This window comes from Leptodactylus fuscus, chromosome 2, assembly GCF_031893055.1.
Source record: "Leptodactylus fuscus isolate aLepFus1 chromosome 2, aLepFus1.hap2, whole genome shotgun sequence".
Lineage (NCBI taxonomy): Eukaryota > Metazoa > Chordata > Amphibia > Anura > Leptodactylidae > Leptodactylus > Leptodactylus fuscus.
The window spans coordinates 26,376,840-26,448,928 of NC_134266.1; the positions used below are offsets into that span (position 1 = coordinate 26,376,840).

At 45.0% G+C, this 72,089-nt stretch overlaps 1 protein-coding gene across 1 annotated transcript; it reads left to right on the forward strand.

Moving 5' to 3' along the window:
• The first annotated feature begins 9,399 nt into the window (after nt 1–9,399).
• PCP4 (Purkinje cell protein 4) lies at nt 9,400–34,926 on the forward strand. Its single transcript, XM_075262591.1, has 3 exons — nt 9,400–9,528; nt 21,623–21,674; nt 34,537–34,926. Exons 1-3 carry the CDS (start codon nt 9,520–9,522, stop codon nt 34,665–34,667), a joined length of 192 nt encoding a protein of 63 aa, XP_075118692.1. The 5' UTR covers nt 9,400–9,519; the 3' UTR covers nt 34,668–34,926.
• Nucleotides 34,927–72,089: the final 37,163 nt, after the last annotated feature.

Below are 72,089 nucleotides of genomic sequence, written 5' to 3' on the forward strand. Positions count from 1 at the left end.
AGCGGTAAGGTTGGGTTTCCTATCAGAGAAGATCTAAGGAAGACCTCATGAGCAGGACAAGCTATATTATTAATGACAATCTGCACTAAAAGGCAATGTCAACATGTTCCTCCACTTCCTTGAATAACACTCATCTTGGATATCACGTAATGTCATCTACATGAAATTTTATAACGACATTAACATTTCACAGGGTGAAACTTTAAATCCAGAACTCCTTAAATATTTTAGAGAACACGCAACTAAATGCCGCTGACCTTGAAAAACCTGATTTTTCTTTCCTGCTTTTTCAGCCATTAGTTCCCCAAATAAAGCCCAGTCCTGACGGAATTGGTGCAGTTACCATGACTGAGGAAGTTACCGGAGAGCGGGAAGCCCCAGGCTACAGTGTATGTGTATACAGATGTAGCAGGGCTGAATTTGTCATTGGACACATCTGGAATAGCTTTGCAAGGAGGACCCAGCAGTAGGTGGGCAGATCATTGATTTTTAATGAGACCTGTGTAATTTTTGAATTTTACTGTGGTGGCGCTGTGGGAAATTTCACACTAGCTGCAGAATTTTGCAAAAACATACAAAAGAATTTAGCAAAAACATACACAAGACTATATGTACTTTGTAAAGTGCTGGGTCTCCTACCACACTGCTGTAACCACTCCACTATTAGAGCTACATGTTGTCACACCCTTAGGCTTCATTGTACAAGTACAGTAAGATCTATTGACATCCTATGAAACCCAAGTAGGAGGAGAAGTTAGCTACTTCCTACCACACTGCTGTAACTACTCCACAATTCAAGAGATACATGTGGTCCCTACACCACATTAGGCTTCATTGTACAACTACAGTATAGTATATGGATTTCCCGTGAATCCCAGGTTGAAGGAGAAGTTAGCTACTTCCTACCACATTGCTGAAAGCACTCCACTATTAGAGCTACATGTGGTCACATCATTAGACTTCAGTGTAAAAGTACAGAATAATATAGGGATTTCATGTGAATACCAGGTAGAAGAAGAAGTTAGCTACCTTCTACCACATTGCTGTATCCACTCCACTATTCAGAAGATACATGTAGTCACTACACCAGATCAGACCTCATTGCAAAAGTACAGTATACTATATTGATTTCCTATGAAAACCAAGTAGGAGAAGAAGTTAGCTACTTCCTACCACACTGCTGATAGCACTCCACTATTAGAGTTACATGTGGTCACATCATTAGACTTCAGTGTGTAAATACAGTATAGTATATTGATTTACTATGAAATCCAAGTAGGAGGAGAAGTTAGCTACTTCCTCCCACACTGCTGTAACTACTCCACTATTCTTTAGAACCAATATGGCTGATATCAAACATTCATAATTTTTGACTAAAATACTAAAGCCTGTAGGTACCTCCAGTACAAATGGCTGTACATGCCATGATCTCATTTTATGAATATTTGTAAGGTTTGACCAGCAGTTTAGTTTTGGGCCAAACTTGTTCAGTGCTATTATTATACCCTGGGGTCTCTTCATAGCCCAGAATATAATAAGTGGAGGCCCTTGGGAGGTGCATAAACCACAATCAGTCTTAATCACCTTTCCTTGGGTCCATCATGGTGTTCGGTGAGGGTCCCACTCCTCTTTGGGCTTCTTCCTGTCTCCTGAAAGACATCTGCGGCCCAGGTGACCACTAAGGTCCAATCACAGGAGCCCACTGATGTCATGACAGGTGCTTGTATCATGAAGTCATTCAGGAGGCCGGAAGAGGCCTGAAGAGGACAAGGGCCTGCACTGGACACCATGAAGGAGCCCAGGAGAGGTGAATTTGTTTTGCCCTTCCCTGGACCTCCACTTATTATATTCTGGGGTATGAAGAAACACGAGAGTACAATAGTGGTTTGAAGGTGGCGAACTGCAAAAATTTTGGACTCTTCAAATCTGAAACTTCATAAACAAAATTGCTTTGTTGTGATCTGATTCCCACAAAGCATCCCGAATGGACACCAAGAATGCCCTCAACATAGAACCCAGAATCAATGATCAGTGCGGTGGTTACAATATAGTGCTTATGGATATGGACAGTAGGGTTGGACTGGTCCTTCAGAGTAACAGGGGATCCTCTTATCGGTCAAGAATCCATCAATCCTGGAAACCCTATTTGCACTTGCATTTGGAACCAATGACTTGACCCGGGGTCTATTTTTTATGGGTTATGTTAGATCTTATGACTATGTTGTGTGTGCCATTAAAAGCACATGATATGATCTGTACAGATGGGCAGTGGGCTCTTAGAATCATTTCCCCGGCTGGGCCCAGTGTGACGCTATTACACTATGCACTATCCCATGTCCAGCTCCAGGGGGCGCTCTTGGCACCGTGTATGATAACACCTCCACCATCCACATTCTCCTACGGCTGCAGTGTAAGCACAGATAATATCATTTTGATGATTTTCTATGGGTCACGGAGTTTCGTGGCATTGATTCGAGGCTTATCTTCTATTGTCCTATAATTACATTTTCTAAAGTGATTTTCTTTTGGAAATAAAATCTTTGTGTAATGAAGAGAAAATCTACAGCTCATTACCGTGAGGGCCAGGCCCGGCTCAGAAGTCTTTTACAAGAGTCACCGACACAGGGTGCGAGGCAAGATTTTTATTTAACCTACACACTGCAATAAGTACAAGCTGCTACCCACAAAATCACCACCAGGGCGGGGTAATAGGGAGGGTACGATGGGCCGTGGTACCTCCAGCTCCTTCAAGATCTAGGAGCCTCCACCAACCATGATTTTCAGGGTCCTGGGTGTCGGATAAGTCATGAATTGCTTAAGTCTAGAAAACCCCTTTAAGGGACTGCCACTCATATATGTGACTCTATCCATTGAAATCTATGGGTGAATCAATATAGCAACAACATGACTATGCTGTAAAGCAGATCACTAAATGCTGTTAATACCGTAATCCAATAATGAATATATAGAAATTAAAGGGGTCAACTCAGGACACGTGGGGTTAACTAGACATTTTTTGCAGTATACCTTCTAATTTGTGACATAGGTAGTAAAATATTGCAGAAAAAGGAAAAAACCCAGCACAATCCTATGAATGAGCGTGCTGGCAGTGATGTAGAGGGGGAGACGAGCCAAAAACTGCATCAAATCTGCTCTCGAGAAAATTCATCGCAGGAAGACTACAGCTCAATTTAGACAGAGACTGCTGCGCTGCAAAACTGAGAGTGCTGAAGCAGCGGCCCCGGGCGGAGGGGGCACTTACTTATGTGATTAAATGGGGATTCTAGGATTAGTGTATACAGCAGATTCTAGGCAGAGATGTAGCAGTGCTGAGTGTGTTATTACATTGTATATTCCCCTATACTCTCCGATATACTCAGCTCTGCTACATCGCTGTCTCTAGACCCTCATCCGGTGTATTTAAGCACGTGTAACGTGAGATATTGGATGTTTATGTAACCGCACGCTGACAGGCGGCATCTTTTACCGGCGATATTTGTCGTTTTGCCTAAATGACTCTAAAATGAGACCAATATATCAAGAGAAAAACTATGACACGGCAGTAATATATCAGCGGGATGAGAGGCTGTCGCAGATATTACAGAATCCGAGCGGCCGGGACCGAATCTTACAGGAATAGTGGAGGAGTTTCTGTCTGCACAATGCCAACGTGCCGCACTGCAGGGCCCACAAGGTGCCCACCCGCTCAGGATTTGTAGTAATTTTTGGTCATGCTATGTTCCATCTGATGCCATATTATATATTAATTATTTTTCGCCTTAATTTTTTTTTAGGTCAAAATTTTTGGCATATTTTAAACTGTTCCTACAGTTCCCGACCCTGGTGGCGGATCACATGACCGCTGGATCGGGAGGAAGCTACATAATGGCGGCATCCATAACTGTACACACTGCTCATTGATCAGGAAGGCAAAGACTGTAATAAACCATCCCTGTCTTATCTTTGGGATGTCCCGGTGTCACCGACAACTTGCTCAATGCACCCGCGGTCTCGTGCAACTACTAACGCTGCAGGGACATATAGGAAAAAAGTAGCCGAGTCACATAGGATCTCTTCATAAGTATTTGTGATATATTTTAGCATAGAAAAATGCCTCTTTCTCCACTTTTCATGCTCCTTTCCTCCTTAACTTCCTTCCTAAACTGACATTCACTCTGAAATCTCTGCCGATCTATCTTGATCTCCAAAGATAGACTGCAGCTCACTGAAGCCAAGTTACATATGCCTATAGATGACTATATGAAGGGAGGGATGGAGGGGAACACCGGAGACAAGCAAACACACTCATAGACATGCTCTGCAGCTAATAGTAAGGGTTCTATTCCATTCCAAGTGCTTTATCTACGTCAATATAATCAGAAATTCTCTATTATGGTGCTGATGTTTCTGAGTAAGAAAGCTGTCATCTATTGCAAACATCGCTGTAGCTTGTCTACACCCACCACGCCACACCCTTGTTAAACAGAGGCGGCACCCCTGGTGTCGACAGCTCCACAGGCCAGAAACATCTATGGAGTTCTGCTCTGGAGGAAGTTCCTAGTGGGCGGTCCCTAGGAGAGTTGATATCTCTTCCAACCAGTAGCCTTAGAGTTCTCCCCTTTATCTGGGAACCTATTGGACGTTTTTAGAAGCCCCTATAGGTTGTGCCTGGTATGGCAACTCGTCTCTACTGCACTCCATTATGCTGATGCTGAGATGCAATACTGCACACAACCTGTGGACAAGGGTGGTGCTGTTTTTGGATCATTGCAGCCATGTTTTTTTTCCTATAATGTAAAATCCTTTTATTCTAGAATTTATGGCACCGTTGTAGAATTCTCATAGGAAATCCCGGATGATAATTTTTATGTAAAAATATTTTCTGATCCAAATAAAACATGGTAATAATTGAATCAAGGAGAAGCCAGCTGACAAATTGGCTCTTTGGCAGTTCATTTGGAAACAAAAACCCTACGAGTTGAGGTGATGCCAAGCAATTCTCTCACTGCGAATATGTGAAGTAAATGTAGTCCCTGCCCGCTCTGTAGCTGGGATTATATATAGTCATATGGACTGTGCCGGTATAACCTGGGTATCTCCTGTATATAATTATATATGTACAGCTGGTATAACCTGGGTATATCCTGTATATAATTATATATGTACAGCCAGTATAATCTGGGGATCTCCTGTATATAATTATATATGTACAGCCGGTATAACCTGGGTATCTCCTGTATATATTCTATATGTACAGCTGGTATAACCTGGGTATATCCTGTATATAATTATATATGTACAGCCAGTATAATCTGGGGATCTCCTCTATATAATTATATATGTACAGTCGGTATAATCTGGGTATCTCCTGTATATAATTATATATGTACAGCTGGTATAACCTGGGTATCTCCTGTATATAATTATATATGTACAGCAGGTATAACCTGGGTATATCCTGTATATAATAATATATGTACAGCCAGTATAATCTGGGGATCTCCTGTATATAATTATATATGTACAGACGGTTTAACCTGGGTATCTCCTGTATATAATTGTATATGTACAGCCAGTATAATCTGGGTATCTCCTGTATATAATTGTATATGTACAGCTGGTATAACCTGGGTATATCCTGTATATAATTATATATGTACAACAGGTATAACCTGGGTATCTCCTGTATATAATTATATATGTACAGCTGGTATAACCTGGGTATATCCTGTATATAATTATATATGTACAGCAGGTATAACCTGGATATCTCCTGTATATAATTATATATGTACAGCTGGTATAACCTGGGTATATCCTGTATATAATTATATATGTACAGACGGTATAACCTGGGGATCTCCTGTATATAATTATATATGTACAGCCGGTATAACCTGGGTATATCCTGTATATAATTATATATGTACAGCCGGTATAACCATAACCTGGGGATCTCCTGTATCCTTCTCCTCAATCACGCAAAAACGGCTGAACGGATTTGCATGAAATTTGCCACATACATAGATAGGAACCCCGATTAAAACATAGGCAACTTTTATCCCGGTAAATGACGTCACTACACGACCACAGTGAAGGAATTTAGGTTCACACTACACTAAAGGACCTGTGATGACGTCATCACAGGTCCTTGAGCCATTCTCAGATATGATCATGCTAGACAGTGGGTGGAGCTACACTCTATTTTGTGGGCAGAGCTATATAGAATGAAACTGGACAGTGTGAAAATCTCATAGAAGATCAGGAGACTACAGAACATGCAGGCTGTGTGTGGGCAAGAGGACTATATCAGGTGTAGAGTTTCAGTTAGTACTACATGGAATGTGTTGTTCTGCCTCTGATGGGGGAGGGGGAAGAACTTTGGCACATTTCAGCAACATCCGTTCAGCCCTTTGTAACACAGAAGCTGCTCAGACAGTCACATAACCAAACCCCTGTAATCACAATTGCCCGATGTAGCAGCGTTTAGGCAGCGCTGTAGCACACCTCTATAGGCTCTCCATATGCAAACATGTACATACAGCTGGGTATCCCATGCATATGCAGCGATGTAGCAGACGCAGGAGCAGGCTGATCGAACTGTGGCAAATTTCTGCAACATTCGTTCAGCCGTTTCCAACAAAGAAGCTGCTCAGACACTGACATAAGAACACCCCTCTAATCTAAATGGCCAGATGTAGCAGAACTTAGGCAGCGCTGTAGCACAGCTGAGTACACTCTCCATATGCAGAGATGTACATACAACTGAGTATGCTGCGCATATGCAGCTATGTAGCAGAGTCGAGACGCGGAATCAGGCTGATCATCCACAACAGCAATTGGCTAAACATAAGTGGCTCAGCGCCAACACCAACCTGCAGAAGACGCGGGCAGATGCTAGTATAATTATATATGTACAGCCAGTATAACCTGGTTATCTCCTGTATATAATTCTATATGTACAGCTGGTTTAACTTATATATCTTCTCGTACGGTATAACCTGGGCATCATCAGTATATAATAAGTCTATAGCTATATTTTTGCTGATATAACTGGGACTGATGCTACAACCATTAAATGCTCTTTTCAGGTGTCAGCGCCCCCTATTGGCCACATGCCTGATTTGCTTACATTGAACACATGTAATGCAGATTAATAGGTTTCTATACAGATGTGACAGCTCCTTGTCCCCGCGCCTGTTTATGCGCCAGCTCTTTACATTGGCTCCCGGTGACCTTTCTCTAATGCGCCGCTATATTACTGAAACTCCTTTTTCCTTTTCACAAGCTGAAGGTTCACGGTCATATTGTTTCTCCATTATCTCGCCCTTGGAGCCTGTGACTCATAACTTTGCTTTCTTCTTCCGCTTCGCCACTTATATAACAATATTACTTACCTTGGAAACAGGTGAATTATTACACACAATGCAATGCTCTGCTGCTATTAGTCGGGGGGGACCTAGAGGGCATTGTCCCCCCTTCTCTAAGCTAGCGGCCTTGCTGCATCCTGCAGGGTGACACCAGCTAATGGGAATTGAAGGATAATCTCCCTGCACTCTCTGCAATGCCAGCCTTACATTGAATGGTGCCCTATGTAGTGTGTGATGTTCCATCCCATATGGGCAACGTCCTTCAGTATACAAACCATGGCTAGTAAGCACCATACAGTTCCAAAATAGCTGTTCCATACATTGGCTGTGTAGTAAAATTTGGCAACTCTCCTGGAACATCTGAGAGACTCCGAAAGGCGAAACCTTCAGGGTGCTGCACACACCTGTCCTTGTTTGCTCTGCTCTTGGTCACCACAGCAGACCATTCCTCCTAACTGTCCCAGATTCAGCGGGACAGTCCTGGATTTTGGATGCTGTCCCTCTGTCCTAGGTGGTGTACAATGGTGAAGCAGGGGAAATATAATGCCGCAGTGAGGGAGCATTATACTGTATGGGGGCCACAATAATGGGGATTATACTGTGTGGGGGCCACAATAAAATGTATTATACTGTGGGTTCTACAATGAGGTGGTATTACATTGTTTGGGAGCCACAAGGAGGGGGCATTTATATTGTGTGGGGTTAAAAGGGGCTATTATACCCTGTCTAGCTCAGTAAAGGGACATTATACTATATAGGGACACTTATTGACTGGTTGGAATTGGGAAGGCCATGGGACATGTTAGGGATAATTTGGCGCACGTCAGCCATCTTTTGCACAAGTAATGCGGCATAAATCTGCTCACAGACAGTGCAAGGGCGGCATGTACGAGAAAAAAGATGCAGAAACTTGACTTGCGCAAAATTTGTGATGCCGGAAAACTGGCATACAAGGCATGATAAGTATGTATATGTCTGACTGCTCAAGGGTATACGGACATTTTGGATGTTTCAGTATACACAGTACATCCCATGGTTTGGCGGTATAATCATACATTAGTATACATGTGCACGTGGCAGGTACATAACAACAGCAACAGGCCCAACCATAACCCATAGCAACAGTCTCCGACTACTTGTAGGACTACACTGATGGTCTGCATTAGCTTTCAACCCTCGTTCACATGTAAGAATATGATGCAGATTTGGGGGTAGATCCGCCCAGTTTTGGCCTCCCATTGTTTCTAATTGGAGGCAGAGATTGCCGCAGGAGGCTGAAGATATGGACCCCGCAGCTCGAGTCTCCTCAGATGAACCTGAATCTGGAGTGTTGATGGGAAGCCGGTGACTCTTCACTTTCCGCTATGTTAATGGCGACTTACAACTTTGACCTTAGTGTTGGCCCCTATGTATCGCCATGCGGACTCTTTCATTTCTACGGCCCCATATATACATCCGTCGTATTTACAGTATGTGGGTCTGCGGTGGCAATGTATGTAGCAGGTCCTGTTTTTTCCCATTTGGCGGCTTTGTCCTTCTACTCTAATAATAGGGTCACATATGGTACACAGACTATATGGCTGTACTGCCTATTTCGTCGTTTTTCGGACCCTTACAGACCCTATTGTCATGTATATGGAGCCTTAGTCTGCCACACAAAGCTATACCCGGACATAGGTGCAGTATTTGGCTTCCTCTGCCATACCATACAGTATGTGATGACGGTATACTATAGGATCTATACAAGCTATATGTATATCGTGAGGTTGTCACATAGCATGCCAGCGGATATAATATGTTATTGTGCGCCCACCCCCTGACGTTCCATGTATACCCCTGCAGGATGCAATAATATCTTATTTTACATCTCTCTCTATGCCACATGCAACTCTCTCCAGCTCTACTCCACACATTGCAGCTTTCCGTTGTAATTCCAAATCTGACCACTAGGTGTCCCCTTAGTCTTTGCCATAAAATGCCAGGACTAAATGGTTGTTAGCTGCAGGACTCTTATTGGTTTACTGGGCTTGTGATGCCACAGGGTAGCCCCTTTTAAGAGAAAAAGCTTAGTAGATTGTAACAGCTCTTGCCGCGCGTCCTTCAGTGTAAAACCCAGGTGGAGACCTAAGGACTGTCATCTCAAGCAACCATGAGTGAGGTAAGTGACCGCCGAGCAAGGATTCCCTCTCCTAAAACAGCATGGTGTTACTAAAAGTCTGCAGCATTGCATGTCTGCAAAAAAATTTCTGCAGGTGCCAGAAATTACCTGTGCGGTGGTGGATGTCTACAGAGATGTAGCAGAGCTGAATGTGTTTCTTACCTGTTTGACATTAGACAATGCAGACGGTGTGACCTGCAGCCCCCATATGGGGATATTACAATGTATTGCACCAAATGACAAACTCAGCTCTACTGCATCTGATATATATTAATGGCTTGTGTGGTCTTTTGGTTAAAACTAGCTTGGTCTCCGATAGTGGGACTTGTTGAAGACCTGATATTCCGATATTTGCTGTTGAATAAGATTTGATGTTTGCTCCATAACTATGTTATATGAGGACACGCGGTGTAAATCCTGCACAAACAGCGGCCGCTCTAGATATTCCACAGTATTGATTTGCATCCCCAGGTAACACGTCTCCTATTGATGCCTGAAATGCGGAGCCCGGGATAGATATTTCATTATACCACAGGGGCCCCTGGAGATGAATGACTTTATTTTCTGCAGCAATTACACTTCTGGGGCTGCGCTGCCGTATACTGAGATTATATACATATATATTACACAATATGTCTGCAGCTGATGGAACTTTATCCGTGGGGGACACAAAATACAGTAACTGTAGTATCTGCTCAATGTAATGGCTGGAGAGGAACCTGCGGAGCTGAAATCCAGAGGAGTCTCCTGTATTACATATACAGTGATATGGGGGTACAGGACGGTGATGCACTGACAATGGGGGTGGCAGAAAATGTCACTGTAATGGGACAGGCGGACACTTAGACTATGATACTTGGAATACAAAACACTGACATTTGGGGTACAGGACATCCCCAACCATTGGTATATGGGGGGACGGATGGCGGTACAGGGCAATAACACCATTGTACAATGACATGCTGACAATTGGGGTACATAATGAATGTCACTCTAGGGGTACACGACGAGGACACTTCTGCTACAAGAGGATGATATGTTGACACTAGCGGTACAGGATGAAGGAAGACATACATGAAAACTCGGTTACAAGACAATGACCCAGCTGACATTTGGGGTACAGGACAATGACACAATCTGCCTAGTCCCATTGTGCCCCCACAAACACTAAATGCCCCCCCCTCCTTAGTGTTCCGCAGCACAGTATGATGCCCTCCTAGTGTTCCTCAACACAGAATAATGCCCCCCTTGGTGTTCCTCAGCACGGTATAATGCCCCCCTTAGGGTTCCTCAGCACGGTATAATGCCCCCCCCCCCTAGTGTTTCTCAGCACAGTTTAATGCCCCCCCCCTAGTGTTTCTCAGCACAGTTTAATGCCCCCCCCTAGTGTTTCTCAGCACAGTTTAATGCCCCCCCTAGTGTTTCTCAGCACAGTATAAGGCTCCCTTTTTAGTGCCTGCCTACACATTTTAATGGCTGTTTTGTGCCCCCCCCCCACCCCCATCCCATGGAGCAGGCGTCTGTCATCTTGCCCTAGCTTGGCGCGGCAGGTGCTATGACGTCATTACATTGCACCTGCGTCTACCAAGCCCCAGACAGTGCAATGGCGGAGTTCGGAACTGATGGCTCCTCCACTTCACCATTGTACTCCTCTCTCTCTCTGTTGAAACCAGGACACAAGGCCCGGAAGATTTGTCAAAAATACTGGACTCCAATGAGACCAGTAAAAAAAATAAATCCCCTTCTTGTGGCTATTACTTATAGTTACCCCTCAGTACAGGACACTCGGGGTATCCCGGACACCAGAGCCTTGTAGCTCTTTCCCCCCAAGGTTTCTTCTGATTTTGTCGATTTCTAAACATTTCCACAGATATTAAAATGACAATCTTTCCCCCGTCGGAGGATACAGAATACGCTGAGCAGTGCATTGTGGGTGCGGTGTTGTTCTGCGTCTCCTCGTCTGTCCCCCGGTGATGACTTTTATCCTCTGCCATTTATCTTTCTTGGATTTCCCATCCAAACCTTGTTTTGAATTTAGATTTTTCTCTATTCAAATCCATTCTGGATATTTCCATAAATTTCAATTAATGTCAGAGTTTTTTGCGAGGCTTGAATGTCATTTCCATACCAGAGCGATCCATCACACCCCGGGCGCTCCCTCCTGTTTTTTTTTGCTTTTCTTGACTAAACAACCACCTGGTGACAGGATGATGTATGACAACTTCACCCGTCCAAACAAAAAAGTTTTATCGGTAGTTACGGCGTCCTCATTAACGCTCGCCGCAGGTTTGTGCTGAGGTCAGCGCTCTGTTTTTATCACCTGTCTAGTGAATTGATCGGTGAGGATTGCGCTGATGTATTACAAGCTGATGGAGAATCAATGTGAGTCAGCCCTCAATTCAAAACTGCCCCTTCCAACAATCCTCTTCCCAAAGAGGTGTCCAATTCCTGAGCCCATGGAGATCTACAAGGGTAGTCCACTTTGTCAGATGAGTTCAAAAATTAGTTTTTCCCACAAATGATCAACTTGTATCGGGAAGTGCTTCATTTCCCTGCAGCACCTCCAGAGGCCAAAGGAAGCGTTGCATGCTCTTTATTGAAATCAATAGATGTGTTGGGTCTTCCAGAATGGGACAGGCTCACTGTAGCCATGATGACCAACCTGTGACCCTCCAGCTGTAACAAAGCCATAGCAAGCCTCTTCCCTGCAGTGCCTCCGCTGGTTAAATGAAGCATTACATGCATTTTTTTTTTTTTATTTCTCCCCCACTTCCCAACTGGCTCTCCATGGAATATGATATATGAATCCTATGGTGGCACCATAACAGCTGTCTTCTTCCTTCTAGGGATGACTATAGATAAGTAACTACAATCTGATATTCGCAAATGGGTTTTCAGAACTAGACACCCCCTATTAACCACAGAAACCTACAATAAAATGCCCCCTTAGATGAAACCTTTGGATTGTATTAGGATCAAGCAAGATCCATAACGACTGATCCTAAAGCTACTATGGGGTCTGGGGGAGAGAATCACCAGACGATTGTTCTCCCCCTCTCATAGGCAACACAATCTTTAAGCTGGGGCGTCATGTGGCAGAAGGCGCCCTTTACAGTCCCTGCAAATTTCTAGCAAATCCCATCTACACATTGTAGAAAAGTACGTGAGGTGGTCTTTCCAAAATTGTTAGCTCTTTGGAAATCGCAGCATGTACTGTAAGCTATACCTGCTGTGACTTGACCTCAACTCAATGTGTTGGCTGGAATGGGAATTGCTCTACACAATCCCTGAACCAAGGGTCCCCCTCTACTAATTCAGAATCCCCAAATTGGGTGTACAGGCCTGGCTCCTGGTTTGTGTGGGCCCTTGGGAGACTGAGCGTCATTGGGCCCCTTTATGGCACAACTCGCATTGCCGCGGGTTTTTTTTTGCAATTCCTATAGATGGTCGGGGGTGGACACCGGCCCTGCGGGCACATGTCTGGGTTTAGTAAAGAAGCTTTGCTGTAGTTGTGAGGTGATGGTGGACTCTTGAGTTTCTCCAGAATGTTGTGGAGGTGACTCAGGAGCACCTACTTAAAATGGTGGGTACAAGGGGAGCTTTGGAAAACTTGGGGCATCGAGGGAAGATTGAAATAATGAATTATAAACTCGGAGCAGAAATAATGTGATATAACGTAGGTAAGTAGGTAAGATCTCCTGTTTGGGTTCGGTGTGGAGGGTCGAGCAGTATCATGGGATGGGCTTGTATCGAGGAGTGGAAACGGTGGCCTCAGTTTTGGAGCTATTGTAGACAGAGAAGTTGTTGCCCATGACAAGTGGTCGTCTTCCAGGTTATAAACTGTCTTAATCTCTACAAGTGACAGCCATAATACAATAACTTCAAGACGCTGTAGTTTAGATGGCAAAGACCAACTTGATCCGCGTCATAACTCTGTTGCTCATAGCAACCAACCACAAAGCGGCTTTCGTTTTTTGACCCTTCTCTTGACAAAAGCTGAACAAACTGGTTGCCCTGGGCCACTGCTGTACTTGTATTACCCAAGCGGACCATAGATGGCGCCCCAATTCGACTAGGATAAGTATTTTGTGTTGTCACCCTACAATAATATTTAACCCATACATGTCATTTCTCTGGGGGGATCCCTGGAGAACAACGCGCAGCGCAATGTGACGTGTTTCGGCCAAAGCTAATCACCGATCGCCGTAGCACGCCTTTGTGGCATATCTCCTTGCCCACTTTTGGCACTAAATATGTTGGCCATGCTCACTTTTCACATGGGTCCAGCACTTATAGTACTCAAGTAACCCAAAAAAGTGACTGGTAGTCCCAGTGTCTGGGTGATGGAGGGGTTGGAATGTAGATGGGGGGGGGGGGGGGGGGGGGGCTAAAGAGACCCCAAAGTATAATAGCAGTTTTAGTTCAGACATTGTCCGAACCACCAGGTGACCATCTTGTGTGGTTCCCTCAACAAATACTCTTGCAGCAAACCGATAACCTTACTTGCTGACTTCCCCAAACCCCTTCTGCCCTCCAGGGGGCCCCTTGCTTCCCATATCATGTTACTGTCATCGTCATCCTGACTGTTATATGGGATTCACAGGACACCCTGGAGCTATCGGTCTCCATTTTGTAGCTAGAGTTGCAATCTTGGCATCAAATAAAAGCTGAAAATCTAGGTGGCATAGAACCGGAGTTGCGATCATTTCCCTCCCCCACACACGGTAAATGCTACAGCTCTACATACTACATGGAGTACACGCTATGGACGGTCTCCATGCAGAGGGTTACAGCATTGATAATGGGAACTTTAGAGTCTGTTTCCTATTAAGATGGACAGGTTAATAAAGTATATTACAGAAATGTCCCGTTCCTCCTCACGCCCCTCCCCCCCTCAACACAATAGTGTAAACAAGGAAAAAATAATAATTTCCGCACTTCACTTTCTAACCAGGTGACGGAGCGTTACTGACACCGGTCTCGCGCTCGTTCCCTTGATGAGTCCATGTAACCTGATTTGGCGCTTGATAGCGGAGCATATGTTAGATGGTAATAGCAGGCGGCGGTATAATGACATGAGTGTCAGGACAATAATAATGAGCGCCGCCGTCTCCTGATTAATGGACCTGTATAATATCAGACGAGCCCACAGCCCCCGCATGTCCCCGTGTGATGAGGACGTGTCACTAGATTAATGGATTCCGGACGTGGCTCTCAATGCCTTGGTGTGTGCTCAGTCTATTACTATATTTCTATATTACATCTTTCAGTTTGATGGGAACAAATGACAGATGTAGCAGTGCTGAGTATGTTGTGTCCACCATGTTGAATTTTTTTTTTTTTTGTAGATTTTAAAATCATTTAAAAAATAAATAAATAAATAAAATAAAAATAAAACAATTCTCATTGACTTTAATGCTTATGGCTTACAATGTCAGTGGTGAATCTGCGAGGAACCCTGATACTGTACCTGTTCCCTGACCGTCTTTGCTGTCGACTGTCGGTGACATCAGTTTTACTGCACCTGTTATAGTCCTGGCTGACCCATATGACTAAGTTGTGACTACTAAGGCCAGTGATTGACTGACAAATAGTTTAGCCAATGACCTCACTGCTGCATCACCAGAACCGACAAATGGAGCAGGTGGGGAAAGGTTCTTTTCCGGTATAACCTTCCCTGCGCACTTATACGTTTTTTGAAGTCTTGGAAAACCTCCTTCGGCTGAAATTGCGGGAAAAAAAAAAAGCTTCATGTTATCTGCAAAGTGGATGGGATTCTGGTTAATCTCATCCACACATTGTAAAAAAAAAAAAAATATCCACGGCGGAAATACTGCAGATTTTTCAAAAACCGTTGTATTTTTGTATGTCGTAGCATTTCCATTATATCTGCAGATTCGCTAGCATTTTCCATAGAGGTATAATGGGAACTAAGTCTGCAGAAAAAAACTGCAATGTGTTTCCACCTTAACCTAAATGATAAAATTCTGTCTGCCGTCACTACTAGGGGGAGCTCACTGCATACTGACTCTATATTGAATTCAGTAATAAAACAGTATGCAGTGAGCTCCTGAGCTCCCCCTAGTGGTGGCTAGAATTGGGTATTAATCTGTTAGTCCACCACATCCTATATAGCAGGCAGGTCCATAGAGATGGGTTCATGGCATTCCTATAAGGCAGGGACCCTCAATGTATCTGTAACACGGCAGCACTGATACTGATACAGGCGTATAGATATTGTACGCGCCTGTGTATACTCATCTGACCTGTATATAGGCAGAGTGAATATTATCTACCTGTATGGAGGAACGTTCCTAATGCTAGTGACTGGATTATCAGATGCTGCCATATAGCAGTATCTAACCCTGGATATAGGGAATATGTGCAGCACAATCCTCAATCTGTATATAACATAATGTGGCACTCTTGGAGACTCGGGTCACATCAGGACACAGTTTTACATGTTGCCTATAAAATCCTGAAGCGATTCTCTAATAGCTGCACATTATTAGGAGTCAATGGGCCCGGATAACGGTTATATTTCTGCACTAATAATTCTGGAAATTTGCCAATTTAAGGGCATAAAATTATGTATATAGAGAAAGGGGCAATTTATGGGGCGTATAAGGACAGAGGAATACAGGAGTGTGATACATTGGGGTGGGGGGATGGAGTACAGTGTGGCAGATCTGTCACAGGTAGGCACCGCCCTTGGGTCAGTCTTGTGTTGGCTCCGCCCTACCATGGAGCCACATAGGACTGCACTGGAGCTGTATACACAAAACAGATTTTTATTTTTCCTTACAAATTAGCTTTTATGTTGTCAGTTCAGACTCCGGAGTAGCGGTGAATGAAGGAATAGAAGGAGGGGATATGGTAACACCCCAAGACTTGCCTATAGGTAATAATACTCTACAAGGCACATCTATTGAACGTCACTATTCTTAGAGGAAGGCAAATATTTATCACATCTAGTGGACTTAAAGGAGAGGATCTTGGCCAAATATTTAGCTTTTTAGTATAGCAATTACATGACCAACCAGGGCCCCATAAGTGGCAGCCGTATACACAGGGCTGGATATGGATTATCTTCTGCTTAGACTGCAGCATAATCCCTATGTATCAGGAAGATCTGGATGAGCAGACCACTGTAGTGTATTCAGTTTATACAACACTCTGTGAGCTGGGCTGCAAGGATTTCATGCTGATATGTTTGTCCGCACTGATACAATGTAACAAAGTATCAGAACAGGATGGGGATTTGGGCTGATAATGTATTTAGCACATGGGATTGTCTACGCTGGATGATATTGTAACAAAGTCTCAGCTGCAAGAAGGTTTTGGTCTATGGATATAAAGTAGAATGTTCCCATTCACTGACTACAAGCAGAGATGCCGGAGAGTAGATGTTTCCCAATTCATTTAAGGGTCTGTAGTCTGAATGTAGCTGCAATTCTGCTTGTCTGTAGTCACCACTAGGGGGCGCTTGCTGTATACTATTATCACTGCTTCTCAGTGCGATCTGACTGGTGAGGCCTCAGCACATGGTAATAAGTTCAGCAGGATAGTGAAGGCCCTGTAGTCACATGACCACAAGTGATCAGGTCCTCCACCTAAGAAGTTCTATAGCAGAGAGCCTGGAGACTACAAAAGAACAGCAGACTGGAGACTTCTTCTGACATTCTCCCTCTCACCACCCATGGGGGGAGGGGGACGAGGAGTAGTACTTCTTGTTATCCTGGACAACCCCTTTAAGAAGCCTGCACAGACGTAATGATGACTCTGAAGTTATAGGACTGGTGGTCTTCTGGTTCCACAAGAGTCGTGTTTTGTTTTTTTTTGTTTTTTTCTTCCACCCGGGGCAAAGGTCCAGTTTCCCATTTTCTTCTCACCCTGATCGAGGCAGAGTGACTTGTTGGCACATGAAGCCCCCAGCCCCTCTCCTCTACTCCCCCTGCCCCCGGGCATACACTTACATGTACGGTCTCTATTGGTGTGCTGGGGGGTCTCCATCATGGAGCAGCAGACTCTTCCCCGTCAGACACTAATGCACCTATGTATATATAAACATGTCAGGAGGGAGATCCATCTTGTGACTCGTACATTATCCTACCAACCACTTGATAAACCTAACAAAACCTTAAAAGCTTTATATGACTAGTATGTAATGCCTCGCACCGTGTGCCACCGCTCCTAATGCACCGCACAACCCCCCCCCTGCAGGATCTTATGATAAATGTAACCTTGAAATAACATTTTCCTTGTATGTCCTCAGTGACTGTGATGGCCAGTCTTATTTGTTATGTTCTCCATAGATGTAGCAGAGCTCAATGTGTTCTGTAGGTGAAGTCTGCAATCAGGTTTTTATGGAAACCTTAATAGGGTTTATTATATAATCAATATCCAGAATGACGAAGACGTCGCATCAGGTCAATGGGGCAGATTTACTGTTTTAGTTCGAACTAGACTTTGGCGTAAAATGCTCCAAAATGTTGCTACATTGCCGTATTTCAGTGCATTCAAGTAGTGTAAATGCCGCAATTTGGCTGCGGTGTGTTACAGTACCTGCAAAGTGTATGAAACTTTGGCTAATCCCATCGACAGATTGCAAAACGATATCCATAGCGGAAATGCTGCGATTTCAAAAACTCTGGTGGTTTCCATAAAGGGGTATACACAGCGCCGCACCTCCCATGATGCGACCTGAAACGACCGCTTCAGGCGGCGCTATGCCAGGACCTCGGGAGGGCGGCATCTTTGCTGACCTAAGCCAGTCCAGGACAAGCTGTCCTGGACTGGCTTAGCGTCACCGTGTCTGCAGCCCGACACAGGAAGCGAGCGGTGTATTGGGGCGGCCCTACTGGACGCAGCGCTGCTCCAGCGGCCGCCCCTCACACTCAGGCAGAGAGCAGGTCCTCTCCCTGCCTGCGAACGCCGCTCGCTCTACTCGGCCACACCCCTTTCTTGCGACCCCGCCCCTAAGCTCTGCCCCTCCTCCGGGGGGGGGGCGCGGCTTTCTGACGCCGCTTCAGGCGGCAGAAAGCCCAGGTTCACCCCTGGGTGTACAAGGTGGGGGGGGGATTCATAGAGGGAACACTCTGCAGAACTTTGTGTGAAACACCCTAGGATACACTGCTGCTGAAATGCATCGTGGTCTCTTCACGGCGCTTTTTGGCTGCAGTGCGCAAAATTTGCCCTCAACGAGGTCTGGACGAGCCTTGCACTTGTGACCAGGGTCCATCAGATCCAGTGGGCTGTGGCATATGCTCAGGTGTACCTGGTGATGGCGCCAGTCATGTCTATAGTCCTGGGCGGTGCTGCCGATAATACGTCATGACATAACTGAACGTGCTCTGGGGGTTTTTTGCCCCTTGGAGTGCCGGCAGCTAAAGGACTATCATAGATGACAAGATGTCTGTAACAATGGTGTAGTGCAGCGACTTCCTCCCAACACATGACAGATGAAGCTCTGCTACACTTTGTTATCCAAAATGTCAGATTATATAATTCTCAAAGCTTGACCTTGCGTATGACCTTGGTGGAGATAGAAACAAACTTCGACATTGCGTGTGAGGAGGGTAAGGTCTTGTGGTTGTCAATCCCCTACTGACCACAACACTTTCTCCTCGGAAGGCCCCCACCGATCTATGTTGAAGGAGGGGCACCCCCAGCTTGGCAAGGTGGCCCCTTGGGGCAGGTACACAAAGGAACGTCTCCAAATACCAGTCCTGTGGAATCCGTCGCCACCATGGCATAACCTCAGACATAGTGGGGTTAATTGGCTTGAGCCCCATGCCGCAGATTCTGTGGCCGACTCAACCGCGAAATACACGGACATATAAAGCAAGACCTGCCCATCGCCTTCCCAATAGGGGGCATCTTATTTCAGATAAGTAATGGCTCCCCTTACCTGCGAGAATAAGTGCACAATACGATAGTAATGGTATATCAGCGTGCTGCAGTTTTGCACCACTACCATAACGGTGCACGTAAATCCGCTGCAGACACGAGTCCCCGTCATGTCCATAATATATCTCTTCTTTATGATAACTTAGAAGAGTTTGTTCCCGTTTGCCACAGTCACTCAGCACTACAATGATACTAAATTGTCTAACAGCATGGATTCCCGGAGATCTATCACCGCCATAGACGTCTAGTCTGAAAGTATGGAGGCTTTGTATCAAAATTACCCGAGCCGTATCCTGCTGTCACTCAATCGCTGCTCGCACAGGAGGACGCGGGCCGTAGAACACAATGTGACAGCTATAAAGACAGCGAGGTCTCCGGCGCAGAACATGGCCGCACACAGAGTAAAGCACCCCGCGCCAGGCTTCATGCCGTGATTGATGCCGAATCTTGATGGGATCTTCATTTACATTCATTGCTTCTGTTCTAGCAGAATTCTAGAGGCTTCCATCACTTAGATAGAAGATAGACTAAAAGTGGCCAATGAGCCACCCGGTATATAGATGGTATACAGCTGTACTGCAAATTGCTCCCTTGTCTTGCTTCATAGCCCATAATACTTATGTGGGGGTGCACGATAAGCAGTCACTACTGGGCCCTAGACCCTGAGAGGGGCCTGCCAAAATATACCACTAGCTAGGTCGGGGTCCAAGCATAGACTTTGTTTAGGACAAGTTAAGAGGGCTCTTTGGCGAGTTGGCTAAACCTTTGCAGCAGCCATAGTATTCTTGGGATCATTGGAGATCCCAGGGGTCTGATAACACCCCTCCCCCCCCCCCCCCCAAAAAAAAAAAAAAAAAAAAAAAATCAGATATGGCATATTATAGTGATAAGATGGGAATACCCCTTAAAACAAGTTGGTGCAGTGTGTTATACATCCATTATACTGGCATAGCAAGTTGGCATAGCCTTACAGGAGCCCGAGAAAGCTGGGTGCCTACAGGAATGGTAAACGCAGCCCTATTCATTGGTTAATCTGCTTTCCTACACAATAGATGGCTCATTAACGTCCAGCATTGAATCTATAAATCCGGATTCGCTTGTATAACTATGTGCGCCCCAAACTGCGTTAAATCACCCTATTAAACATTTATGTGGCTGGCAGCGGCGTCCTCGAGCACAGCCGTCTCTCTGTAATGTCACCCCATGGACAGTACTTCTGGTAATTGGAAGCAGCGTCTCTACCCACAGTCAGAGAACTGCCCCCTGGTGGGCAGAGGCTCCCCCCCACACTCCTGCACCTGGATCAGGGCCCCTCAGGCTTCTACGTTCCATACAATGGGAGGCCTGATGTGTTTCTGCAACATGTGGCCAATAATGTGGTGTAATAGGAAACTGAATAAATAGCAATAGCATATCTGATAGGGCTTGTTCATACAGCGGAATATGGCGCTGGTTATGACAGTAAAATTTGTTCCAAAACCAGTCCACAACTTTATGGGGCTTTGTCTGTGGTGGGTGGCACTGGGAGCTGTGACACGTACACTGGATCCTTAAATCTTGCTATTGGGAATTCTGTGGCTTTGTCGGGCTCTATCGCTCTAGCTGTTGGCCCTGCAACTTTTACTGGGAGCTTTCTGGTCTGTTCTAGAGATTTGTGACTTTGGCCTGTAGCCCCATAGCGGGCACTATGTGGCCAGTACTTGTGGTATTGGGGCTAACCGTGCAGGGCCTAGGGATTTTGCCCTAGGCTCCTCTTCTGGAGACCACTGGTGGCGGGGAAGAAACGGCCTGAGACCCACCCTGTCTTTGTAATGCAATGGGGGTAGGACTGCAGTAACCAGAAACGGCCAGTGTATGGAGCCATCCGCTTGAGTACTGTGTGCAGAAGTGGAGACCATGGCTGGATTGCTGGGGTTGCTAAATGTTGGAACTCCAATAGACCGCCTTTTGGCCCAACTAGACTCTCATCTAAGAGGATCACTGGAGATGGGCAGGTGATGGCCATTGGGATACCCTACCAGAGAGGACTATACAATTGGATTAGAAGAGTGTGGGGGGATCCACATAAAGAAATGGTTTTTGGATTAGCATAACAGATCTAATTTTCTCTTTGTCTACATTAACCCTTTGCTTCGAGTCCATAACCTCGATAATTAATTTTATTTTTTTTTCCCCCAAAATCTAGAGACAAAGTTCTGGAGCTGCAAGTGTAAAGGACAAGAAATCTGGTGATAATGGTAAGGTGTCTTCTATGATAACCTGACTGTGAATGATGATCTGCTCTGGTCATTAAAAGGTTAAAACCATTGGTCTTTCCTGCATTGTGACCCATTCTCAGGCCTTGGATGTTCCCCGGGCCAATGATGTCACCGAGGGGGTTGAAGGACAACCCCAGAGGACCTGCGGAGTTTTTCTGCACCTCCCCTGGGATTCTGATGTGACCCCAAATTATAACCATGACACTTAAACAGGAAGGCGAACCTCAAATATTCCTGAAATCTGGCAAGGTTCGTCCATCTCAACCAAACGTCTGGTAAACCTAATTTTTTTTGAGTCTTTTTGTCCACTAAAAATCCAAATCGCAAATACTGTAGTCGGGCGAACCATGACCCTATTCCTAGTACGTGACTCCTCCATGATCCGCAGGCACTGCTTACAGTAAGTAACGCCTCGGTGTGGGGGTCACATAGTATAGGAGAGGAGCAGCCCTTTAAGACCTATGTAATTGCTGAATCAGACGAGCTGCCAAGAGCGGGATCAAGCAGAGAAATGAGCTGGCGCGGCGCCCGGTTAGCCGTTGCAGGAATCAATGCAAGACAAAGCTGCTGCTTGAGTAAGTAATCTTGCAGAGACGATGGTTAAATAATTATGAATTTGGCAGCGCTGAAGGAGCTACACCGGCAGCGACACGACCACGGAGGACGTGCGCGGAGAGTAAAGCAATGGCGTGCTGCGCCGGATTAATATTCACCCCCCCCCCCATTGTTCTTTTCAACCTGCACCTTTCCTAGAGATGAAAAGTTTTATTATCCCATTATGTAAACTTGAAAGCTAATATTTATAGTGATCCCGACATCCGTATACCATACGCCAAACTGTAAATGTCTCAAGTGAATTATGTTAATTTCCAAAAAAGATTCATTATCTGACTGTCACTTAACAGTCTCAGATGCGGCTGAATAGACTTTGATTTCCTTATAGAACTTCTAAGAGCCGAAGGAAATGACATTATTCTTTCATGTAACTACTTTTCATTAAAGGGATTCTCCACTTTCGATTAATTCAAGCAGTGTTTGAGATTAAAACTACGCCACTAGGGTCTACAGGCTGTTCCTGGTATTGCAGGTATTCACTGGAGTTGCAGTACCAGACATGAATGGGGCAAGCTGATATAAATACAGTATACAAAGCATGGAAAAACATAGAATACCCAAATTTTTGAATAGTCTATTTTAAGGGGGTCTTTCATCAACGTCACAATCTCCAATTCTTAGCAAGCTTCAATAGGCGCTGCTCCACTGATTCAGGCATTGTTCCCGAGCAATCATTTGTTGTTTTAAACATAATTATGCGCTCTACAGTTTTGGTGGGCGGTCTCAGTCTATCTCCTCCATTCCAGGACCGCCCACCTATCTAACTGCACTTATTGCTCAGGAGCAGTGAAGGTTGGAGAAGAAAGTCCAACTGTACTGGAATCAGTGCAGCAGGGCCTATTGAATAATGCAAGAGAGATGGAGGTGGTAATAAGTCCTCTAACTCTTCTTTCCATCATTGGTAACTACCCCCCCCCCCCCCCCGCCTTAAAATGGCTATATTACTGTTGCTATACTTTATTACTTGTGCAGTTCTTCACGTTTGTCTGGTTTTAGGGTTGCAATATGTCATTCCAGACTATTCCAAAGGGGACTGATTGCTTGGTCCACATCTAGTAGAGGTCTATGACTCGAGTTGATATGTCAAGATCTGCTGGTTCTGTGATGACTTCTAATTAGAAGTATAAAAAGACTAACAAAACTTCTGTAGACAGAAACAACTGTGGTAAAAACTTAGCTTGACGGAAGAGTACTCCTTTGAATTATGGCTAAAAACCCCTAAAAATTCAGCCCTTCAGATTACTGCAGAGTTACTTGTGCCTTTTATTTACTGTATTCATGAAAAGCATCAGGCATGCCTTGCATAAACATGACCTCTATAGCGGTGCTGCAATGGCAAAACGAAAGTCAAGCTTTAACTTTCAACCATAGCTTCTGTCTGAAGATGTTTTGTCAATGTTTGCATACAAAGATGTGAACCAGTAGACGTCGGCACGACGGCACACCATCGCGCAACGCTGGTGTGTGCCTAGTAGGGGAATATCACTATTTGGTGATATGATGGGGTCACAGGGTGTTTTAAAACTGAGCCATACAGTACGTGTAGAATATAGTTACACAGTGTGTTCATGACTAAGACCAGGTTCACATCAGTATTGCAATTTGCAATACTCTCCTACCGTGAGTCATACAGTACATATAATAGGGACACGCCTGCATTTCTGACTGAGCCGCACAGTTCACGTATAATGGGGTCACACTGTGCTTTGACAGGGGTCTCACAGGGTTGGATTGTATGTGTAATTGGGGGAGGAGGGGGCTATTACCTGTGGGGTACTACTGTATCTGAAAGGTACAGAAGAAGTTGGAAGGGGCAGTTGCACTCTTATACCCCCCCTCCCCCCCTCCATGTGTACTGACCTGTACCCCCATTATGGTCACAGAGACAGGAGGACATGTGGTTACCAGGTAGAATACAGGCTACAGTATGAGGGAGGGGGGTATAGGCTGCCAGAATATTCCTATTCTAAGTTACTGTAGCGGAGTGTGAATTGGAAGCAAATTAGCTTTCCTCCATCACCAGTGAATGTTTGCAGTTTCCTCAGTTATAGACTCTCTGTAATATGCAGCAGAACCCAACAGGCGGCCGCGGAGTCCCACAGGCTATCGATTCTTCCAGCTCTTAGGCACGTAGACCGTGCAGGTAAATGAGGAGCTGAGAAGGTCGCCCCAGTCCTCGTGAATCACCAGTACAGCTCCTTCAAGAATCTATTGATTGGATTTATAATTCCTTCTATTTAACTCCAGATTCCTCCCCGTAATATTTACATCGCAGGCGGTTAACATAGCGCAAGGTTACATTTACCTTCTCCGTGGGTAGATGAAAGACTGTTCTCACAATGTGCAAAGACTGGTTATTACATCTGCCCAGAATGGCTGCATTAATTTACTTCATCCAGATATAGAAAATAATACATTACATATCCTGTATTCCTGTATTATACTCCAGAGCTGCGCTCACTACGCTGCTGGTACAGTCACTATGTACATACATTACATTACTTATCCTGGACTGATCCTGAGTTACATCCTGTATTATACTCCAGAGCTGCACTCACTATTCTGCTGGTACAATCACTGTGTACATACATTACATTACTTATCCTGGACTGATCCTGAGTTACATCCTGTATTATACTCCAGAGCTGCGCTCACTATTCTGCTGGTACAATCACTGTGTACATACATTACATTACTTATCCTGGACTGATCCTGAGTTACATCCTGTATTATACTCCAGAGCTGCGCTCACTATTCTGCTGGTACAGTCACTGTGTACATACATTACTTATGGGCTTGTTCACATCTGTGCCCGGGGCTCCGTTCTGCAGGTTTCCGTTTCCTGCACAAAACTGGGCAGGAGACAGAAACCTGCTGGCATCTTTCAAACCCATTCATTTGAATGGGTTTTAAGTGTCCGGCCGTGAGCGCTGGTGAGCGTTTTATGCCCTCTGCGGCGAAACCGTTTTTTTAACCGGACACAGTCGGACATGCAGTACTCTGTGTCTGGTTTAAAAAAAAAAAAAAAACAGCTTCGCCGCAGAGAGCTCAAAACGCTCACTGGCGCTCACGGCCAGACTCTGCAGGACAGGTTTCCATCTTCTTTTTTTTTTTTTTTTTTTAAATGTAGATTGTGAGCCCCACATAGAGCTCACAATGTACATTTTTTCCCTATCAGTATGTCTTTTTTGGAATATGGGATGGAAATCCATGCAAACACGGGGAGAACATACAAACTCCTTGCAGATGGTTTTTTGTCCTTGGCGGGATTGGCAAGGCTGCAGTGCTAACCACTGAGCCACCGTGTGGCCCCTAGGTTTCCATCTTCTGCCGGCAGAAGACGGAAACCTAATACGGAGTGCCGAACGCTGATGTGAACCCAGCGTTTTCCTGTACTGATCCTGAGTTCCATCCTGTATTATACTCCAGAGCTGCGCTCACTATTCTGCTGGTGCAGTCACTATGTACATACATTACATTACTTATCCTGTACTGATCCTGAGTTCCATCCTGTATTATACTCCAGAGCTGCGCTCACTATTCTGCTGGTGCAGTCACTGTGCATATACATTACATTACTTATCCTGTACTGATCCTGAGTTCCATCCTGTATTATACTCCAGAGCTGCGCTCACTATTCTGCTGGTACAGTCACTGTGTACATACATTACATTACTTATCCTGTACTGATCCTGAGTTACATCCTGTATTATACTCCAGAGCTGCACTCACTATTCTGCTGGTGCAGTCACTGTGCATATACATTACTTATCTTGTATACTACTATACCCTGTGGATCTGCCATGTTGTAGTAATCACACAGGACTAGGATTTAGTATAGGTTATTTTTGTTGGATTATTTGGGGTTAATGACTCATCTTTTCTGGGACCCAGATCTATGTGTGCATTATATGTATATCAGGGGTTACCCATCAGGCCTTCAGATCCGGTTTCACAGGTCCCCTTTGTAAGTCCTCCTGCCACACCAGCCTGTCTCTAGTGTACTGCGCTCCAGCTGACATGCGGACTTGTTTGCTCGATCTGTTGCTTCAGAGATGGTTTTTATGTTTCCATGCAAATCTATTCAAATGGGGATGAAAAGCTGGAGCGCGGCGGGGAGTGCGGTGTCTGGTTACCGCAGCTGGATAGGTTTCATGTAATCCAGAACTAGAGAACTGTCATAATTGATATGTACACAAACAGGTGGTAGAAGAGAGGGATCTGCAGGGCGGTGTGCCCAGGACGTGTATGCTATACACCTGGTGGATAACCCCTGTGGACACTACAATCTATTGGGGACAGAGGTCATATCAGGAGATGCTGTAGAAACCTGACCTGTTTGTCACTATTTCAGTTAGATGTTGTGTGGCGGTATTCTTTATTCACACATTGCATACTATAGACTTTTCATAACAATTTGGCAGTATTATTTGGGTACTCTTTGATGGCATAGCACTAAGTGCTATGCATTTGGGCACTATAGCACTGAATGCACTAATATTTGGGTGTGGTTTGGCGGTATTATAAAAACAAAGCATGTAGTAATGTATAGCACATGCACACTGGTGATTGTGGTATACAATAAATTGTTTTGACACTGTATGGCAGTATTTTGAAGCTTTTTGGTAGTATTGCGCAGAATTCTCTTGATTTGGGCAATGCAGCACTCAATAGCGGCATTATTTCACTGTCACTTGGGAATTGTATGGCAGTATTTTGGTGTTCTATAGTGATATTGCACCAAATGTTTGTGAGCTGTGTAGCAGTATTATATGAGCACGTTATATAAAACAGTTCCCAAATTATAAATGCTAGCCCCCTTTATATTTAATAGCCCCCCTCCTATAAATATTTGCTCCCTTAACAGGTGATTCCTTTCCCTCATCAGACAATAAGTCTTGTATTTGCCTGACCGTGCTCACACGATGAGCGGAGCAGCCGCAGACTCTCCCTGTAGTAGTGGCACAATGCTGTGCCATCATCACGCCTCCTGTGCGCTATCGGCGGTTCTCTATGGTAGAGCAGGGATCTTTCAGCTCCGTGCTCTGTCTTAGAATTAAACAGTATTGGAATGGATAGCACAGTACACTGATACAGCTGTGAGGCTCCCGGGATCTGGTCATCGGCCTTAACGCCAGCCCTGGATGGAGGAGCAGTGTCTGTTTCTAAGACATTCGGAAATGTGTTCTAATGGTCCTAGGTGACCCCTGTGATAGGATAGTTTGACTACCAAAGGGGTCACAACTCACAGGTTGCTAACTGTTGCCATAGTGCAGTGAGTTTTACAGAACCCATAGGTTTTCTGTGACTGCCTGCACTAACTTTTTTGGCCACCAAGCAGATACTAGGCAGCAGAGTACTCAGCCCATTGGACGGGGGTCTTGGGTGCCCTTTACAACTCATTATCTGATGTGTCGCTGCTGCTGACCAAGACATTTCTTCTTGAAATAGAGAAGAGATTCTCAATCAACCTAAGTAAACACAACTTCTTCCATGTGATCCCTTCACATCTTCGGTTTGTTTGGACAGTGTCCGCCCAGACTTTGACATGATGGGTCAATTACAGCCCTGACCATTTAATCCCAAGACCCCCCTGCCATTTCGTCAGATGTTCCGACACCTTAAAGTTGTCCATAACCACCCTATAGAACAGTGATGGCGAACCTTTTAGAGACCGAGTGCCCAAACTGCAACCCAAAACCCACAAAATTTTCGCGGAGTGCCAACACGACAATATAGACTTAATACTATGCGGATCCACAATTGCGGACAGTTACTGACCAAAAATTACAGTCATGTGGGGCTTTACAGAGCTTTCAATAATACAAACAACGTTGTACTGAAATGTAAAGGTCTCGGCATTTGGTACTTTGAACAATTAATTTTCACTATTTACATCGCACAGGATCTGTTTTATAGTTACCGTGTAATATTCTTACATCCTGTACTAATATCACGTCTGCTATAAAACAGATACTGTGTGATATAAATAGTGAGGGGACCCCAGACAGTATTATATGCTCTGCAGTGGGCCCACCACACAATATTATATTCTCCACAGTACCACAGTAGCCCCCCAGTGTTATATGCTCCGCAGTAGGTGTCCCCCCCACAGGATTATATGCTCCACAGTGGCATTCACACACAGTATTGTGTGCTTATAAATAGCCCCCCCCAGTATTATATGCTCTTTAGTACACCCCCCAGTATTATAAGCCCCCCCAGTATTATAAGCCCCCCCAGTATTATACACTCCCCCCAGTATTATACACTCCCCCCAGTATCATACACCCCACCAAGTATTATAAGTGCTCCCCCCAACATCATATACACAGTGAGCCACTCTCATACTCACCCCTGAAGAGCCGCCGGCATCCACCTTCTTGTCACTGGCGGCGCTGATGACGTCATCGCGCCCGCGTCGGGGCAGAGGTCAAACTCTGCAGCCAGTGTAGGCCGCGGTCGCGCGATCCGCGGCCTACCCTGACAGCTTTCAGCTGTATGTGCATTTGCACATACAACTGAAGGCAGTGATCGCTCATCAACGGGGAATCCTGTACCGGATTCCCTGTTGGTGAGCGATCCGGGCGACCGCACGCGTGCCAGCATGGAGGGCTCTGCGTGCCCTCTCTGGCACGCGTGCCATAGGTTCGCCATCACTGCTATAGAAGGTCCATAAAAGGAAACCTAAAATAAAATGAGAATATTTAATAATTAGTCAAAAATATTCCATTCCAGTGCAGATCTAGGACTCTCCATAGACTACAAATGTAGTCTATGGAGTCCCATGTCTGGGGTTTAAGCCCCACCCTTGAGCTGCCCTGCACCCCCATCTCTTTTAGGTAAAATTTTCCATGATTGTTGCCTAAAAATTTGAACAACTTGTAAAATTTGGGATCATGTACATCTATGGTCATTCCTTCTTGCTAATAGTCTTGGCTGAAGTGAGGTTACGCAATCACAGGACCACACTACTGTACATGGATCTACGTAGGTGCTGCGTACACAAAACGGAAGGCACATTTGGAAATCATTTGTACTAAGTTGTTAAACTTGCTTACTTTGGATGTTCTGAGTAAGGTCTGGGGTCTTCTGACTTGATTTAAAGGGGTGGTCCAGGGAGTATTACTCACTTACCTGGTCCCCGGCAGAATGGTTTTGGTGGACCCGGTGGTTGTGTCCACGTCATGACCCCCAGGTAATGTGATTGGAGGCAGCATTCATCACGCCCATGGCACAGGTAGTTAATTGCTTGAAATAGGAGGAATGGGTACCTTGACTGAAAGGTGCTGTCACCTGGAGAATTTTGGTTTATCCAAATCTGTTCAGCAATTCCAAAGATATAAGCCCTTTTAATGTTGATGTACTTCTACTAGCCAAGTGGGTGGGGACACTGCATGACATATGGCACAGACTCCACCCCTAGAGGACAGTGTTCCCACCCACTTGGCTAGTAGATAGTACATCAACATTAAAAGGGCTTATATCTTTGGAATGGCTGAACAGATTTCGATAAACTCCAAAATGCACAGGATGACCGATCCAATGAGGTATGTCAGACTTCTCAGACGTGGTGACGGGTCCTCTTTACCTCCGGACAAATGACATTTTAGTGTGTGGTTTTTTTTTTTTCCCCTCCTGTCTATGAACCTCCATGCCCTGGATACTGCTGAGCGGTATAAAATCTCTGCACTTGTATTTATAAAGTGCCGTATATGCAGGATTATTATTATTCCGGCCTGTAATAATCTTCCCACAGTCCCATTTTTCATATGTCAGGAGAAAATCTTTGCATTCATTTCTATCATTACATGTGGTGGGAACAGATTAAGTAGAAGTGTAGAGATAAGAGTATAATGTTATTAAAGGGCAGGTCAGTGGGGGGGGGGGGATTGAGTATATAGAATTTTTGTCTAGAGATTGCGGCCGCTTGTCAAGATAACATGCGGGCCGGTCCACACGGCTCCCTGCAGCTCAGGGGCTTTTGCAGGGAGCTCTGTGTCAAGCTGTGACCCATTTTGGGCAACATTGGATACCCAAGATGCATTTTATTCTCTGATACACAGGATGGAAGGATTGTCTATTGTGTAATAAGTATCATGTCCATATACAAACTACTGAACACAGGAATTTTTGTCATGTGGGGGTGAGGGGCAGGGACCAGTGGTGTAACTATTGAGGTATCAGCTGCCATAGGTCTGGGACATTGTGGGGCTTGGTGGGAACCTGGTGTGTGGGGTGTTGGAGTGCCGGAGCCAAGGGAAAGGTAAGTTAAATTTTTTTTTTTTTTTTTTTGTATTCCCCCCCCCCCCCCCCCCCGGTCTCCAATCCATATGACACAATAATTAGGCACCATATGATTGGATTATTAGTTTTGAAAGGAGAGATTAGGCCCGGAGAATTCTCGGTACTTACCACTCCTAGGACTTCCTTCTTCCCTGGTCCTGGGCCCATACATCAGAGGCATGGCGTCTTGGTGGAGGTGAATACTGAGAATCGTACTTGCCACTCATTCCTGATCCCTGATCCATTCAGCACTTCCATCACTACTGGCCAGGGTTAACAAGGAGGCCGTTTTTGTGACATACACAATTTGGGATGGACGCAGGGGATAAATTAGTTCTGTGGTTTAATGGGATTTGGGTGATGCCGCTGGGGTCCCATGTCTCCCAGGTGGGTTAGATTTGCTGGGTATACATAGAAGGTACATCTCCATTTTGCGGGTAATGGGCCACGTGGGCAGTAAGCCCTATATACTGCTCAGTATAAAAACAAAGCCGGCGAGCAAAATCTTCATCAGGGAACAGAATAATTCTTCACATTCTCCAAAGCAGATCCCGGGCACAAAGGAATCTATGAATGGGCCGACGCATATTTGTCTATTTTGATAGGTGGGTGCGCCTTAGTTATTGGAATACTTCCTGTCCTCAAGTAAGACAACGTCAATGTTGAGAGTTGGGGGATTTACAACAACTACAGATTGGAAACAAAAACCAAGAAAACCAAAAAGTGACAGAATTCCGGCCCGGCCACATTTATCATCATTTATATAAAGCAGGCTCTGGTTATTTCCCAGGAGTCTCATCAATCTCGCAGATTCTTCTTTTAGAATTACTTTTATGTGACATCAATCACTTGTATGATGATGAGATTGATCCTCCACCTTCTAGAAAAAGCAAAAAACTCTCCACCATCTTACAGTCCAGATCCATGTCTGACATTTTTGAGTTCTGAAAGAAAAGTCTATAATGTGTTTCGAATCTCCTCTCCATCTGGTTTGTAGATGAAGGTCTTTGGTCTCCGAGTGTGTGTTTGTGAGGGTATAACTGCCTCAGTCATGGTCCTCTTTAGTCTGAGGCCCCACGTTGCATGAACAGAGGTGGTGTTTTTTTTTTTTTTTTTTTTTTTTTTCTGCAATGGTTATGGGGCCACTCTTCATGGTAGCGGACATTATAGGATTTGCCTTTGGATTTTGGCACATTAAACCTATTGACTTTATTATTATACAGAACTGCGTGTAGTCTGATCACTCCCCAATAATGTCCAAATAGATTCTTCGGTTTGTATCAAGATTATAATTTTTGTGAATTTTAAACCTACTAAAAATTGGTTACACCTGTGAACTAAAAATGTTACTCTTGCCATTCCTGAAAAACTGGGCAGAGCTGGGAGTGGCAGGGCCAGGAAATTTTATGGGTAAGTAATACTTTCTTAAAAACCCCTTTAAATATCTTAGCGCCACTCTTATGTCCATAGCTTTTTGTCTATTTCTGGTTGTTATTGCAGCTCAGCATTGTTTAAGTAAGGGGGCGCTGTCCTGCAATACCAGGCACAGCCCAGGGACAACAGTGGCGTGGTCTCTGTAAAAAGCAAACCCTTTAGTCTAACCCGGGAAAAAATTTAAACGACCGGACTTAACATTGTGATTCTGTATATGTGAGCTGTCCTGAGATGGTGGATGAATCCTACAGGTAGGGAGAGGCTTAGACAAATGTAGAAAAAGTTGGCATTTGTATCCATGACTAGAGATGAGCGAACAGTAAAATGTTCAAGGTTCGATATTCGTTTCGAGTAGCCCCTCAATATTCGACTACTCGAATCGAATATCGAACCCTATTATAGTCTATGGGGGGAAAATGCTCGTTTCAGGGGTAGGCAACATTCGATCAAATTATACTTACCAAGTCCACGAGTGAGGGTCGGGCTGGATCCTCCGAGAAGTCTTCTCCTTGCAGCGTCCCCGCGGCATCTTCCGGCTCTGAATTCATTCTGCCAGGCATCGGGCCTGGGCAGAGTCGTATGCGCATGCCCGCACTACAAGCAGGCATGCGCAGTCGGCTCTGCCCAGGCCTGATGCCTTGCAGAGTGAATGAAGAGCCGGAAGACGCCGCGGGGACGCTGCACGGAGAAGACTTCTAAAGGTAGGAGAAGAACCAGGGTTGATTGGCCGACTGTATAGCATTCGGCCAATCAATGTTGGTTCTGCATCGAACTTTTACATTCGAATAGCGAGTGGTACTCGCTCGAGTATGAGTATTTCGAATACCGTAGTATTCGATCGAATACCTACTCAATCGAGTACTACTCGCTCATCTCTATCCATGACCAGTGGGGGTAGGGGAGGAATTCTAACTGTGCCAGAATCGGTGGCATAGAACCTGTTGAAGGATGTAAAAAGTTGGCATTGGTGGAGGTGGTGAAAGATTCCTTTAAATGTAAGTATCTGGTTCCTTCTGAATTGTTTTTTGTTTTTGTTTTGTTTTTTTAATATTTAATCTTGGATTCCAGTGAATATTTTCTTTTCTTCAATATAATTTATATAACTGTAGATATTGGCCGCTCCGCTCTAAGCCTTAGGTAAGGAGGCATCAGCATAATCGTCCTTGTCATTGTGCTAATGGCCTATTTTTTTCCTTCCAAGAAAGAACCTTCTTGGTTTTTGCCAGGGCACTTCTTGCAGAATCTTCCCCGTCAGGAACATAATTTTTTTTTTTTCCTCTTCCCACAATTGCTGATTTGAAGTGAGCTGTGGAGCAGGTGAGATTCTCAAGGAATTTAACAAAGCCTTTCAGTAAAGCTTCCCCTCCTCCTCCCTCTCCGCTCCATCATCCTTCAGGGAAGGAAGATCGAAGTCTTATATTTTCTGGTGCTGTCATTGTTCATTTTGTCTCGCACTGGAAAAAAAAAAAAAGGAAACGGAATAATTTGCTGGAAGCAAAAGTGGCAACTAATAAGTGGAGGACGAAATTCATCAGATGTCCCCGGATCTCCAAGAAACAAAACGGCTTTCTTAGAATGTGGTGGGAAGAAATTTAAGGATCACTGGCTAGTGTAGCCCGGCATTACAGGGGCTTTAATGGGGCTGAGACCAACTGGGCAACTGGAAGTCGGACTTGTCACTACACTGCCCACTGGACTTGTCATTACTTCTTCTTCCTGCCCCTCAAACTTGTCACCTTTCCTTCCTACTTTTCCCTCCCCTTGGACTTGTCACTCCTTTCCTTCTTCCTCCTCCGTCTTCCTCCACCAGCACTTAGGGCTTGTCACTCCTTCTTCCTCTCCCTCAGACTTGTCACCCTTCCCTCCTTCTCCCGCTCCTAGGACTTGTCACTCCTCCTCCTTCCCTTAGACCGTCACTTCCTCCTTCTCCTCCTTCCTGTCCCTCAGACTTGTCACCCTTCCTTCCTTCCTTCTCCCTCCCCTTGGACTTGTCACTCCTCCTCCTCCTTTTTCCTCTTACTCCTGTCCCTCAGACTTGTCACTCTACCCCCCCTCCTCCAGATGATTTCAGTCCCCCCAGACCCAGAAGTTGAGCACATGATGATCGGCCTCCATATTGGTGCTGTCCCTCCCTCCGCTCTCGGTCTTATCTTTATACATGGCCGCCTGCAGGAATATTGATAATAGTTTTGACTTTTAATTTTCTGCCAGTGAAATGTTTTGTCTTCTGTCTTTTTATCTCTAAATGTCCCTTCTTGTCACTTCCACTTCGCTGACATTCTGCCGCAGACGTTCTTATGCTGTATAATGTGACTTTCATGTTCTGTGAAAGTCATTGCTCTTATTCAGTGAAGATGGGAAGAGAATCTCATATATGGGCCGTACTGGTATAACCTCCTGTATATAATTATATATGTACAGCTGGTATATAGTCTTGTATATAGTGATGTGGACCCTACTGGTATAACCTGGACATTATGACTTCTTGTTTCTCATTCCTTAACAGATGACCAGAAGAAGGTGCAGGAGGATTTCGATATTGACATGGACGCCCCAGAAACAGAGCGAGCAGCTGTGGCAATACAATCTCAATTCAGAAAATTCCAGAAGAAGAAGGCGGGGGCAGACGACTCGTAGTACCTACCTCTCACCACTAGGGGAATGAAATATAATAACAAAACTTTATCTGGAAACAAAAGGATAGAATGATTTATCAGGAAACTGAGAATATATTATATATAGGGTGCATGTACAAAGGGTCTAACTATTTATAGTTTACTAGACACAATCGCTGAGCGCTTCACTGCAGTATGTTTATCTAGAAACCGATCCAACCTGTAACCTCCTATTTTATGTGATGTTATAATAAAACATGCTGAGATGATACGTGGAAAAACTTCTCCTGGTGTTTTATTCCTCCTCTTTTGTTTAAACATTAAATATTGTATGCAGTCCTCCCATTGCTCCCAAGTCCCCTACTGGGAACGCCCAAGTATTAATGTAATCCTGAATGTTCTGTACTGATCCCGAGTTATATCATGTATTCTACTCCAGAGCTGCGCTCACTATTCTGCTGGTACAGTCTCTGTGTACATACATTACAGTACTGATCCTGAGTTACATCCTGTATTATACTCCAGAGCTGCGCTCACTATTCTGCTGGTCACTGTGTACATACATTACATTACTTCTCCTGTATTATACTCCAGAGCTGCAATCACTAGTCTGCTCAGTGACTGCCCTGGTTGTCATGTGAAGTGTGGTCTGTAGATCCTTGAACTGAGCTGTTTAATATTGACAACTTGCTGATGGTTTCCAGTGGCAATGCTGATATTCATGTGCTGTAGTGCAGAATGAGTAAAAGAGAAGTATTTACAAGGATCTGTCTCCTCTTTGTAGTCCTGGTGTCTGATCTTAGTGTAGAGTCCTAATTGTCTGTCACTATTGGCCCCGATCCTGAGGACTGAGGCGTAGGGTTGAGCCGATCTTGAGATTTCAGGATCGTTTTTAAAATCTGATTTACGATAATTTTCCATCCAAGCCCGATTCCAATCCTAATGCAAGTCAATGGGATTTTTTTAATGATTGAAAATCGGATTTTAAAAACGATCCTGTTCACTACATAGCGTGGAGTCCAAAAATTGAACCGCTACCGCTGCTGCCTTTCATCACAGTGTGTACGCCACTCCCCAGAGCTCTGGGCACCCCTGCCATCCTAGGCTAGTGTTACTGATGCTGGGAGAAGGTGGGGCTTGTTGTGGCTTAGTGTGGGCGGGTACAGGGTGGGGAGATGCGTACTCGCCCACACTCTAAGCCACAAGCCCCGCCTACTCCCAGCATCAGTAACTCTAGCCTAGGGAGACGGGGGTGCGCACAGCGCTTTGCCGGCATGTGAAAGAGAGGCGAGAACAATGGCCCAGAGCTCCGGGGAGAAGCAGTGGTTCTGTGCAGGTAAGTGGGTTGAGCGATCGGAATTCCCATCCCGATCTTTTTAGGTCTATTTTTTTTTTTTTGTTTGTGTAGTGGCGCCGTAAGAATTGTCCACTTTTGCACTGATAAATTTTGTATATCATTTGTGTGTGTCCATAAGCATCATATGATCATTTGTATCTCCTTTCGGATATCAGTGAAAAACGTGCGATCGGTTGTTATGGTGAGCTGGAGTAAAGCTGTGTGCATGTGACCTTGTGTAACAGTGTCATCCACAGCGCCCTGCCCCTTGAAAGCTGACATAAAGCAGTGAAGAAAAATGGCTGGGTTGCTATGGAAACCTGGAGTAAAACTCTAATATGTGGTACTCTGTGCAGAGCCATGTATTTAATCCTCCGGCGTATTGCACTGTGTGCAGACACACGTATCTAATCCTCTGGTGTGTGGTACTGTGTGCTGACTTGTGTATCTAATCCTGCAACGTGTGTAACTGTGTATAGACGCACGTAACTAATCCTCTGGCATTTAGTACTATGTGTTGAGGTGCGTATCTAATCCGCCAGCATGTGGAACTGTGTGCAGACTCTCTTATCTAATCCTCCGGCATGTGGCAGTGTGTAGATGCATGTATCTAATCCTGTAGCATGTGTAACTGTGTGTATCTGCACGTATCTAATCATGCGGCGTGTAGTATTGTGTGCAGTGGCACGTATCTAATCCTGCGGCGTGTGGAACTGTGTGCAGACGTGCATATATAATCCTCCAGCATGTGGTATTGTGTGCAGTGGCGCATATCTAATCCTCTGGCTTGTGGTGCTGTGTGCAGATGCGCAGATGTAATCCTCAAGCTGGCGTGTGGTACTGTGTGAAGACGCACTTATCTAATCCTTTGGCAAGTGGAACTGTGTGCAGGCGTGCATATCTAATCCTTTGGCATGTGGAACAGTGTACAGTCACATGTATCTAATCCTCTCGCATGTGATACTGTGTGTTGACCTGTGTATCTAATCCTCCAGTGTGTGGTACTTTGTGCAGACGCACGTATCTAATCCTTTCGCATGTGGAACTGTGTGCAGTCGGATGTATCTAATCCTCAAGCGTGTGGTACTTTGTGCAGATGTGCGTCTCTAATTCTCTGGCATGTGGAACTGTGTGCAAACATACATATCCAATCTTTAGCTATCTAATCCTCTGGCGTGTGATGATACTGTATGCTGACCTGTGTATCTAATCCTCCGGCATGTGGAACTCTGTGCAGACACGCATATTTAATCCTCTGGCGTGTGGAACTGTGTGCAGACGCGCGTATCTAATCCTCTGGCATGACATACTGTGTGCTGACCTGTGTATCTAATCCTCCAGAATGTGGTACTTTGTGCAGACGCACGTATCTAATCCTCAGGCACGTGGAATTGTTTGCAGATGCGCGTATCTAATCTTTCGGTGTGTGGTATTTTGTGCATACATGCGTACCTAATCCTCTGGTGTGTGGAACTGTATGCAGGCGTGTATATCTAATACTCTGCCGTGTGATACTGTGTGCTAAACTGTGTATCTAATCCTCCAGCATGTGGTACTTTGTGCAGAAGCGTGTATCTAATCTTCTGGCGTGTGATATTGTGTGTTGACCTTTATATCTAATCCTTCAACATGTGTAACTGTGTGCAGAAGTGCATATCTATTCCTCTGGCATGTGGAACTGCATGCAGATGCACATATCTAATCTTTCGGCATGTGGTTCTTTGTGCAGACGTGCGTATCTAATCCTCTGGTGTGTGGAACTGTGTACAGACACGTGTATATAATCCTCTGGCATGTGCAACTGTGTAGACGCACCTATCTAATCTTTTGGAGTTTGGTACTTTGTGCAGACACGCATATCTAATCCTCTGGCATGTGGAACTGTGTGCAGACGTGCGTATCTAATCCTTCGGCTTGTGGAACTGTGTGTAGACGCACGTATCTAATCCTCTGGCGTGTTCTGACCTGTGTATCTAATCCTCTGATGCGTGTATCTCTGCTTGGATATCTATGTTGGATTGTACATGTGGAGTGACCGTGTGTATGGCAGTTAGAATATGAGTAAAAGACTTGCAGGTTTATATTGACAGTCAGAGTTTTGGGAAAGCTGTATCTCCCGATCGGTACGTCCGAGTGAGTTGAGGCCTCATCTTAAACCTTCCCGGACATCTGAAGTATCTGTGTGCCAAATTTGGTGAAGATCGGTCCAGTTGTTTGGTCGCGCATAGAGAACAGACAGACAGACAAGAATCCATTTTTATAATATAGAGATGAATGTAGGGGTGGGGCTAACTTGTGGAAGTGGAATGACCTGTTCACCATCACCATCATGTTGTAGGTATACATGGTAATAAGTCCTCCAAGCTCTTCCAATGCTTGTCATGCATCTAAAATAAAGGGTTAAGCTAATTTACATATAGTCTTGATTAAAAATCATCAACTATTACATTTTATATAGCACATATGTTTGTCTCTAGAGATGAGCGAACAGTGTTCTATCGAACTCATGTTCGATCGGATATTAGGCTGTTCGGCATGTTCGAATCGAATCGAACACCGCGTGGTAAAGTGCGCCATTACTCGATTCCCCTCCCACCTTCCCTGGCGCCTTTTTTGCTCCAATAACAGCGCAGGGTAGGTGGGACAGGAACTACGACACCGGTGACGTTGAAAAAAGTAGGCAAAACCCATTGGCTGCCGAAAACATGTGACCTCTAATTTAAAAGAACAGCGACGCCCAGCTTCGCGTCATTCTGAGCTTGCAATTCACCGGGGACGGAGGTTTCCGTCCAGTTAGCTAGGGCTTAGATTCTGGGTAGGCAGGGACAGGCTAGGATAGGAAGGAGAAGACAACCAACAGCTCTTGTAAGAGCTAAATTCCAGGGAGAAGCTTGTCAGTGTAACGTGGCACTGACGGGCTCAATCGCCGCAACCCAGTTTTCCCAGGATCCTGAATGGAACACACTGACAGTGTATTCCCGTATACCCCATATATACACCCCAAATCCCCGTTCCAACGGTGTGCCCCCCCACCTTCACCTCAGAAATACCCCGCAAGTCCCCTAGCAATAGAATTGGGGCTATATACACCCACAATTTTTGCTACTGGTATATAGTGCCATTGTCTGACTAGGAATTCAAAGAATATATTGGGGTTACGTGCACCCACAATTTTTGATACTGCTATACAGTGCCATTGTCTCACTGGGAATTCAAATAATATATTGGGGTTATGTGCACCCACAATATTTGCTACTGCTATACAGTGCCATTGTCTGACTGGGAATTCAAAGAATATATTGGGGTTACAAATACCCTCATTTCTTGCTACTGCCATATAGTGCCAGTTTCTGACTGGTAGTTCAAAGAATATATTGGGGTTACGTGCACCCACAATTTTTGCTACTGGTAGATAGTGCCATTGTCTCACTGGGAATTCCACAAATAATTTGGGTATTCATTCACCCTACATCTCAGGCTCTTGCCATATTCACCCAGGTTGTCAGTGCTGCACCAGCTCGTTCCCAGACAGCTCGGCCCGAAAAACACGTTACCTATATAGAGGATTTGGACAATGAAGACAACATGTTCTAAATCTAATGTCTGCACCTTCTCCAGAATTAAAATAAAGGCAGCGTTTAACTTTCAAATAGCACTGCACAAAGGAAGAGCTTATCAGCTTGTCTCATGACATGCTACTGAAAAGTGTCATTTGTGTATCTTAATGTAAATATAGTTGTATAAGCTTTTTGGGTTTTAGGCACTGCCAAGTTATTTATTACCACCCGCTCCCTTATAATGATAATGACGCCAAAGTCACTGTGGGTGTTCAGAGCTCACAGCTTTGGTTGACATTTGTCTTGCTCTCTGTCGGTACCAGCTGTCTTTTTGGATACCGTAAAGTTATGTTGACTTTATTAACAGCTATAGAAGCTTTAGCCAGGTTGTGACGGTGTGTAACCCTAACAACACTAAGTGGGATACACATTAATAGTCAGTCTATGTACGCTAAACGTATCACTGAAGTAATTTTTTTTCCCTCTCCCCTAATATAAGAAAGGAACAGACATTAGACCTAGACCGGGGTTCAAGGCTTGTAAAAATCCAGTATTATTTGTTCTTCATGATGTGAAATATGTGTTGAAAAGCAACCCAAGATGAAGTCAGCCATGTGTGCCAGTGTGTTACTTGGCATGCCTTTGCTGGCCCCAACTGTAAGGGTCACTCTCCATTTCCTCCATTTTCCACTCCCCTTCACACCATTTGTGGTGAAGCAATGGGATGCACTGAAGTGCACCCTCTAGCCTCGTGTGGGATAGGGACATCAGATGCCACTCCAACCCCCTCGTCTTCCTCCGCCAGCCAACGGTGCGAAGATGAGAGGAGTGTGCTCTGAATGTTTTCTGCCTAGCAGAGGCTAGTTCTCACTTACGAAAATGGCCCCACTTTGACCTGTGTATCAGGCACAATGGTGTAGGTTTCAAAGAAACATGGCACCAACAAGTTGGAAAACGTGGGCCATGCGTGGACCGTGTTTGAGTCTGGCAAGCTCCAGATCTGCTACCAGGTTCCAGCCATTATCACAGGCGCAAAAATGCCAGGCCCCAGGTGTAGCAGGGAAAAAAAAATGCCATCTCAGCCAGGATGGCATCTCTGACCTCGGAGGCACTGTGCTGTCTGTCCCCCAAGCTGATCAGTTTCAGCACGGCCTGCTGACATCTCCCCATGCCAGTGTTAGTGTTTTCCGCTAGTAGCTGGGGTGGAGGTTGCAGCTTCGTAGGGTTTCAGTCTACTCCTGCCATGAATTTTGGCCTGGGAGAGGAGATAGGCCACCCCAGTTTGCACCCGGGGAACAGACTCCACCACATTCACCCTGCCTGTCATTAAAGATAAGCACTGCAGCATCCCTGACCACAGGCGCTTGTCCATGTGTCGGTGGTCAAGTGGACCTTGCAGCAAAGCGCAGAGCTCTGGGCCCGACTGATGTTATGGGAAACATGCAGGCGCAAGGCAGGGACAGCACACCAAGAGAAGTAGTAACGGCTAGGCCCAGCATAGGGAGGTGCCCCAGCTGCCATCTGCTGACAGAAGGCCTGGGTATCCAGAAGCATAAACAAACACCAACATCTCCAGGGCCAGCAGTTTATCGATGAGGCTGTTAAAGGCTTGGGCATGGGGGTGGGTTGTGTTGTACTTCTGCCTGCAATGAAAAGCTTGGGAAATGTGGAGTGGCTGGGAAGAGGAGCATGATGGTGCAGGCCAAAAGGGCGCATGAGGGTGAACTCCCCAATGTGTCAGAGATAGGTGTGTAGGTGTCCTTGCATCATATACTTGCACCATATTTGGCTTTGGAAGTTAATTTTGTGCCAAAAAGTGGTTAAGACAGCGATCCCTCAGCTACTCCCGTTACACTGTCTATTCAAGTTACCATCTGTGGAAGTGAACCACCATTTCTAAGATCCCAAAGGAAGCAGGCAAGAGATGTGCAGTTCAGAAAAAAAGATGAGAAAATAAGTGTAGGCTGTAGAGCACAGAGGGATCGGAGAGGACAGAGCTGGTGTCGGCCAGGTATTCCCACAACATGCGCCTATACTTGTCCCTCCTGGTGACACTAGGCCCCTGAGTGGCAGTAATTTGTCCAGGGGGGCCATTAACGTGTTCCAGACCTAGGAATAAGTCTTCCAACAGGGTAGATTTTTGCATGCCTTTGCTTCTACCCACTGTTTTTGCTGCTTAGCTTCCCTCCACATCTACACTGCTTTCACCCCTAAACATCACCCCAGTTTATGCCTTTGTTTCTACCCTGTTTTTTTTTGTTGAATTAGCTTCCCTCCACATCTACACTGCTTTAGCCCCTAAACATCACCCCAGTTTATGCCTTTGCTTCTACCCTTTTTTTTTTGTTGAATTAGCTTCCCTCCACATCTACACTGCTTTAGCCCCTAAACATCACCCCAGTTTATGCCTTTGCTTCTACCCAGGTTTTTTGTTGATTTAGCTTCCCTCTACATCTACACTGCTTTAGCCCCTAGACATCACCCCTGTCCACGTGGGGTCGGTGGCCTCGTCAACCACCAACTCCTCTTCCAATTGCGCACTGCCCCCTTACTGCAAACCGCACATGACCACAGCTTGCCTTGATGGCAACTGTGTCTCATGATCCCCACTTAGGTCCAGACAAGTCGGTGGCGGGTCCAAAACCCCAAAATTGGAAGGAAATGGCAGATGCTGCAGTATTTCTAACACCTGTTCCTGGTGCTCGGGCCTGGTCTGTGTTGTACCCTGCACCCTGCTTAACGCAGCTGCCATATCCGAAGTTGTGCTGAGCGCATGCTAATGTTTCGTGTCCAGTGCAATGGATGGGATGGGATTTCACATAAGTCTGCCACCCATGGCCACTCATGGTTGAGCAACTGAGGGAGTTGACTTTGACGAACCCGAGGGTTTTGGAGTTGGAACTACATCAAAGGTCTGTGCTGCTCACACACTCTGGAGACGTCGCACAACAGCCGTTGTTCCAGCAGGTACAGGCGTTGTAGGAGTGCATAGAGGCTAGCAGCGGCAACTATAGACTTTAAAAACTATCCGCACAAGCGCCACACTTTCACCAGTAGCTCAGGAACATTGGGGTACCTTTTTCAAAAGATTAGCAGCAATGAGTTAAAAACGTGGCCCAGGCATGGAATATGTTGCAGGCTGCCAAGCTACAGAGCCAATCCCAGGTTACGGCCATTATCACACATGACAACATGCCTGGGCCCAGGTGCAGTGGCAAAAACCACATTGCCGTCTCATCGAGGATGGCATGACTCACTTTGTAGGCAGTGTGCTGTCTGGCCCCCAAGCTGATGAGCTTCAGCACGGCCCGCTGACGTCTCCCCACACCAGTGTTGCAGCGTTTCCAGCTCGTAGCTGGGGTCAATTTAACAGCGGAGGAGGGTGGTGTTTCAGCCCTCCTCCCAGGAATGTTGTGTGGGGAGACAAGTCAGGCCACCACATTTTGCGACCCGGTCCACGCCTCAACTACATTCAACCACTGTGCCCAAATTGAAAGGTAGCGTCCCTGTCCGCATGCACTTGTCCATTCGTAACTGGTCACGTGGAACTTTAGGGCTAAGCGCTGAATTTAGGGACCGCCTCATGTTTGGGGGAAAGTGCTGGTGTGGACGGCACAGTGCGGTGGCGCAGTAGACACTCTGCCCAAAAAGGGCAGAGTGTCCCCCAGCCGGGATTCCAACATCTCCTGGGCCAGATTTCTTGAGATGAGGCCCTTGAAGCCTTGGGCATGTGGGTGGGTTGCGCTGTACTTTAGCATGAAATGAAAGGCTTGGGAGATGGGGAGTTGCTGGGAAGAGGCGCATGATGGCGCGGGCAAAAGGAGAAATGGCAGGAAAAGGTGAGGATAAGGGTGAACTCCCCAAAGTGTCAGAGGCAGATGTGGAGGTGTCCTGGCTCCTGGTCTGGACTGCAGCGCCAGCCCTGTCAACAGTGGGAGAGGCAGTGGCCGCCAGGCCAAACGACGATTATCCTGCGCTTGCTCTCACCCACTGAGCCCAGGGCTTGCCTTCCAAATGATGGCACCCGCAAGAGGTGGTGAGATTCCTCTCCGCAGATCTCCAAACCATCTTGGACTTGCAAATTGCACTAAATTTGTCATGTAACTGACATGTATATGATGAGTCTATCCATTGTCTGTTCATTTTGGTGAAAGTCAGCCTGTCAGCTGACAGACAGCTGTGCTTGTCAGTGATGATGCCACCGGCTGCTTGTACCCCCAGTTTTTGCTGCTTAGCTTGCCTCCACATCCACACTGCTTTTGCCCCTACACATCACCCCTATCCATGCCTGTGCCTCTAGCCATAAGTCTGCCACCCATGGAAACTCATGGTGCAGAAAGTGAGGGAGCTGACTCTGAGGAACCCTTGGGTTTTGTAGCTGGTACTCCATCAAAGGTCTCTGCTGCTCACACACCCTGCTGAACATACGGTATCTAGGGTTAGAGCGTGTGGTGACCTCGCACAACAGTAGGTGCTTCAGGCAGATGTAGGCCTTGCTGGAGTGTATTGCGGCTAGCTCCAGGTACTGTAGACTTGGGAAAGTGGGTGTCCAAGTGCCGCACTTTCACCCTTAGCTCAGCTAATTTGGGGTATGTTTTTAAAAATCATTGCACCACTACATTGAACACGTGGGCCAGGCATGGAACGTGTTGGAGGCTGGCAAGCTCCAGAGCCCTCCAACAAGACAAAAAAGCCTGGCCCCAGGGGCAGCGGGGATAAACAAATTGCCATCTCATCCAGGATGGCATCCCTGACCTCAGAGGCAGTGTGCTGTCCGTCTCCCAAGCTGATGAGCTTCAGCCCAGCCTGCTGACGTCTCCCCACACCAGTGTTGCAGCGTTTTCAGCTCGTAGCTGGGGTCAATCTAACAGCGGAGGAGGAGGAGGGTGGTGTTTCAGCCCTCCTCCCAGGAATGTTTTGTGGGGAGACAAGTCAGGAAAATTCTTGAAACGGGAGAGTTTTGCATCTTTGCCCTTGCTGCCTATGGACATCCCTTTGCCTCTAGCCACCATTTTCCCTGCTTTGCTTGCCTCCACATCCACACTGCTTTTGCCCCTAGACATCACCCCAGTCCATGCCTTAGCTTGTACCCCCAGTTTTTCCTGCTTAGCTTGCCTCCACATCCACACTGCTTTTGTCCCTAGACATCACCCCAGTCCATGCCTTAGCTTGTACCCCCAGTTTTTCCTGCTTAGCTTGCCTCCACATCCACACTGCTTTTGCCCCTAGACATCACCCCAGTCCATGCCTTAGCTTGTACCCCCAGTTTTTCCTGCTTAGCTTGCCTCCACATCCACACTGCTTTTGCCCCTAGACATCACCCTAGTCCATGCCTTAGCTTGTACCCCCAGTTTTTCCTGCTTAGCTTGCCTCCACATCCACACTGCTTTTGCCCCTAGACATCACCCCAGTCCATGCCTTAGCTTGTACCCCCAGTTTTTCCTGCTTAGCTTGCCTCCACATCCACACTGCTTTTGCCCCTAGACATCACCCCAGTCCATGCCTTAGCTTGTACCCCCAGTTTTTCCTGCTTAGCTTGCCTCCACATCCACACTGCTTTTGCCCCTAGACATCACCCCAGTCCATGCCTTAGCTTGTACCCCCAGTTTTTCCTGCTTAGCTTGCCTCCACATCCACACTGCTTTTGCCCCTAGACATCACCCTAGTCCATGCCTTAGCTTGTACCCCCAGTTTTTCCTGCTTAGCTTGCCTCCACATCCACACTGCTTTTGCCCCTAGACATCACCCCAGTCCATGCCTTAGCTTGTACCCCCAGTTTTTCCTGCTTAGCTTGCCTCCACATCCACACTGCTTTTGCCCCTAAACATCACCCCTATCTCTGCCTCTAGCCATAACTCTGCCACCCCTGGAAACTCATGGTGCAGAAACTTTGGGAGCTGACTTTGAGGAACCCTTGGGTTTTGTAGATGGAACTCCATCAAAGGTCTGTGCAGCTCACACACCCTGCTCAAGATATGGTATTGTAGGGTTTCAGCGTGTGTGAATGACGGACAACAGCCTGTGTTTGGACAGATGTAGGCCTTGCTAGAGTGTTTTTAGGCTAGCAGCGACTCCTGTGCACTTGCAAAAGTGGACGCACAAGCGCCGCATTTTCAACAGTAGCTTCGGTACATTTGGGTATGTTTTTAAAAAACTTTGCACCACTAGGTTAGACGTGGGCCAAACATGGAACGTGTTGGAGGCTGGCAAGCTCCAGAGCCGCTACCAGGTTCCAGCCATTATCACAGGCGTAAAAATGCCAGGCCCCAGGTGTAGCAGGGAAAAAAAAATGCCATCTCAGCCAGGATGGCATCCCTGACCTTGGAGGCACTGTGCTGTCTGTCCCCCAAGCTGATGAGCTTCAGCACCGCCTGCTGACGTCTCCCCACACCAGTGTTTTAGCGTTTGCCGCTAGTAGCTGTGGCGGAGGTTGCAGCGTCGTAGGGTTTCAGTCTACTCCTGCCATGAATTTTGGCCTGGGAGAGGAGATAGGCCACCCCAGTTTGCACCCGGGGAACAGACTCCACCACATTCACCCTGCCTGTCATTAAAGATAAGCACTGCAGCATCCCTGACCACAGGCGCTTGTCCAAGTGTCGGTGGTCAAGTGGACCTTGCAGCAAAGCGCGGAACTAAGGGCCCACCTGATGTTGAGTGACACGTGCTGGTGCAAGGCGGGGACGCCACACCGGGAGAAGTTGAGACGGCTAGGGACGGCATAGTGAGGTGCCACAGTTGCCATCAGGTCCGGGAAGGCGGGAGTTTCAACAAGCTGGAACGCCAACCTCTCCTGGGCCAGCAGTTTAGCGATGTTGGCGTTCTAGGCTTGCGTGGGTGGGTGGTTAGCGGTGTATTTCTGCCGGCGCTCCAATGTCTGAGAGATGGTGGGTTGTTGTAAAGAAGCGCCTGATGGTGCCTTTGATGGTGCAGGAGAAGGAGATAAGACAGAAACAGGGGAGGATGAGGGAGAAGTCAACAAAGTGGCGGAGGCAGATGAAGTGATGTCCTGGCTCGTCCTCTGGAGTGCATCGCCAGCACTGTGAGCAGAGGCAGTGGCATGAACGGCGGGCGACGTTTGTCCTGCCGTTGCTGCCTGCCACTGATTCCATTGCTTGGATTCCAAATGACAGTGCATTGAAGTGGTGGACAGGTTGCTCTTCTCAGGGCCCCTACTCGATTTCGAGAGGCAAATTGTGTAGACGACACTATATCTGTCCTCGGCGCATTCCTTGAAAAAACTCTACACCTTCAAGAAAAGTGCCCTCGATGGGGGAGTTTTTCTGGGCTGGGTACAAAAGGGAACATTTTCGGACATTCCGGGTCTGGCCTGGCTTCGGCAAAGCAGCTGACCTCTGCCTCTGGACATGTCTCTGCCTCTAGCTACCCTTTTTGGTGCTGCACCTGCCTCAACATCCACACTACTTTCCCAGCTTGACATCTGCCTTGTCCAGGTGGGGTCGGTGTCCTCGTCGTCCACCACCTCCTCTTCCAACTCCTGTCTCGCCTCCTCCTCCTGCACAATGAGCATGTCAACTGGCTGCCCTGACAGCAACTGCGTCTCATCGTCGTCAATGAGGGTGGGTTGCTGGTCATCCGCCACCAAATCGACCGGAGATGGAATGGAGGAGACTCTAGTGTTTGAGCATCTGGACACAGATACTCGTCTGTTAGGTCCGTGGAATCGCGAAATGGAGGGGCAGGTTGCGGTACAGTCAAAGGAAGGGAGAACAGCTCTGGGGAGCAGGGACAGTTGGGGTTATTGTTCTGGGAAGATTGGGAATTTTGGGTGGAAGGAGGACAAGACTGTTGGGTAAGAGGAGGTAGAGGCTGCCTGGCTGGTGGACAATGTGCTTTAAGCGTTATCCGACAGCCATTGCAAGACCTGTTCCTGGTTCTCGGGCCTACTAATCTTTGTACCATTTAGCCTAGTTAATGTGGAACTTTTGTGCAAAGCGCAGAACTTAGGGCCCGCCTGATGTTAAGGGACACACGCTGGTACAAGGCTCAACTCACCCTAAGTGCCAAAAACACTGCTGGTGCAAGGCTCTACTCATGCCAAGGGCCTCAATCTCTGCTGGTAGCTCAGCTTAAGGTCCTGTAACTTTGTTTGGAAGGGCTCATGTTAAGGGCTAGAAAAGTGAATTTTGGAAGGTCTTACCACATCACACACACACACACACACACACTCAAAATGACAGTTAAGGGTGAGGGCTTTTGGAATTCCCATTGCCTATTCCATTTGTGGTTGTCATGGGGAACGTGATTTAAAGGGGTGGTTGTTACTGTTTGTTGAGCTTAAATTGGGGTTTGTGTCCATCCATTTGGGGGGTAAAGAAGGTTTCCAGGTATTTTCCCACTTTGATAGAGGTTTTTTTGAATGTGTAAAGTGTGTAGTTGTTAGGCAGTGATGTTGGGGTAATAGAGGGCCTTTGGTGTGTTAGATGCCCCCAGACATGCTTCCCCTGCTGTCCCAGTGTCATTCCAGAGGTGTTGGCATCATTTCCTGTGGTGTCATAGTGGACTTGGTGACCCTCCAGACACGGATTTGGGTTTCCCCCTTAACGAGTATATGTTCCCCATAGACTATAATGGGGTTCGAAACCCGTTCGAACAGTGAGCGGCTGTTCAAATCGAATTTCGAACCTCGAACATTTTAGTGTTCGCTCATCTCTATTTGTCTCTATGGTTACAGACTACAAACAAGCCCTATGTAGTCTGACCCGGTTGTCCTATCCTCCTCCATTTATATGGCTTATCTGTAGCCCTGTGTCTCTATGGTAGCCGACTACAAACCCTGTGTAGTCTGACCCCGTTGTCCTTTCTGTCAGCACCTGAATGTATTGTAGGAAAATCTAGGGGACTGTAGAAGGGAAAACGACTGCAGGATCGGACCATACATGTAGAGACACATAGGAGCTGCGTGCACAAAACGGTGGTAGATTTCTAATGGGACTTTTTAGAACTTGGCCTTTTATTTTCCCCCTGTGGGGGCACTGCAGGGAATCGATTACTTCCTGCCGGTTGATCCCATAGATTACAGTTGATCAGCTGCCTCCTACCGAAGAATTATTCTAAAAACTGCCATCAATTTTAAAGGGCTGTTTCACTCTGGACAATCCATGTATTAGATCAGTCTCTTGACAATAAGCAAATTGGAAATGGTTCCCTCAACAGACCTGAAGTGATGTGCTGTGATCCATGGGAAGCCCTGGCAGCAAGTGTTCAGTTTCCCTGCAGCGCCACCACAGGTGACATAAGGTATTACACCATTTTCATTCACGCCAGTGGACCGTCTGGGTAATGCAGTTCTCTAATACATGATAATAAAATGGACGACCCCTTTAAGACTCCTCTTAACATATAGAAGCAGCCTCAGGTCTGTTGGTCACTCGTAAAATGACGCATCTCCATCCCATTCAAATGTATGAGAATGAACCATGTGACCAATGGACATGATGTCACTTCCTGAGACGGGGAAAAAAACAGCCATGTTTCTGAAGTCCTGCACAACAACCTTTAACGCTCCACTTAGTAGTAGAAATTCACCACCAGAAATAAAACCGTAGAGATGAAGCATCTTATAGGGATCAGATGACGGGATTTAGTGTTTATTGCCGAGGAACTTTCCCCGCGACTCTCATATCAGCCATCGAATCCTTCCTGCCATATAAACTACATCCGTCTCCTGATGGCGCCATTACGCAGACATATAGATACACCGTAACATTTTAGGGCGCTCCGCTCAGATCATTCAGGTTTTTATTTGTAAACATGGTGCCATAAACCGTGATTACGATGGCGTCACTCGTATATCGCTGCGGTAACTGCTCCATTATAGGAAATAAAATCCAATAAACTCTGAAAATGTGCAGTTTAAGTGAAGCGCATTTCCCCTATAAGACTGAGCAGTCACTACATTCCTGAAACACCAGCGCTATCTGTTCCTGGGAAAGCTGGGTAGCACTTTCCTAGTGTTTTTTTTTTACTCTCCTCTTTCCAAAACCCAGAACTTTTTGTAGTTTTTGACAAATTGTACTTATTACAGTGTGCCTATGGCAGCTCATAATGGAACTAAATTAACCCCTTCCCGCCACAGGCATTGTTTGGTGGGAAAAATTGTTTGATTGGGAAAAATGGAAACCCAATCCATTTAGAAAACGGTTACCCACAGAAACCTGCAGACTCCATGGACTATAACGGGGTCCACTGTATGAAAAATGTGGAAGCGGAATTTTGGGATGGAATCCCAAAACGGTCATGGAAAGCTGATGGGAGCCGAGGGAAGGCAGGAGCAAATATACTTCTAGCCAGACCATGTTAGGTCAATGCTTGTAATGGCACCCCAATGACACCCCTCAGTGGTGCCTATGAGGTTTGGTGAACACTACTAATTGGGGCATTTTGGGGGGTTATCTCCACCAGTGTCTATTATCCATGTGTGGGGCTGGATAACCTGAGAACTATAAAATACAAAGACCTGACACAAGGAAATAGTTCAGAGATCTCAGAGTAGATGGTTTTATAAAGGGTGGAAACGCCCTTTACGGTTCCCATATAAACAGGTTGGTATAACTACTAATTATAACTGGGCTAATTAACACTAATTAGTGGTTCATTATCCAGTGCATAGAATGAATGCACATCATGAGGACACCGGCCGGGGTCTGGCTCATGCCAAAAGAAACAAAAAGCAAATCAGCAAAATATTAAACAGATCAGAAGAAACGCAACGCAGAGAACGCGAACAAGTCATTACATTTATAACAAGAAGATGTTCTCACTCTAAACTGCCTGCACCAGACAGTGATCTACACCGCGTAGTCCTGGGTGGGGGATCAGTACTGTGGAATATGTCTATCTATCTATCTATCTATCTATCTATCTATCTATCTATCTATCATCTATCTATAATCTATCTCATATCTAATCTATCATCTCATATCTATCTATCTATCTATCTATCTATCTATCTATCTATCTATCATCTATCTATAATCTATCTCATATCTAATCTATCATCTCATATCTATCTATCTATCTATCTATCTATCTATCTATCTATCTAATATCTTTATCTATCATCTATCCCATATCTATCTATCTATCTATCTATCTATCTATCTATCTATCTATCTATCTATCTATCTATCTATCTATCTATCTATCTATCTATCTATCTCATCTATCTATCTATCTATCTATCTATCTATCTATCTATCTATCTATCTATCTATCTATCTATCTATCTCATATCTATCTGTCTGTTTATCTGTCTCATATTTGTTCATCTATTAATCTATCTCACGTTTCTAGATCTTTCTATGTGTTACGCCATATAATTATCTGTCTTATATCTACATCTATCTGCACCTGAACCAACTCGATAACAATCTCCAGGATCTGTCTCTTCACTGGTGAAGCTTCTAACACCTTCTCACATTCTGACACTTCTTAGCCGGGCACCTCTGCATTTCCGTCCTGTAGCCCAGCAGCAGGTACACACTTGTACAAGTTAGAGAAAGGAGGAAAGAAACACCAGCAATACTCCCTCAAATATCCTCCATGTCACAAGACAGACACAGGAACATCTTAAGAAGCTCTACAGTGAAACGCCTGCCGAACAGATTCCCATATCTCAGCTTATGGGAACTCCGTGAGTGTAACATAGGGGAAGAAGGATATTAGCCTGACACTATATACCAAGTACCAACCTATCCCAAATCACAGGACAAGTGCCGCACCATACAATAGTATAATGCCCCCCTGCAGAAATCAGAGGGAGGAAGGAGGGAGATGATGCTGCAGTCTCTGCCTCAGTCTCTGTGTTAGTCTCCTGCTGTGAGAGGGGAGGAGCAGCAGCAGCGGATAGACCTCAGAGCACACAGAGCTCCCTAGCTCCACCCACTCTGCACAGTTATAGAGAGAAAAGTAACATTTATAGAAATTATGTATTTATGAGCACAAAACTGAGATCTGCAGCTTATACACAGTATTTCTGTCTGCTCCGCACCAAACACAGATGCCTAAGGCCGGAACGTCCTCTCGTTTACCCTACATGTCAACAGCTCCCAACTCTACATTTATCCATTGACACATTCAAGTAGGAAAGAAAAAACAAAACACTTGAAAAGCCGAGAGTGCATTTTCTTCAGGAAAGTCAGCGCCCCCGCGCCTTGTCAGCATTCTTCACTCTGTCCTTCACTTCTGCACAGAGGACACTATAAAATCTGGACAGGCCAGTGCGGCAAAGACGACTGCCCTTACTCCTTGGAGACATGGAGACATTAATATCTGTACAGGTTATGTATATGGTGAAACCTGTGGAGACTCCGTCATTTATCCCAGGTGCTCAGGGTGATATACTGTAACTGTGCTCATGTAATAACTCACATCAATATCATATCTACAAAGCTGACAACCCAATATAATGTCCCCACTACTGGCCCCAACACAATATAATGTCCCCACTACTGGCCCCAATACAGTATAATGTCCACTATACTGGCCCCAACACAATACGATGGCCCCACTACAGTATAATGTCCACTATACCACTATACTGGCCGCAACACAATATAATGCCCCCACTACTGGCCCCAATACAGTATAATGTCCACTATACTGGCCCCAACACAATACGATGGCCCCACTACAGTATAATGTCCACTATACCACTATACTGGCCGCAACACAATATAATGCCCCCACTACTGGCCCCAATACAGTATAATGTCCACTATACTGGCCCCAACACAATACGATGGCCCCACTATAGTATAATGTCCACTATACCACTATACTGGCCGCAACACAATATAATGCCCCCACTACTGGCCCCAATACAGTATAATATCCACTATACTGGCCCCAACACAATACGATGGCCCCACTATAGTATAATGTCCACTATACCACTATACTGGCCGCAACACAATATAATGTCCTCACTACTGGCCCCAATACAGTATAATGTCCACTATACTGGCCCCAACACAATACGATGGCCCCACTATAGTATAATGTCCACTATACCACTATACTGGCCTCAAACAATATAATGCCTCCACTACTGGCCCAAACACAATATAATGCCCCTACTACTGGCTCCAATACAGTATAATGTCCACTATAACTATACTGGCGCAAACACAATACTGGCCCCAATACAGTATAATGTCCTATATACTGGCCCCAACACAATATAATGCCCCTACGATTGACCCCAGTACAGTATACTGTCCACTATAACTATACTGTCCCAAACACAATATAATGCCCCCACTACTCTACTGACCCCAAATACAGTATAATGTCCACTATAACTATACTGGCCCAAACACAATATGTAGCCTCCACTACTGGCCCCAATACAATATAATGTCCACTATACTGTCCCAAACACAATATAATGCCCACTACTGGCCCCACTTCAGTATAATGTCCACTATACTGCCAAACACAATATAATTCCCCCACTACTGGCCCCAATACAATATAATGTCCACTATACTGGCCCAAACACAATATAATTCCCCCACTTCTGGCCCCAACACAATATAATGCCCACTATTGGCCCCAATACACTATAATGTTCACTATACTGGCCCCAACACAAAATAGTGCCCCCACTACTGGCCCCAACACAATATAATTCCCCCACTACTGGCCCAAACACAATATAATGCCCACTCATGGCCCCAATACAATATAATGTCCACTATACTGGCCCCAATACAGTATAATGTCCACTATACTGGCCCCAGTACAGTATAATGTCCACTATACTGGCCCCAATACAGTATAATGTCCACTATACTGATACTGGCCCCAATACAGTATAATGTCCACTATACTGGCCCCAATACAGTATAATTTCCCTACTGCTGGTCCCAATACAGTATAATGTCCACTATAACTATACTGGCCCCAATACAATATAATGTCCACTTTACTGGCCCCAACACAATATAATGCCCACTTTACTGGCCCCCAATACAGTATTTTTCCCGCTTCACTGACCCCCAACACAGTATATTGCCCCCTTTACAGGCCCCAATTAGTATATTGTCCCCTTTATTGTCTCCCACACAATATATTGCCACTTTTACAGGCCTCTACAAAGTATAATGCCCCCCATTGCTGGCCCCCACACAGTATATTGTCCCCTTTACTGGCCCTACATAATTTATTGCCCCCTTACTAGTTCTGGTTTATCTTGTAGAAGGGGTTCTGCAGCAGCTGAGGTGTGTTATATAATTAGACTGCAGGCCGGATTCTGCGGTTGTTACGACTACCCAGTTTCCACTCTGAAAGAACAACAACTTTGTGAGGACGAATAAACTGCAGCGTCAATAAGGCGAATCCTACTTGGTGATTACAGAATCCCATAATAATCTCCAGAGCGCCCCCTGCAGGCTGGAGATTGGTATCATCACAAGGCACATGATGGCGGTGACAGGGGGGATCAGGTCAGCCACTATGGACATGTAGATGGAGACGCTCGTCCTCGCCGGGCCGGGCCTGTTCTCCGCAGATCATTAAACGTTCCGGCCGTTCTATTTTCATATCCTCGAGGTTATAGGCGAGGCCGGTTATGATTCCTTTATTGATCAGGCCTATAAACAAGAGGAGAGATGTCACATTCTGCATCGATTAAACCTTCAGATGTTAAAGTTTCCTCCATTAAGGAGTTTATCATTCTGAAGACTCCGATTCACATCTTCTGGGATACATTAAAGAGCAAATCCACCTAGCGGAATGGGATCTGGATCAGTGTCTAGGCCTGGAATCACCCCCGAACCTGCTATCTTGGGGTTAAATCCAAAAATGTTGTCACCTATGTGGGGGAACTGCAACAACCCAAACTAGACCCCTGACATTGTCTCCCAGGGGTCTCAGCTGAAGATACAAAATTCCGTGGCTGATAACAGGGTACAATAGACTGCATTCCCCTGCACAGCATGTTACCTCCTGGAGACTGTAGGATGTACTTGCCAACTTTTGATAGCCATGAGCCACAATGCGCATAGAGAAAAATTGAGCATTACCACTTCCCCTTTTATTCAAGCCCCACCCTTTTTGGAGTATTTCTTGCTCCCTTTTCAGGTATGGCACGTCCCCTTTTTTTGACACGGGCCTGAAATGTTCTGGTCACTCACCTAGTTGTGACCTGCATCGAGCCATCCAGCTCAGTGATTGTGCACTTGATAAAGAACCACTCCGTGTCCGAAACGTGTTGTGCCATACGTTATTTTCAATGGCACAATGCTTATGGATCGTATATAATGTTCAGGACCATCAAGCTGCAATACCACACACAACCTGTGAAAAGGTGTGGAGATGTTTTTGGAAAAAAGGGGCCAGGTTTTCCTAATCTTGCACATCTCCTTTAAGGAAAATGGGTCCATCTTCCAGCTCTTTGTAGTCACAGCCATAGCATATTATATAGGGGTCTGTATGTCCCCTGCCGCAGCGTAGGTTGCACCATCACAGGTTAGTAAGAATCCTCCAGGAGTGCTTGCACTTTGGCGAAAATCGACACCAGCTTAAATTTTTTTTTCCATTATTTGCCATTGTTTACACCACAAAACTGGCTTAAATAGTGATGAACATAGCCTCGCCCAAGCCCCACCCATGCCCCGTCCACTTTCTGAAAAGTGTCCAAGTTTGTTAAAAAAAACACCATTTGTGATTATTATATGTCAAAACAGTGGTATAAAAGATGAATTCCCATATTTTGTTCCTGCCACCCCCTCTCTAGCTCCAGTACCAAAACCATATTTTCCCTATTGCTGACCAACTGAAGGAGACCATTGCTATAAACCAGAGGTGCCCAATACGTCGATCGCGATCTACCCGTCGATCGTAAAGGACGTATGGGTCGATCGCGGGAAGCAGCCAGGGATCTCCGGTGTCTGCTTGTTCACAGTAAAGGCTGAGAGTCGACTCTCAGCCTGCGCTGTGAACAAGCACTCTGGACACTTGCAGGCCGGGCAGCAGCAGCTCCGGGGATGACGCGCTCCCCGCTCTTAGGGATGGAGGGAGCCGGGGTGCTGCTTGTTCACAGCGCAGGCTGAGAGTCATCTCTGGACATTGGCAGGCAGGGCTGCCGCAGCTCCAGCCTGCCAGTGTCCAGAGATAACTCTCAGCCTGCGCTGTGAAGAAGCAGACACCGGGTATCCCTGGGTGGCCACAGAACGCCGCTGTCTCCTGCTCTCACGCTCCATCTGACTCCGCCCACATGCCAGTCTCCGCCCACAGACACGCCCCACACCGCCCAAGGCCCACCCTGGCCCGCCCACATGCCCGTCCCAGCCCGCCCACAAGAAGTTTGGTAGTAGATCTTTTGCCTTGCCAGTTTATAAAGTAGCTCACATGCTGAAGAAGTGTGCGCACCCCTGCTATAAACGATAGTAGGGGGCACTGTTACTAATTTCCCCAGTGAAGCAGGTCATACGGCGACCTCTGTTCATGTTCAGTAAACCTCCTAAGGCCCTTTTTTTTTTAGAAGGGTACATTAGGAGGAGGGGAGAGGAGGGGGATGCAGCTACAGTATCTCTCCTTTAGTGTTTCAGTGATACAGCATGGAGATAAAAGGGGAGGAGTTTATAGGGGAGAAAATCTGATTTGCTCTTAGATCATACTAATAGAACCCCGCCCACTCAAAAATGACGGTGATCGGTACGATTTAACATGCTTTAACAAAAACTTGTGTTTCCTGCACCTCCTGCTATTATAAGGGAACATTTTTGGTGGATTGTCCGATCCCATAGACGATTATTCATTTGGTAAATGACCTTTAATTCCGTCCATCAATCTTCTGTCTTTGGCACATAACATCCTGAAGAAATTCTGTAAATCCTTTCTCTCTCCCCCCGTAGGGTCAATGATTCGTCACAGGCCGGCACTCGCCACTTCCATCGCTGCCTTTCTGCTCCAGAGGATTCAGTCAAAACACAGGCAAATAGAAATGCTAATTCCCCGATTGAGGAAAGATTAATCAGTGGCCCAAGCCGGCACCAAATAGCCGAGCGGGAGGAGATGCCAACGAGGTGTTAAATTGTTTACTTGTAGTGAGGCCGCAGCCGGGGGCGGCAGTGATGCAACCTGAGCCGAAGAAGATCCAGACGGCATAATATTACTCAGAATTAATCCAAAGGGCTGTAGCGCTCCTACTAAAAGAACGGCCATCATGGCCTCAGCTCAGCTTTACAGGTGGCCTGATATACAATGTTATGGAAAAAGGGGAGAACAGATGGTTGTCGGAAAGAAATCTAACATAAAATATTGTCACGTTTGGAAATTCTCTTTTGTTTGAAGGGGCTACCAATCCCAATCCAAATGCTGGGACCAGCGGCGATCGGCAATAATCTGTGGAGGAATGTGGTTCCCAACAGCAACACCACGGGGATACTAATGGAGTTATTCTATTGAGCTATATAAAGGATTGAACCTGTTATGACCTAAATTTTCCAAAAAGTTTCATGTTCGTCTGAACACAAAACTTTGCGAGTCTGTCACCTGCGAACCAGAAAGGAAATGATTATACTTTGGGGTCTCCAGGGGAGGTGTAAAAAACATGCAATCAGATATACTCACCTCTTACTTACCTCCTAGCAGCCTCAAGGGTTCTGTCTTGGTCCTCTTCTGTCCCTTAGGTCACCATACATCTGGGATCACCACTAAGGCCTGTAGGTCATGATGTCCCCCAGGAGGCCAGAGAGAGCACTGGAAGACAAAAGAAGGCCCAGAAGGGTGTGGAAAGCTGAGTATAAGTGTTTGTTATTTTTTTACACCTCCTCTGCTCCTCCATATATTATATTCTTGGGTCTGAAGAGACCCAGATAATTTTACCTTTGGTTCTATATAAAATGGTGGGTCAACTTGTTGAACCCCCATTCATAGATTAGTACTGGGGGGGCATTCCTCACAGTTTAGCATCATGGTTTGGTGGCAAGGAACACCCCCTCTGACAGTACAGGGCTACGGACAGTACTATCAGGAGGGACGTTCCTCACAGCCCAGCTACACCGTCAGAAATGCTTTTCTGACAGTGAAGAGATATCGGTAACTGCACCGATATCTCTTGCCTCGGTGCACATAACGGGAAAGCTAACATTATATAAAACGGTGTGTGCCCAAGGACATGAAAGGTTGTTTCTGTCCAAGAATAGCTCAAGGGGCAAATAAAAATGACAATGGATGGCCTAAGATAAGAAGTGATATAGAAATATTTTAAGAATTTTATTTTTTCTTATGTTTAAGGACAATTCTTTAAAAAAAATAAAAAAAAATAAAATTTGGGAAATTTAAAAAAAATGTTTTCTTATTGGCAGCAGCTATAAGTGATGTCACTGTGTCAGGTTTTGTGGCATCACTAATTCTATTCTACAGATCTATGTCTATGGGCACTCCTGGTATACCACTTATTAAATCGTACGATATTAACTCGACAAACCCCTCCGCTAGGATCTAGACCCCGCACCACCTGCAGATCTCCATAGACGGCACCTGCAGGACAAAAATATACCTGATTAAATTTTAAAGAGACAATTTCTATTTCTTGCTGATCCGTCTAGTTCATGACGTTTGGTCTGAGCCTTGGATTTCCCTGGGCTAGAAGAGAATCTTATTTATCAGCAGAATATAGCGGTATTACTTATTGCGATGCCCCTCCTGGGTGCAGGATTTATTGGAGAGCAGTATGTAGCCGAATTTATCCTCCATGTGAGCAGAATAAAATAGTGCGCATACTGTGTTATAGGGGAAAAGGGTGCGTGTAGCGTGTCATCTGTATATAGTACATGAAAACCGCATGTGCACAGGAGTCATCTGTAGATTCTGAGCCACAATGCAAAATGTGTACCAGGCCCCCCCACTACCAATATGTGTACCAGGCCCCCCACTACCAATATGTGTAACAAACCCCCACTACCAATATGTGTAACAGGACCCCAATACTAAATTGTGTAACAGGGCCCCTACTACCAATATATATAACAGGCCCCCCACTATGTGTAACAGGCCCCCCACTATCAATATGTATAACAGGCCCTCCACTATCAATATGCATAACAGGCCCCCCACTACCAATATATATAACAGGCCCCCCACTATAATTATGTGTAACAGGCCCCCCACTATAATTATGTGTAACAGGCCCTCCACTATCAATATGCATAACAGGCCCCCCACTACCAATATGTATAACAGGCCCCCCACTATAATTATGTGTAACAGGCCCCCCACTATAATTATGTGTAACAGGCCCCCCACTATAATTATGTGTAACAGGCCCTCCACTATCAATATGCATAACAGGCCCCCCACTACCAATATGTATAACAGGCCCCCCACTATAATTATATGTAACAGGCCCCCCACTATAATTATGTGTAACAGGCCCCCCCACTATAATTATGTGTAACAGGCCCCCCACTATCAATATGTATAACAGGCCCTCCACTACCAATATGTATAACAGGCCCCCCCACTATAATTATGCTATAATTATGTATAACTGGCCCTCCACTACCGATATGTATAATAGGCCCCCCACTACCAATATGTGTAACAGGACCCCAGTACTAAAATGTGTAACAGGGCCCCTACTACCAATATGTATAACAGGCCCCCCACTATAATTATGTGTAACAGGCCCCCCCACTACCAATATGTATAACAGGCCCCCTCTACCAATATTTATAACACGCCCCCCACTATAATTATGTGTAACAGGCCCCCCACTACTAAAATATGTAATAGGGCCCCTACTACCAATATGTATAACAGGCCCCCCATTACCAATATGTATAACAGGCCCCCCACTATAATTATGTGTAACAGGCCCTCCACTACCAATATGTGTAACAGGCACCCCACTATAATTATGTGTAACAGGCCCCCCACTACCAATATGTGTAACAGGCCCCCCACTACCAATATGTGTAACAGGCCCTCCACTACCGTATGTGTAACTGGGCCCCTACTACTAAAATGTCTAACAGGGCCCCTACTACCAATATGTATAACAGGCCCCCCACTACCAATATGTATAACAGGCCCCCCACTACCAATATATGTAACAGGCCCTCCACTACCAATATGTGTAACAGGCCCCCACTAGCAATATGTGTAACAGGCCCCCACTAGCAAAAATGTTGTTCATCTCTGGTCACTTCCATGATGGATGTTTGTGGACGTCTTTAGAGCCCTTATAGGCGGCCATTGATGGTCGTAAACCTTAGAGTAAACTTTTTGGATTTTGTCTGTATTCTATGGAGAATACGCCACACGCTTGTCAGTATTAGCAGTAATTCCTTTTGATTGGCTTAGATCCTAAAGTAAAGTGAATTGTGAATTGAATCAATCCTGTAAATCTGCCCCCCCCCCCCCCCCCGCTCCACCAGCCATTCTTAGAATTGAGATCAATGTATTGTAATCCCAGTAATGCGCACACGTGAAACACCGCGCAGCCGCCTAATGAGATAATACCATTACCATGAAACATGGCCCGGGCTCCTTGTCTGCGGGGGCCACATTTGTTTTCCAGAAAATGATGTCCCTGATCTGACTAGTATTTGATTTCTGGTCATGTATATCGTATAACTGCCGGATATTATAGATTATATGTAACATCAGCCTGACAATAATGCAATATAATTATCAACATGGCCGTCCCAGTCCTGGCTTCCAGAAATTTCTATAAGAGAGGACAGGCAGCGACGTGTTCACAAAGTAAATGAAAATTATTAGAGATGAGCGAACAGTGTTCTATCGAACTCATGTTCGATCGGATATTAGGCTGTTCGGCATGTTCGAATCGAATTGAACACCGCGTGGTAAAGTGCGCCATTACTCGACAGGAACTACGACACCGGTGACGTTGAAAAAAGTAGGCAAAACCCAGGTTCGCGTCATTCTGAGCTTGCAATTCACCGAGGACGGAGGTTTCCGTCCAGCTAGCTAGGGCTTAGATTCTGGGTAGGCAGGGACAGGCTAGGATAGGAAGGAGAAGACAACCAACAGCTCTTGTAAGAGCTAAATTCCAGGGAGAAGCTTGTCAGTGTAACGTGGCACTGACGGGCTCAATCGCCGCAACCCAGCTTTCCCAGGATCCTGAATGGAATACACTGTCAGTGTATTCCCGTATACCCGATATATACCCCCGATACCCGTTCCAACGGTGTGCCCCCCCACCTTCACCCCAGAAATACACTGCAAGTCCCCTAGCAATAGAATTGGGGCTATATACACCCACTATTTTTGCTACTGCCATACAGTGCCATTGTCTGACTGGGAATTCAAAGAATATATTGGGGTTACATATAACTTCAATTCCAGGGAGAAGCTTGTCAGTGTAACGTGGCACTGACGGGCTCAATCGCCGCAACCCAGCTTTCCCAGGATCCTGAATGGAATACACTGACAGTATATTCCCGTATACCCCATATATACACCCCAAATCCCCGTTCCAACGGTGTGCCCCCCCACCTTCACCTCAGAAATACCCTGCAAGTCCCCTAGCAATAGAATTGGGGCTATATACACCCACAATTTTTGCTACTGGTATATAGTGCCATTGTCTGACTGGGAATTCAAAGAATATATTGGGGTTACGGGCACCCACAATTTTTGCTACTGCTATACAGTGCCATTGTCTGACTGGGAATTCAAAGAATATATTGGGGTTACGTGCACCCACAATTTTTGCTACTGGTATATAGTGCCAGTTTCTGACTTGGAATTCAAAGAATATATAGGGGTTACGTGCACCCACAATTTTTGCTACTGGTATATAGTGCCATTGTCTGACTGGGAATTCAAAGAATATATTGGGGTTACGTGCACCCACAATTTTTGCTACTGCTATATAGTGCCATTGTCTGACTGGGAATTCAAAGAATATATTGGGGTTACGTGCACCCACAATTTTTGCTACTGGTATATAGTGCCATTGTCTGACTGGGAATTCAAAGAATATATTGGGGTTACGTGCACCCACAATTTTTGCTACTAGTATATAGTGCCAGTTTCTGACTGGGAATTCAAAGAATATATTGGGGTTATGTGCACCCACAATTTTTGCTACTGGTATATAGTGCCATTGTCTGACTGGGAATTCAAAGAATATATTGGGGTTACGTGCACCCACAATTTTTGCTACTGGTATATAGTGCCATTGTCTGACTGGGAATTCAAAGAATATATTGGGGTTACGTGCACCCACAATTTTTGCTACTGGTATATAGTGCCAGTTTCTGACTGGGAATTCAAAGAATATATTGGGGTTACAAATACCCTCATTTCTTGCTACTGCCATATAGTGCCAGTTTCTGACTGGTAATTCAAAGAATATATTGGGGTTACGTGCACCCACAATTTTTGCTACTGCTATATAGTGCCATTGTCTGACTGGGAATTCAAAGAATATATTGGGGTTACGTGCACCCACAATTTTTGCTACTGGTATATAGTGCCAGTTTCTGACTGGGAATTCAAAGAATATATTGGGGTTATGTGCACCCACAATTTTTGCTACTGGTATATAGTGCCATTGTCTGACTGGGAATTCAAAGAATATATTGGGGTTACGTGCACCCACAATTTTTGCTACTGGTATATAGTGCCATTGTCTGACTGGGAATTCAAAGAATATATTGGGGTTACGTGCACCCACAATTTTTGCTACTGGTATATAGTGCCAGTTTCTGACTGGGAATTCAAAGAATATATTGGGGTTACAAATACCCTCATTTCTTGCTACTGCCATATAGTGCCAGTTTCTGACTGGTAATTCAAAGAATATATTGGGGTTACATGCACCCACAATTTTTGCTACTGGTATATAGTGCCAGTTTCTGACTGGGAATTCAAAGAATATATTGGGGTTACGTGCACCCACAATTTTTGCTACTGGTATATAGTGCCATTGTCTGACTGGGAATTCAAAGAATATATTGGGGTTACGTGCACCCACAATTTTTGCTACTGGTATATAGTGCCATTGTCTGACTGGGAATTCAAAGAATGTATTGGGGTTACGTGCACCCACAATTTTTGCTACTGCTATATAGTGCCATTGTCTGACTGGGAATCCAAAGAATATATTGGGGTTACGTGCACCCACAATTTTTGCTACTGGTATATAGTGCCATTGTCTGACTGGGAATTCAAAGAATATATTGGGGTTACGTGCACCCACAATTTTTGCTACTGGTATATAGTGCCATTGTCTGACTGGGAATTCAAAGAATATATTGGGGTTACGTGCACCCACAATTTTTGCTACTGGTATATAGTGCCAGTTTCTGACTGGTAATTCAAAGAATATATTGGGGTTACGTGCACCCACAATTTTTGCTACTGGTATATAGTGCCAGTTTCTGACTGGGAATTCAAAGAATATATTGGGGTTATGTGCACCCACAATTTTTGCTACTGGTATATAGTGCCATTGTCTGACTGGGAATTCAAAGAATATATTGGGGTTACGTGCACCCACAATTTTTGCTACTGGTATATAGTGCCATTGTCAGACTGGGAATTCAAAGAATATATTGGGGTTACGTGCACCCACAATTTTTGCTACTGGTATATAGTGCCATTGTCTGACTGGGAATTCAAAGAATATATTGGGGTTACGTGCACCCACAATTTTTGCTACTGGTATATAGTGCCAGTTTCTGACTGGGAATTCAAAGAATATATTGGGGTTACGTGCACCCACAATTCTTGCTACTGGTATATAGTGCCAGTTTCTGACTGGGAATTCAAAGAATATATTGGGCTTACGTGCACCCACAATTTTTGCTACTGCTATATAGTGCCATTGTCTGACTGGGAATTCAAAGAATATATTGGGGTTACGTGCACCCACAATTTTTGCTACTGGTATATAGTGCCATTGTCTGACTGGGAATTCAAAGAATATATTGGGGTTACGTGCACCCACAATTTTTGCTACTGCTATATAGTGCCATTGTCTGACTGGGAATTCAAAGAATATATTGGGGTTACGTGCACCCACAATTTTTGCTACTGGTATATAGTGCCATTGTCTGACTGGGAATTCAAAGAATATATTGGAGTTACGTGCACCCACAATTTTTGCTACTGGTATATAGTGCCAGTTTCTGACTGGGAATTCAAAGAATATATTGGGGTTACGTGCACCCACAATTTTTGCTACTGGTATATAGTGCCAGTTTCTGACTGGAAATTCAAAGAATAGATTGGGGTTATGTGCACCCACAATTTTTGCTACTGGTATATAGTGCCATTGTCTGACTGGGAATTCAAAGAATATATTGGGGTTACGTGCACCCACAATTTTTGCTACTGGTATATAGTGCCAGTTTCTGACTGGGAATTCAAAGAATATATTGGGGTTATGTGCACCCACAATTTTTGCTACTGGTATATAGTGCCATTGTCTGACTGGGAATTCAAAGAATATATTGGGGTTACGTGCACCCACAATTTTTGCTACTGGTATATAGTGCCAGTTTCTGACTGGGAATTCAAAGAATATATTGGGGTTACGTGCACCCACAATTTTTGCTACTGCTATATAGTGCCATTGTCTGACTGGGAATTCAAAGAATATATTGGGGTTACGTGCACCCACAATTATTGCTACTGGTATATAGTGCCATTGTCTGACTGGGAATTCAAAGAATATATTGGGGTTACGTGCACCCACAATTTTTGCTACTGGTATATAGTGCCAGTTTCTGACTGGGAATTTAAAGAATATATTGGGGTTACGTGCACCCACAATTTTTGCTACTGGTATATAGTGCCAGTTTCTGACTAGGAATTCAAAGAATATATTGGGGTTATGTGCACCCACAATTTTTGCTACTGCTATATAGTGCCATTGTCTGACTGGGAATTCAAAGAATATATTGGGGTTACGTGCACCCACAATTTTTGCTACTGCTATACAGTGCCATTGTCTGACTGGGAATTCAAAGAATATATTGGGGTTACGTGCACCCACAATTTTTGCTACTGGTATATAGTGCCAGTTTCTGACTGGGAATTCAAAGAATATATTGGGGTTACAAATACCCTCATTTCTTGCTACTGCCATATAGTGCCAGTTTCTGACTGGTAATTCAAAGAATATATTGGGGTTACGTGCACCCACAATTTTTGCTACTGCTATATAGTGCCATTGTCTGACTGGGAATTCAAAGAATATATTGGGGTTACGTGCACCCACAATTTTTGCTACTGGTATATAGTGCCAGTTTCTGACTGGTAATTCAAAGAATATATTGGAATTACATGCACCCACAATTTTTGCTACTGGTATATAGTGCCAGTTTCTGACTGGGAATTCAAAGAATATATTGGGGTTACGTGCACCCACAATCTTTGCTACTGCTATATGGTGCCATTGTCTGACTGGGAATTCAAAGAATATATTGGGGTTACGTGCACCCACAATTTTTGCTACTGGTATATAGTGCCATTGTCTGACTGGGAATTCAAAGAATATATTGGGGTTACGTGCACCCACAATTTTTGCTACTGGTATATAGTGCCATTGTCTGACTGGGAATTCAAAGAATGTATTGGGGTTACGTGCACCCACAATTTTTGCTACTGCTATATAGTGCCATTGTCTGACTGGGAATTCAAAGAATATATTGGGGTTACGTGCACCCACAATTTTTGCTACTGGTATATAGTGCCATTGTCTGACTGGGAATTCAAAGAATATATTGGGGTTACGTGCACCCACAATTTTTGCTACTGGTATATAGTGCCATTGTCTGACTGGGAATTCAAAGAATATATTGGGGTTACGTGCACCCACAATTTTTGCTACTGGTATATATTGCCAGTTTCTGACTGGTAATTCAAAGAATATATTGGGGTTACGTGCACCCACAATTTTTGCTACTGGTATATAGTGCCAGTTTCTGACTGGGAATTCAAAGAATATATTGGGGTTATGTGCACCCACAATTTTTGCTACTGGTATATAGTGCCATTGTCTGACTGGGAATTCAAAGAATATATTGGGGTTACGTGCACCCACAATTTTTGCTACTGGTATATAGTGCCATTGTCTGACTGGGAATTCAAAGAATATATTGGGGTTACGTGCACCCACAATTTTTGCTACTGGTATATAGTGCCATTGTCTGACTGGGAATTCAAAGAATATATTGGGGTTACGTGCACCCACAATTTTTGCTACTGGTATATAGTGCCAGTTTCTGACTGGGAATTCAAAGAATATATTGGGGTTACGTGCACCCACAATTTTTGCTACTGGTATATAGTGCCAGTTTCTGACTGGAAATTCAAAGAATAGATTGGGGTTATGTGCACCCACAATTTTTGCTACTGGTATATAGTGCCATTGTCTGACTGGGAATTCAAAGAATATATTGGGGTTACGTGCACCCACAATTTTTGCTACTGGTATATAGTGCCAGTTTCTGACTGGGAATTCAAAGACTTTATTGGGGTTATGTGCACCCACAATTTTTGCTACTGGTATATAGTGCCATTGTCTGACTGGGAATTCAAAGAATATATTGGGGTTACGTGCACCCACAATTTTTGCTACTGGTATATAGTGCCAGTTTCTGACTGGGAATTCAAAGAATATATTGGGGTTACGTGCACCCACAATTTTTGCTACTGCTATATAGTGCCATTGTCTGACTGGGAATTCAAAGAATATATTGGGGTTACGTGCACCCACAATTTTTGCTACTGGTATATAGTGCCATTGTCTGACTGGGAATTCAAAGAATATATTGGGGTTACGTGCACCCACAATTTTTGCTACTGGTATATAGTGCCAGTTTCTGACTGGGAATTCAAAGAATATATTGGGGTTACGTGCACCCACAATTTTTGCTACTGGTATATAGTGCCAGTTTCTGACTGGGAATTCAAAGAATATATTGGGGTTACGTGCACCCACAATTTTTGCTACTGGTATATAGTGCCATTGTCTGACTGGGAATTCAAAGAATATATTGGGGTTACGTGCACCCACAATTTTTGCTACTGGTATATAGTGCCATTGTCTGACTGGGAATTCAAAGAATATATTGGGGTTACGTGCACCCACAATTTTTGCTACTGGTATATAGTGCCAGTTTCTGACTGGGAATTCAAAGAATATATTGGTGTTACGTGCACCCACAATTTTTGCTACTGGTATATAGTGCCAGTTTCTGACTGGGAATTCAAAGAATATATTGGGGTTACGTGCACCCACAATTCTTGCTACTGGTATATAGTGCCAGTTTCTGACTGGGAATTCAAAGAATATATTGGGGTTACGTGCACCCACAATTTTTGCTACTGCTATATAGTGCCATTGTCTGACTGGGAATTCAAAGAATATATTGGGGTTACGTGCACCCACAATTTTTGCTACTGGTATATAGTGCCATTGTCTGACTGGGAATTCAAAGAATATATTGGGGTTACGTGCACCCACAATTTTTGCTACTGCTATATAGTGCCATTGTCTGACTGGGAATTCAAAGAATATATTGGGGTTACGTGCACCCACAATTTTTGCTACTGGTATATAGTGCCATTGTCTGACTGGGTATTCAAAGAATATATTGGAGTTACGTGCACCCACAATTTTTGCTACTGGTATATAGTGCCAGTTTCTGACTGGGAATTCAAAGAATATATTGGGGTTACGTGCACCCACAATTTTTGCTACTGGTATATAGTGCCAGTTTCTGACTGGAAATTCAAAGAATAGATTGGGGTTATGTGCACCCACAATTTTTGCTACTGGTATATAGTGCCATTGTCTGACTGGGAATTCAAAGAATATATTGGGGTTACGTGCACCCACAATTTTTGCTACTGGTATATAGTGCCAGTTTCTGACTGGGAATTCAAAGAATATATTGGGGTTATGTGCACCCACAATTTTTGCTACTGGTATATAGTGCCATTGTCTGACTGGGAATTCAAAGAATATATTGGGGTTACGTGCACCCACAATTTTTGCTACTGGTATATAGTGCCAGTTTCTGACTGGGAATTCAAAGAATATATTGGGGTTACGTGCACCCACAATTTTTGCTACTGCTATATAGTGCCATTGTCTGATTGGGAAATCAAAGAATATATTGGGGTTACGTGCACCCACAATTTTTGCTACTGGTATATAGTGCCATTGTCTGACTGGGAATTCAAAGAATATATTGGGGTTACGTGCACCCACAATTTTTGCTACTGGTATATAGTGCCAGTTTCTGACTGGGAATTCAAAGAATATATTGGGGTTACGTGCACCCACAATTTTTGCTACTGGTATATAGTGCCAGTTTCTGACTAGGAATTCAAAGAATATATTGGGGTTATGTGCACCCACAATTTTTGCTACTGCTATATAGTGCCATTGTCTGACTGGGAATTCAAAGAATATATTGGGGTTACGTGCACCCACAATTTTTGCTACTGGTATATAGTGCCATTGTCTGACTGGGAATTCAAAGAATATATTGGGGTTACGTGCACCCACAATTTTTGCTACTGCTATACAGTGCCATTGTCTGACTGGGAATTCAAAGAATATATTGGGGTTACGTGCACCCACAATTTTTGCTACTGGTATATAGTGCCAGTTTCTGACTGGGAATTCAAAGAATATATTGGGGTTACAAATACCCTCATTTCTTGCTACTGCCATATAGTGCCAGTTTCTGACTGGTAATTCAAAGAATATATTGGGGTTACGTGCACCCACAATTTTTGCTACTGCTATATAGTGCCATTGTCTGACTGGGAATTCAAAGAATATATTGGGGTTACGTGCACCCACAATTTTTGCTACTGGTATATAGTGCCATTGTCTGACTGGGAATTCAAAGAATATATTGGGGTTACGTGCACCCACAATTTTTGCTACTGGTATATAGTGCCAGTTTCTGACTGGGAATTCAAAGAATATATTGGGGTTACGTGCACCCACAATTCTTGCTACTGGTATATAGTGCCAGTTTCTGACTGGGAATTCAAAGAATATATTGGGGTTACGTGCACCCACAATTTTTGCTACTGCTATATAGTGCCATTGTCTGACTGGGAATTCAAAGAATATATTGGGGTTACGTGCACCCACAATTTTTGCTACTGCTATATAGTGCCATTGTCTGACTGGGAATTCAAAGAATATATTGGGGTTACGTGCACCCACAATTTTTGCTACTGGTATATAGTGCCAGTTTCTGACTGGGAATTCAAAGAATATATTGGGGTTACGTGCACCCACAATTTTTGCTACTGGTATATAGTGCCAGTTTCTGACTGGAAATTCAAAGAATAGATTGGGGTTATGTGCACCCACAATTTTTGCTACTGGTATATAGTGCCATTGTCTGACTGGGAATTCAAAGAATATATTGGGGTTACGTGCACCCACAATTTTTGCTACTGGTATATAGTGCCAGTTTCTGACTGGGAATTCAAAGAATATATTGGGGTTATGTGCACCCACAATTTTTGCTACTGGTATATAGTGCCATTGTCTGACTGGGAATTCAAAGAATATATTGGGGTTACGTGCACCCACAATTTTTGCTACTGGTATATAGTGCCAGTTTCTGACTGGGAATTCAAAGAATATATTGGGGTTACGTGCACCCACAATTTTTGCTACTGCTATATAGTGCCATTGTCTGACTGGGAATTCAAAGAATATATTGGGGTTACGTGCACCCACAATTTTTGCTACTGGTATATAGTGCCAGTTTCTGACTGGGAATTCAAAGAATATATTGGGGTTACGTGCACCCACAATTTTTGCTACTGGTATATAGTGCCAGTTTCTGACTGGGAATTCAAAGAATATATTGGGGTTATGTGCACCCACAATTTTTGCTACTGGTATATAGTGCCATTGTCTGACTGGGAATTCAAAGAATATATTGGGGTTACGTGCACCCACAATTTTTGCTACTGGTATATAGTGCCATTGTCTGACTGGGAATTCAAAGAATATATTGGGGTTACGTGCACCCACAATTTTTGCTACTGGTATATAGTGCCAGTTTCTGACTGGGAATTCAAAGAATATATTGGTGTTACGTGCACCCACAATTTTTGCTACTGGTATATAGTGCCATTGTCTGACTGGGAATTCAAAGAATGTATTGGGGTTACGTGCACCCACAATTTTTACTACTGGTATATAGTGCCATTGTCTGACTGGGAATTCAAAGAATATATTGGGGTTACGTGCACCCACAATTTTTGCTACTGGTATATAGTGCCAGTTTCTGACTGGGAATTCAAAGAATATATTGGGGTTACGTGCACCCACAATTTTTGCTACTGGAATATAGTGCCAGCTTCTGACTGGGAATTCAAAGAATATATTGGGGTTATGTGCACCCACAATTTTTGCTACTGGTATATAGTGCCATTGTCTGACTGGGAATTCAAAGAATATATTGGGGTTACGTGCACCCACAATTTTTGCTACTGGTATATAGTGCCAGTTTCTGACTGGGAATTCAAAGAATATATTGGGGTTACGTGCACCCACAATTTTTGCTACTGGAATATAGTGCCAGTTTCTGACTGGGAATTCAAAGAATATATTGGGGTTATGTGCACCCACAATTTTTGCTACTGGTATATAGTGCCATTGTCTGACTGGGAATTCAAAGAATATATTGGGGTTACGTGCACCCACAATTTTTGCTACTGGTATATAGTGCCAGTTTCTGACTGGGAATTCAAAGAATATATTGGGGTTACGTGCACCCACAATTTTTGATACTGCTATATAGTGCCATTGTCTGACTGGGAATTCAAAGAATATATTGGGGTTATGTGCACCCACAATTTTTGCTACTGGTATATAGTGCCATTGTCTGACTGGGAATTCAAAGAATATATTGGGGTTACGTGCACCCACAATTTTTGCTACTGGTATATAGTGCCAGTTTCTGACTGGTAATTCAAAGAATATATTGGGGTTACGTGCACCCACAATTTTTGCTACTGGTATATAGTGCCAGTTTCTGAGTGGAAATTCCCCAAATAATTTGGGGATTCATTCACCCTACATCTCAGGCTCTTGCCATATTCACCCAGGTTGTCAGTGCTGCACCAGCTCGTTCCCAGACAGCTCGGCCCGAAAAACACATTACTTATATAGAGGATTTGGACAATGAAGACAACATGTTCTAAATCTAATGTCTGCACCTTCTCCAGAATTAAAATAAAGGCAGCGTTTAACTTTGAAATAGCACTGCACAAAGGAAGATCTTATCAGCTTGTCTCATGACATGCTACTAAAAAGTGTCATTTGTGTATCTTAATTTAAATATAGTTGTATAAGCTTTTTGGGTTTTAGGCACTGCCAAGTTATTTATTACCACCCGCTCCCTTATAATGATGATGACGCCAAAGTCACTGTGGGTGTTCAGAGCTCACAGCTTCGGTTGACATTTGTCTTGCTCTCTGTCGGTACCAGCTGTCTTTTTGGATACCGTAAAGTTATGTTGACTTTATTAACAGCTATAGAAGCTTTAGCCAGGTTGTGACGGTGTGTAACCCTAACAACACTAAGTGGGATACACATTAATAGTCAGTCTATGTACGCTAAACGTATCACTGAAGTAATTTTTTTTCCCTCTCCCCTAATATAAGAAAGGAACAGACATTAGACCTAGACCGGGGTTCGAGGCTTGTAAAAATCCAGTATTATTTGTTCTTCATGATGTGAAATATGTGTTGAAAAGCAACCCAAGATGAAGTCAGCCATGTGTGCCAGTGTGTTACTTGGCATGCCTTTGCTGGCCCCAACTGTAAGGGTCACTCTCCATTTCCTCCATTTTCCACTCCCCTTCACACCATTTGTGGTGAAGCAATGGGATGCACTGAAGTGCACCCTCTAGCCTCGTGTGGGACAGGGACATCAGATGCCACTCCAACCCCCTCGTCTTCCTCCGCCAGCCAACGGTGCGAAGATGAGAGGAGTGTGCTCTGAATGTTTTCTGCCTAGCAGAGGCTAGTTCTCACTTACGAAAATGGCCCCACTTTGACCTTTATATCAGGCACAATGGTGTAGGTTTCAAAGAAACATGGCACCAACAAGTTGAAAAACGTGGGCCATGCGTGGACCGTGTTTGAGTCTGGCAAGCTCCAGATCTGCTACCAGGTTCCAGCCATTATCACAGGCGCAAAAATGCCAGGCCCCAGGTGTAGCAGGGAAAAAAAAATGCCATCTCAGCCAGGATGGCATCCCTGACCTCGGAGGCACTGTGCTGTCTGTCCCCCAAGCTGATCAGTTTCAGCACGGCCTGCTGACATCTCCCCACGCCAGTGTTACAGTGTTTGCCGGTAGTAGCTGGGGTGGAGGTTGCAGCATCGTAGGGTTTCAGTCTACTCCTGCCATGAATTTTGGCCTGGGAGAGGAGATAGGCCACCCCAGTTTGCACCCGGGGACCGGACTCCACCACATTCACCCTGCCTGTCATTAAAGATAAGCACTGCAGCATCCCTGACCACAGGCGCTTGTCCATGTGTCGGTGGT

Bases quoted from the DNA above. Each gene is read 5' to 3' on its own strand.
- PCP4 (XM_075262591.1), top strand. The intron at 21,675-34,536 runs GTAAGGTGTCTT...ATTCCTTAACAG, and splicing joins CAAGAAATCTGGTGATAATG to ATGACCAGAAGAAGGTGCAG.